This window comes from Coenobita brevimanus, chromosome 25 (assembly GCF_032717465.1).
Source record: "Coenobita brevimanus isolate Jiangsu-jjx chromosome 25, ASM3271746v2, whole genome shotgun sequence".
Classification (NCBI taxonomy): Eukaryota; Metazoa; Arthropoda; class Malacostraca; order Decapoda; family Coenobitidae; genus Coenobita; species Coenobita brevimanus.
In genome coordinates, this window is record NC_136978.1 from 14,035,691 (window position 1) to 14,107,779 (window position 72,089).

At 41.6% G+C, this 72,089-nt stretch overlaps 2 protein-coding genes across 2 annotated transcripts; one reads left to right on the forward strand and one right to left on the reverse strand.

Annotated features, from left to right (window-relative positions):
* The first annotated feature begins 2,970 nt into the window (after positions 1-2,970).
* Positions 2,971-13,571, forward strand: LOC145393723 (patched domain-containing protein 3-like). Its single transcript, XM_080267766.1, has 2 exons — positions 2,971-5,553; positions 12,894-13,571. The coding sequence occupies exons 1-2, from the start codon at positions 2,971-2,973 to the stop codon at positions 13,374-13,376; spliced, it is 3,066 nt and encodes a 1,021-aa protein (XP_080123892.1). The 3' UTR covers positions 13,377-13,571.
* Positions 13,572-42,231: 28,660 nt separating this feature from the next.
* On the reverse strand, positions 42,232-53,639 carry LOC145393724 (patched domain-containing protein 3-like). Its single transcript, XM_080267768.1, has 3 exons — positions 50,925-53,639; positions 49,266-49,476; positions 42,232-42,413 (listed from the first exon to the last, which is right to left on the reverse strand). Exons 1-3 carry the CDS (start codon positions 53,637-53,639, stop codon positions 42,232-42,234), a joined length of 3,108 nt encoding a protein of 1,035 aa, XP_080123894.1.
* Between the last annotated feature and the right edge of the window lie 18,450 nt (positions 53,640-72,089).

Sequence of the window (72,089 nt, forward strand, 5' to 3'; positions counted from 1 at the left end):
GTCCACATTGAATTCCATTTGCCATGTACTACTCCATTCATGAAGTTTATTTAATTCTTCTTGTAGCTCCCTACAAGAGTCTGTGTTAGTAATTCTCCTTTGTATTTTTGCATCATCTGCAAACATATTCAGATAGCTCTCATTTCCAATGTTACTGTTTATATCATTTATATACACTAAAAACATGATTGGTGCCAGCACTGAACCCTGTGGTACTCCACTAGTCACTTCTTTCCATGATGAGTAGTTTCCTCTTAGTAATGTCCTCATTTCTCTTTTTATGAGAAAGTCTTGCATCCAACAAAACAGTTTGCCTCGAATTCCTCCTTGATGGTACAGTTTCCATAAAAATCTTTGGTGTGGTACTGTGTCAAAAGCTTTCTTGAAATCTAAATGGATACTGTCCACCCATCCTTCCCGTTCCTGTATTGTGTTTGTTACTCTGTCATAGTAGCTCAACAGATTAGTAACACATGATTTTCCTTTTCTGAAACCAAACTGTCTTTCTGATATACTGTGTTCTTCTAGATGATTTACCCAAGCTTTTCTTATAAGTTTTTCTAATACCTTGCTGACAACACTGGTCAGTGATACTGGTCGGTAGTTGAGTGGATTTTGACTATTTCCTTTCTTGAATAAGGGGACAATATTTGCTTTGTGTGTGTGTGTGTGTGTGTGTGTGTGTGTGTGTGTGTGTGTGTGTGTGTGTGTGTGTGTGTGTGTGTGTGTGTGTGTGTGTGTGTGTGTGTGTGTGTGTGTGTGTGTGTGTGTGTGTGTGTTTCAGGAAGAATTTTCAAGCTAAAAAAAAAAAAAAGCCACCTTTTGTCCTTTTACTTATGCACCTCTTCCTAGTTTAGGGAGTTATTCACAAAGCATCTTAGTAAATCTTAACAATAAATCTCCTTAGCCGTTATTTATGAAGAACTATTATGTCTTGTGCTATTTTTCCTTTTATATTCGGTCTAGGGTGGTTGTGAAATGTATGATCGCTGTATAAGTGAATATATATATGCATTAATAAGCAATCCTACTCGCATCATTAAAGTCAGGATAGTTTATGAACACGAAACCTAATCTCTTCATGCTGGCCTTAATGAGCCGCCGCCGTCTTTGCCGCTCCTCTCACCTCTCCCACCCATCATTTCTCCGTTCATTACCCCTTGCTCCTGCTCCCTTGCTCAACCTTTACCCTTTCCTTTCTCCTTCCTCGTGGTTGCATTTTTCTTCGCTTTTGACTCATTGATCTTCCAGTTCCCCCATTCTTGACGTCAGTTCTCTTACCTCTGCCTTTCATCTTCATTCATGTATTTGACTGTGCTATAAACAACCCACCTCTATTCAACTGAACCCAATTTCATGCAGCTTCGATCTTTAATGTCATGCTCTGGCTAATACATTCTCAAGGAAAACCCCATTCCTCAAAATATTAAATACGTAACGAGATTTAAAACTTTAAAATACAGGGTACTTGTAAATAATGAACTATAGCGACAGTAAAAATTGTGTGTGTGTGTGTGTGTGTGTGTGTGTGTGTGTGTGTGTGTGTGTGTGTGTGTGTGTGTGTGTGTGTGTGTGTGCGTGCGTGCGTGTGTAGCGCAGCCAAAACCGGAAAAAGCATTATGATGAAACCTGGCAGGGTGGTTGAAACTGGGTTCCTGATGGGCACGTTTCAAAATGTCGATTGATATTTCTGAAGGGGTGTTTTGGACCCAGACAACTTAACTGTCCCCATTGGTGGTACAATACGTGAACGTGGAAGTGGCGGCGGGGCATTTCCGTGGAGTTCCATACATCTTTGGATATGACAGAGAGAGAGAGAGAGAGAGAGAGAGAGAGAGAGAGAGAGAGAGCTGAACAAAAGGAGATTTCCATGGTGGTAGCTGTGATGATGGTATGATGGTGGTGGTACTGTAGCCGTTACGGTGGTGGTGGTAGCTGTGAAGGTGGTGGTGGTGGTGGTGAAGCTGATGGCAGATCTGATGACGGTAGTGGTGGTGGTTGATGTGATGATGGTAGCTGTGGTAATTGTCTTAACTAAAAGTTGTCCTCCTAATCATTAAACGTATCCTCTGTACATTCTCTTTTAGAAATTGTCATATACAATCGCTGTAATTCACCATTACACCACAATATCATTGTAGATCCACCTTATACAAAACATCGTAGATACAGCACCTTACATAAGCCTGACAAAGGTAGAGACCGACGTGAGGAAGGTCAGCATTTACGTGAGCAGGCTGGATGGCAGGTAGCTGCTATTGATTTCACTCACACTCTGACTGGCTACTACTGCACACCACTGTTGTCACAGTTTCGTTACCACCACCGCCATCACCACATCTCCGCCACCACAACTTCATTAATGAATTCAGCCTGGACCTTATTAACCAGTGAGCGAAGAATCGTATAGCCAGGATCAGAAACAGTACTGGGCGGCTACACAACCACTTATGTGAGCAAAACAGACATACTGACAGGAATAATCATATTTATAGAATCCTATCCGGCTCTAATTCGAACATAAATGTGTTTGTCTGAGCAAGTGAATCAATCTAGCCGTAAATGTCTCAGCCTGTCACTGAAAGATCTAGCATATCAATTTTATTCATTCCTGTTCCTGAGTGACCCAGTTTATACCTAAGTGACTCAACCTGTTCATGAGTGACCTGCTTTATCCATAAATGATGTATTACACCAATGACAGACCTAGCACACTGCTTAGTAACCTAGTTTATACCAAGTGACCAAGCCTGATCATGAGTGACTTACTGTATCTTAATAAACAGACTGTATATGAGTGATCCAGACTGTCCAGTGACCTATTATATCCATGAGTGACACATCCTCGAGTGGTCCAGTCAAATAGTGACCGATTATCCTAATTTGCAGCATGTAAGACAGTCTATACCTGATACTTTACTCTTACACCCTGTAGTATTGTGTGACTTCCAGATCCTCCCTCACTCAAAGATGGCAGCAATAGCACATAAGGAAAACCTGTTGAGCCGTGTTAGTGCTGGGTTGGTGGGTCTAATGGAACTTGCTTTCTACAATTACGGTCGTGCTATCGCTCGTGTGCCTGTCCTCTTCATCCTATTGTGTCTACTTTTGACTGCTGCTTGTAGTTTGGGTCTCAGCAAGTTCGTGCAAGAGACACGACCATTCAAACTGTGGACACCTGAGGGCTCAGAATTCATGAAGGCACTTGAGTGGCAAGAAGATAATTTTCCGCAAGATGTACGTCTCAACATGGCTATCTATGAGGCGGAAAATGTGCTAACAAAAAGTGTTCTGCTTGAAATGATGCGGGTGCATTATGTTCTAGCCAACACAGCCACCCGTACCGCCAACTGGTCTTCCATTTGCGGTAAAATTCCAGCAATTCCACTCGCAGTCTTTGGCAGGAGGAAGCGTGAAGCCGGGCAGCGTCAGGCAAGGCAAGCTGATGATGAAGACGAGGGAATGGAATGGAGCCAGTTATTGTCCAGGGACAGTTACTGTCAGTTTCTGGATTCTTTGCAGGAAGTGTGCTTGGAAACTGGTTTACTGGAGGTTTTTGGCTATGATGAGGAGTTCCTGGCCTCACTGACACAAGAACAAATCATCCAAGAAGTAAATGAAGCTGAGAGAAGTGCAGTGACTGGCCTTCCGCTCAATGTGAGCCAGTTTCTGGCACATACGACCCTAGATGACAAGGGGAACATTGTGGGAGCACGTGCCGCCACACACACGTGGTTCACTAAGGTCATTACAGGAATTAATAGCACCAATACACTCATAAATGATGCTGGCACTGGAAGCCACATTGATCCTATTACTTACGAATGGGAACAGCAAATGTTGCAAAATCTGCTGAACGACACTGAGCGTCCCCCCGATCTTCAGTTCTACCTAATGGGGGCATCAAGCTTTGGCACTGTTAGTGGGGACAGCATCAAAGGTGACCTGCAATATCTGAGTCTTGGCTTTGGTGTTGTGTTTGTATTTGTAGTGGCAATGTTGGGTCGCTGCAACATGCTAGAGGCACGACCTCTGCTCTCACTGCTTGGCCTTTCCTGTGTTGGTTTGGCCATTGTTGTATCTTATGGCCTTTGTTCAGCATTTGATGTATTATATGGCCCTGTTAACAGTATCCTACCCTTTCTTCTTTTGGGACTGGGCATTGATGACATGTTCGTGATTGTGGAAGCCTGGCGGGGTTTGAGGACAGAGGAACAAAAGCTTGAGTTGTCAGAGCGAGTGGGACTGGCACTTGGCCGGGCAGGAGTGGCCATCACTGTCACGTCCCTCACAGACTTTCTGGCCTTTGCTGTGGGCAGCACTACTGTATTGCCTGCATTACGGTCCTTCTGCATTTACTCTGCAGTGGGTGTGGCTGCAGTGTACTTCTTCCAAGCCACATTTTTTGTGGCATGGCTGAGTCTGGACCAACGACGGTTAGAAGATGGTCGTCATGGAATGTTGTGGTGCTGGAAGATATCAAACTGGACACCTAATACGTGCAGCCAACAAGACCTTTGTCACAACTTCTTTTCCAAGGTTTATGCTCGAGTGCTGCTCTTGACACCTGTACGAATAATGATTCTAACTGCGACATCTGCACTCTTTGGAGTTTCTATCTGGGGTATGACAGAGCTGAGGCAAGAATTTGATCCAGTTTGGTTCCTGCCACAGGACTCATACTTATTTGCCTTTTTTATGAAGCAACGTGAGTACTACCCATCCTCGGGTGAGCGTGGTAGTGTATACTTCGGGAATATTAGTCTAGTTAAAGAACTGCCAAAGTTGCAAGAGCTAACGCAACGTCTTTTGGCTACTGAGTATGTGGCTAAGGTAGAAAACTGGGTTGATGACTTTATCAAATACTGGGGTGATGAGCTTGACCCTAGCATATTCCAAGACCAGCTTAGTCTATTTTTATTTTCCACAAAAGGGGCGAAGTACCGAGCCAGAAACTTCAAATTTTCAACAGAAATTAACTGTACTTCCATAGCACCACCTGTGACAGCCTCAAGCATAGATTTCCAGCACAGAGTGATGGAATCTTCACAGGAGGAAGTAGTGGCCATGGAAGCTGTGCGGTCTGCTGTAAATGCCTTGAATTTCAGCGGGGTGACATGGGCATGGGCTCGAGCATATGGCGGCTGGGAGACCAACAGAGTGATTGAAGAGGAACTATGGCGCAACCTTGGAGTGGCACTAGCAGTAGTGGCAGCAGCAACACTGGTGCTATTGGCAAGTGTAGCAGGAGCAGCGCTGGTGGTGGTGTGTGTCCTCCTCACTCTTGTTGATGTGGCTGCTTTAATGGAGTGGTGGGGCCTCACCATAGACACAGTTTCCTGCATCGATATGGTGCTAGCTGTAGGGCTTTGTGTTGACTACGCTGCCCACATCGTCCACACCTTCCTCACCCTCCCTGGCACCAAAACTGATCGAGCTGCTGCCACTCTTTCTACCACAGGCCCACCAGTTTTCAGTGGGGGGTTCTCCACCTTCCTTGCTTTTGTTTTCCTAGCAGGGTCTTCATCCCATGTCTTCACTTCATTTTTCAAGGTAATACAGGCTCTAAGGAATTCTACTGCAGCTCTGTCATGCACCTTCATATTAGTTTCCTAGCTTCATCAGTCACTCCATTTGCATACATCCTCACATGAATCTCCCTCTGACATTAGCAACCCTTCATTGCTCAGACTCATAGGCTTTATCCAATTCTTTCTGAGACTTGCATTCTTTAACTGACCACTCCATATTAATCATAACAAGGCACTGAAACCAACACAAACATCACCTACCCCCTTTCCTTCGGCACATAAACTCTGTGTGTGTGTGTGTGTGTGTGTGTGTGTGTGTGTGTGTGTGTGTGTGTGTGAGAGAGAGAGAGAGAGAGAGAGAGAGAGAGAGAGAGAGATTCTTTCACTACAGTATTACAGTTCTTGCCAACTCAGCCATCAATAGTCCATTCAACTCTTTTTTGCACATCTTGTAACATTTAGCCTTTTGCTGTCATGGGCACACTTGTACATTTTATCCCTTCAACTCAGACCATTTTATTCTGCTGAGGGAATATTTAGCAATTCACAATTCACTGCTACAATTCTCAACCATCTGACTACTAACATTCCCCTCTACTGAACCAAATTATCATATGGTAGCCTAAAAATAAAATAACACATCCATAGCTATAAGTCTGGGGCAATAGTAGCCACACTGACTACAATATTTCCTGGTCACAAGGGCTGACAGGAGGTTAGTGAAAGATGATAAAAGCAGAAGGAGCAAGAGTGTGTGCTGAAACACAAATTACTGATATGTGACATAGTGCTGAAAGAGAAGGTGGTGAAAAAAAGGCCCTATGCACCCATGAGGAAAATATGGCAGTTGAAAAACCAAGTACAGTAAACCCTCGATATAACGAACCCCGTTATTGTGAATTTCGGATATAACAAATGGCCAAATCACGACCGAATTTCCCCCGGATTTTGCGAATAAAGGTCGCTAAATGCGGGGGAAGTTCACACATCAGCCCACGGTGACAACAGCATCCCTTCCTATAGTAGCCGCAGCAAGAAATGAACGCTGTGGTGGGGCAGTTGGGATGACCGGGGATTCCCCCACTGTAGCCATATCCACATGTCACCGACCATCGGCCACCGCTGCAGCCCCGCTCCATGATCCTTACCCTGTGTCTCTGGGTTTCTCTTTCTCTCTCGGTTTCTATATAAACTGGTGTATTTCCGAAACTAATTATGAAATTATTATGACTTTTGTTCCACACCACCACTGAGGTAAAAATCAAGGAGAGTTTTCTGTATAAAGGTTCCCCTCCCCCTTGTCTGAGGGCAGGTCAGTTCTGGCGAGTGTATAATTATAGGTCAGGCGGAGGTATCGGCAAGGCCACACTCCCCCGCTCATATGCCACATTTAGGAGGGGGGGGAAACCTTTATACAGAAAACTCTCCTTGATTTTTACCTCAGTGGTGGTGTGGAACAAAAGTCATAATAATTTCATAATTAGTTTCAGAAATACACCAGTTTATATAGAAACCGAGAGAGAAAGAGAAAGCCAGAGACACAGGGTAAGGATCATGGAGCGGGGCTGCAGCGGTGGCCGATGGTCGGTGACATGTGAATATGGCTACAGTGGGGGAATCCCCGGTCATCCAGACTGCCCCACCACAGCGTTCATTTCTCGCTGCAGCTACTATAGCACAGTAAGTGTACTTCAACAGCATCCCTTCCTGGCACAGTAAGTGTACTGTACCAGTACATTATACTGTATTCTTATTACAGGTATTGTATTTATATGTACAACTTCATACAGTGCAGTGTTGTATTTACATGTACTACTTCATAAACCAATGAATTCTCCATGTAAAACATCGTACAGTTAGTTTAGGGTATGTTTGAGCATGCAGGACCAAATGACTCCCCTTATACAGCAAACTGAGTTCGGTAATCCCTCAGAAATACCGACTCCTTGTATATAGCGAACTTTTGGATATAGTGACCCACCCCTCCCCCCAATTAGTTCGTTATATGGAGGGTTTACTGTAGGACAGGAAGCCTTCTATAGTGAGATGAGTAGAGTGGTGGCTGAACAGGGAGCTATTGACAGAAGTGTTAATGAACAGTACAAAAGAACTCTCATGAACAATTTCTTGAAAGTTACTGATTCAGTGTGTGCATGGACATGGGACCCTTCAAAACATAAGGTAACACAATGGAGGGATGAAGGTGTAGAAATGGCATTTATGGAGAAAAGAAGACTTGTCCAGGAATGGAAAAGAGGTGGTAACAGAGAGGAATACATGGCTGCCAAGTGTTGGGCTAGAAAGGAGGAATATAGAGCAAAATCGGAGTCTCAGAGACTTTACTGGATAACCTAAACTGTTATGAAAAGAAGAATATGTATTTAAGGTGGAAAATCAGATGAAGAGGGAAAACAGGGATACCATACATGAACAATGTGTGAAGAACAACGAAGGAAAGGTAGTGGAAGACAGTGAGGATACTGAAGATGCTTGGAATGAGATTTATAACCAATTGTTGAATGAGGAGTTTGACTGGAACAGGAAAGCTTTAGGGTCTGTGAATCCAGTGTTTGGCCCATGGCTTCTGATTGATGCTGCTACTGTGAGCAAGGCAATAGGTAGGATGCAGTTGGAGAAGGTAGTGGGTGTCCCTGGGCTGACTGCTGAAATGTTGACAGCTTCAGGAGATATAGGAATGGGTTTAGTTACTGACTTGAAAAATTAGATTATATGAGTATGTTGTCCCGGATGACTGGTTGAGGACTGTGATTGTAAATGTGTATATGGGTAGGGTGATTCCTTGGAAAGATGAAATTATAGAGGAATAAAAATTTTAGACCATATAATGAAAGTACTGGAGAGTCCAGGAAGGTATGATAATGAGAAAGAGTGAATACTGATGAGATGCAATTTACATTTATGCCAGGCAATGGGACCACTGATGCCATATTCACTCTTCAACAGCCTCTGACGAGAGTCCCTGGGTACGTGGTGAAGTGGGCAATGAGAAAGCTTGGGATCAAGAAGTGACTGGTTAGGGTGGTTATGGTTATGTATGTCAGTGCTCAAACCCTGGTGAGAGTGAAAGGAGATGTGGGTGATGAGTTTTCGATGAATGCTGGCATGCATCAAGGGTCAGTCTTGAGCCCCTTTTTCTCATATAACTTCAGAAATTAACTTCCATGAGAGATGTTGTATGCTAATGACTTGGTGCTGACTGCAGAGATTGAAAGGAAGGCAAAGGAAGGATTTAGGAAATGGAGAGATGGAACAGGGCATAGGGGTTTGAAAAGTAAATGCGGATAAAACAAATGGATAATGCCAAGGCATTGGAGCAGTACTGTCAATGCAGAGGGAGGGTAGCCATGTGCAGTTTGCCACAAGGGTGTGGAAAGTAACCCCATCTTGTGCAGTGTTTGTGATAAGTGGGTGCAAATGGGATGCAATGGTATTAGAGGTAGGCTGTGAAATAATGCTGATTTCGTGTAAGAGGTACATCGAGGAGAGCGTGTAGAGACTGTCACGCATGAAAAGAATGATCTTGCTGGAGAGCCTCTTGAGCGTGTGGAGGTGTTTTGGTATTTGGGGGACATGCATCTAGAGAGCATCACATGTGGAAGGACTGATCTTGCTGGAGAGTCTCTTGAGTGTGTGGAGTTGTTTGTTATTTGGGGGACATGTATATAGAGATTGTCAGGCATGAAAGGACTGATCTTGCTGGAAAGTCTCGAGTGTGTGAAGGAATTTTATTTGGGGAACATGTTATTTCCTTCATTCTTTCCTGTTCCCTCTGCCAGTGGGTAACTCTACACTGAGTGACAAGCCGAACAGTTTCCTGTACACCAGAAAACCATTTACTATGCTGGGTGGTAACCATATAACCAAATATGTCGCCTGATGGTTTAGTGGGTAATGCAATCGGATTGAGCCGGTGAAGGTTTATATCTAAGGGATGGTTGGAGATATCGCTCACGTAATGCCACTCAGGCATGAGTGAGGCTGGTCACTCTCATTTTAAATGTCAGGACCAACTTGCCTAGCCCCAGGCTCCTACGCTCCTTATGGGGCAACATAGGATTGGATGATGATGATGATATGTGCTGGAGGTGGGGCTGAAACTAGCTCTGTGGTTAGAGTAAGGAGTGGCTGGAGGAAATTCAGGGAGCCGTTGCCTCTCTTAACATTGGGATGGCTCTCCTTCCATACCAAGGGATCTTTGAGGCATGTGTTAGGAGTGTAATGCTGTATGGCAGTGAGACCTGGGCTGTAAAGGAAAAGGAATTTTGTAGGCTCAAACATACAGAAATAACAATGATCAGATGGGAGTTGTGTGTCCTTGAATGCAAAGCCTGGGGATGCTAGGATTGTGACTGAAGAGATGAGAGGAAGGATGGGACTAGGATGTACTGGTGTTGTGTTGAGGAAGGGCAGCTTAAGATGGTCTGAGCATGTTGAGTAGATGGAAGACGACAACTGGATGTGGAAAGTGAGAAGTGTGAACGTCGGTGGTTGGGTTGCAGGAGGCAGACCAATAAATCCCCGGGACAAGACCACAGAGTATGATTTGGAGATAACAGACTGAATGGGGAGGCTGCCAGAGATTGAGTAGCAAGGAAAGTTGCCATTAGGTGACAAAGGACAGCATATGCAGGCATGCTGGAGCCTTTATAAACAATACGATACGATATGATGGAATGTGAAAGGGTTAAGTGCCTTAATTTCCCACTCAATATGCAACTCACAAGCAGTTCACTATACCTTCAGTGTAATGTGGTCCCTTCACACCACAACACATTTATTCACCTGTCTTGCAATGTAGACAAGTCTTCAGACTAACTTCTATATAAGATCTCTGGAAGCTCCCAGTTGAAGTGGCCAGTTCCTGCTACCCATCTGGTTTACATCAAGATGAGTCTGGAACAACTACAACAACAAGAAACACAACTTGTCAGTTGATCCTCCTGCATGCTATCTATGTGTAAACTACTTCCATAAGCTTCTCTTCATCCACTCCATTAAATCACACTGAAAACAATGCACTCAGCCTTCAATACCAAACCTTGAAAGGTATTCTCAACAATTAAAGAGGCTTTAGCACTTTTTCCTCAGCTGTACATCTTGCATATAAACCTTAACATTGTTTTCTCCTATATTGTATGTATAGTTTTTTAGTACAAGGGATTATATACACATAAAAAAAAATAATATTAATTTACCAGATGCGGAAATAAACTGGTAAGGAAGAAGTGCTAGCAAAGACTCCTAAGCTTACAAGAGTGCAGCACAATGTTTTTGTTATTGCTTACTCTATCTTTAACCCCTTTACCCTGATGAAATATTTTGTGTTTTACTCTTGTTACAACCAAATTATTTTATTCAACTTATTGGGTGACTTTCCAAACTGGAGGTCTCATTAAGCTCACAACTGCAAGACATCATTCTGTAACTAATTAAACTCATCCAGTGGTAGTAAGGGTAAACTAAAATAAACACATCATGATACTGAAAGATAAATTCTCAGTTCAACTGGTGTTCTAAATCACTTGCATTTCTCTTGCACTCAATTGCCTGTGAAATAAATAATAAAATTATATATTCACAAATTCCCCCTAGTCAATCAATTTGCCTTCCAGCTAAATATCCAGTCACTTATCACTTTTCTACCCAGTCATTTAATTTCTTGTCTAACCATCCACATTTCCAAACTAGTACTGTACAGTACTATCACAGGTAAAAGCACTTGGCAATAACTTCCTGTAAGCATTATGCTTTCAAACTCTTTCAGTAATGACATAAGGCATTTTAACCCCTTAATTCCAGTTACTTAATTTTCTCTTTTATTCCTGCTGTTGGCAGATAATTTTATTCACCTTGGGAAAACCTTTTTGAAATTCAAGCGTCATCTCCATACAATTTTATTAAGCTTGGAAAAGACTTTCTGAACTGTAGGAATTCCATGTTTGTACCTGTATCATTCCACACTAGACTCACTGCAGGGCTGGATCTTCTCAGAAGGAGAGTGAGAGCTAGAATTAATCCTCCCTCATGCTGGCAGTGTGAATGCCGAAGGTGCATCTGTATGAAAAGTGATGCATGATGGATGTGAAAGCCAAAGTGTTGTACAGGCCTTGCTTGTACGTGTTACATCTAGTCAGCATGTGCCAACAGTAGAACTAACAGAGTACAAACATAGCCAAGTGTATAATAGGGAATGCTATCAGTGTCAATGTTTCCCATGACTTGAGTTCAGACCCTACATTCGAGGCAAATGCATCATGAGACAACTACAGTGGACCCTTAAGTCAATGTACACAGCTAATGTATTAATGTGCCATCCTGTACACAGGGAATCCCCATAATTTGGCCCCTTTAATCCATTATATTTAGGCTAATGTGGTATCACATTTCCAACATGACCCCATCTTTCCCCTAGAAACCACGTATAGCCCCAACTTGCTTATGGATATGCTTTCTAAAGAAGTTTTCTGTTATTCATTGGCATTTTTTTTTTTCTTTAACACCATGTCCCTTTTTTCTATAAGGGCTAAGGTATTGCCCATGGGTAGAGGACTTAGGTTTTGGAGAATGTAGCACTTTATGACCAGATACCCATCCTGATGTCTACCAATGACCCTTGGGTGGACTCGAACCTCCAACCCTTCGGTCAGAGCGCTCTACCCACAGAGCTACGGCTGCTATGACAGTAATATCAAAGAGGCTTAGAATAACAAATACACAGCTCAACTGGCTGCACTTTCTCTCTCTCTTATTCTCTCCATTCCTTCTCCTGTCACATTCCTCCTCCTTCATCTCATTTGACTGGCAGCACTTTGTAAACAGTCTCTCTCTCATTATCTGTTTAACACAGGTGTTTTTACTGTTACCAAACTTTAGATGCTTTACTTCTGTTGGTCTACTGTTCTACAATGCTGCATCAATAAAGGTAATAATTTCTCATGAAGTACTGGGTCATTGTTGAGGCTGCCACATAATGAGCAATCTGTATTGGACAAGCACATCTAAGGGGTCTACTAAAAGCTAACCACTGAGTCACAGCAGCTCCTCAGCCTCCACTGACCTCTTCTCTACATGAATACTGTCCCAAGCTGAATAAAACTATCTCACAACAGCAAGAATACAAGAACATAATATGTTATGTCTTCTGACTGGAGAGTCTAAAATTCCAGCAAGTTAATATCTTGATACATTCTTTCTCCTGCATCTACTACAGTAATATCAATTTGAGTTACTCTCATAAGGTCCCCAATTTAGTGCACTTTTCTAAGGCTATAATATCCCATAAGAATGATGATCACATGTTACTTTGGTCTTAATTTACTAACAGGTACTTGTATTTTCCAGATTTTCTTTGGAGTGTGTGTCTTTGGTCTCTACCATGGCCTGGTCTTCCTGCCTGTGGTGCTCTCATTCATTGGACCTGAATCTCATTCCTCTATTCTTGCACAAGCTCCAAAAATGAATCTTAAACATCCATCCCATTCACAACACCCACCACCCTTACAACCAAAAATCAACATAATTCCTAATGCACAACAATCATATTCACCATCACCAAAGACACAGGCAAACATTTCACACAAGCATTACACCAATTCACATAATGACCAAACTAACAACATTCACGCTACAGAGGACAAGTCATTTGCAGATAAAAATGAATTAGTAAACCAACACACTGAAAAATGCAAAGAACAAAACGAAACAGAGAAGATATCCCCTTTAACTCAAAACCTAGAGCAAGGGCAGGAAGCAGAACAACTGCATATACAAGATACAACTGTCCCAATTCTGCCAAACACTCCAGATGATGGCAGCAGGTTCTGAGCACTCATCAAATGGAAGAAAAGCCATAATTCCAATCAACAACATTAACCTACCGAGTTGGGGGAAATCGTTTTCATTTCACTTGCATCATCTCTTGACGAAACTGTTCACTTTATGAAAAACTTTTCTAACTAGGGGGATTGGATGCATTCTCAAATAACCCCTACAAAATGATGGTCCTTTCTTCAGTTTAACAAAACCAATTGGTATCTGCAATACTTGTAACAGACTCAATTGGACATCACCAAAACTGAAGGAGTTAATTACAGCAGCACATTGTGGTATGGCATATGTTACATTACAGCACATCAGATCAGATTTAGAACCAACTGACCATGTTAGCATGTATAGGTCTATTCACTTGATAGCAGCTCTACATGTGCCACAAATGTGCTCTCAACCTACTCTCTCCCCTACCCCAGAGGTCTCCATGCATTACATCAACCCATGTCATCTGTTGTCTATCTCTGGGCATTCCTCCCTCCACATTCATACCAGTGACTCTTTTCAATCAGTCACACTCCCATGTCCTCTCGACATCTCCAAGGAATTTTAACCTAGAGTTGCATCCCTTCTCTATTATTTCATAAGCCAAATTTCTCTCACCATACACTGTTTTTACGGCAGTCAGTCAGTGCAATCTTACTCATCCATCACAACATCCTCATTCCTCTTCATTCCAGTCTCCTTGTAACTTCTCTCAGTGGCCAAATCTCACTCCTATACAGCATGACACTTCTTGCACATGTTTTGTACAGAATATCTTAGCCCCTTCATAGTCAAGAGAGGCAACAGTTCTCTAAACTTCTTCCATCCACATTTCATTTCAGCAATGGAACTTGCCTCTGGTCCTCCTCCCACACTCAACATGTACCCCGGGTAACAGGATACCTCCATGCATTCAGAGTGGCTGTTACCCCAAACAGCACTCTCCACTCTATTGCCCACAGCCCAAACACCTGTACATGCTGTACAGCTCACTGAAAATTTCTCACATACAGTACAATACTACAGTCTACCTCTAACACCACTGCCCCTTTTGTAAACCCATCTATTACAAGTTGCATGTGGGACTGAGTTTCTACCAACTCCCTTATCACACAGCACACATCTTAGTCCACAATATAAGCTCTCTCACACTTAATAACCATGATCATTGTTATATTTGTGTTAATTTTCAGTTCCTCTGCTTTCCTCCCCTTCTGCCACTTCCTGAACGAATCCCCTGAACTAACCCTTAGTATTGCTTCCTCCTGGCACAAAACCAAACTGTATTTAATTTTTACTCACTTCCTTATCGTGGTCTACTAACTGACCATTTTGATAACATTAACTGTTTGATTTAGCAGCTTCGTTCCTCTGTAATCTATCCCTATTGCATCACCTGTACCATTATGAACATTCACATTCACACTCTTCAGCCAATCTTTTTATTCAACTCATTTTACATTTTCACACCTAAATCACTCGCAGCTTTGTGCATCTCAGCCACTATTTCCAAGATACCAGCTCCTTTACTCATCTTAATCCCACCAATTTTACATCTCACTGCCTCCTTTCAGCAATGTTTAGACCATCCATCCCAGCCAAATTTCTCACTCAGCAGGTTGGTGTATAGTATTCAAGTTCTTTATAAGCCTTCACTTGCAACAGCCAACATTTCTGCATCATCCCTGACTGATTATTCAAACAACTTTTTTCTGTTGTCATGTTTTCCCATTTTGCATATCTCAGCTCTCTGACTGGGACAATTTATCTGGTCAGTTAGTTTTTTTGTTTGTCCCTGCAAACCATGGGCCTACCTCATCACTCAGCCACCATTACAGTACAGCTATCTCTACCTTTCTTCTATTAATTAAACTGCTTCCTCCTTCCTCTAAATACTATTTCCACTTCATCATTCTATCATCAACCTATGTCCGGTGGTTTTGCCCCACCACAGGATACAATGGACGTCATTATTATATTCTGCTTTAGTCCCAGCACTCATTAATATTACAATATACCTGTATGTTGCATTTGCTAATCATTATCTGCAACTCAACTAGTATTTTCTTTTTTTTTTTAACACCTTCCTCCAATGTGTAATACTCTCCACAATGGATTGTCTCTGCTTCAGACTACAAACTTGTACTGTGACACACACTGCTTGCCAGGAATAACTTTCACATCCCTATTTCAAGCTCCTTCCCTGAACAAGACCATAATATATGGTTTTTGCCCCATTCTGACTCATAATGTTATCAGTCAGTCTCCCTCTTCTTAAGTACACTGTTGCACACTATCATGTCTGAGGAAACCTCATATTCTAGTACTGTCACCTACCTCCTTCATTATTTTGGTGACATATTAACAGCTGTCATGGATTACACAAATTCCCCAACCTTACATTCCACCATGACCATTCAGGTTCCAACCTTACCTTCCAACATGACCATTCAGACTGCCACCAAACACTGTAATGTACATTAGTCACTTTAGACACAAATTCCATAAGCTATTTTTAAAAATTTATGTAAGTAAAGTAATGTACTGTTTATGGCATAATACAGGGACCACTCACAAGATCCACAATTCAAAATAACTTCCTATAGTACTGCAATTTTCAACAATTAAGTCTGTCAATTTTATATTTTTGTTCACTGAAAAAGTGTGAATGGATCAGGCATTTGCAGCTAGACAGACAGAAACAAAAGTATGTGAGACGGCAGGAAAGTATTTATGGCATACAATATATAGATCTAGAAAAAGTACATAAGGTGAAGAGGGAAGGATAGAAAGCTGATGAATGCTGTAGGTAATTTTTAGTGATAAATGTGCAGGAGTAAGCGAATGCCTAAATGAGTGGTTCAATATCAGTGCTGATGGGAAACAATGGAGTGTAACGTCCTCATGGATTTTAAATGGATGGAGTCATGAGAGACTAAAACTCGAGCTGACGTGAAAGGGGTGGGGATGTAAAGAGTGGAGTACCTCAGATCTGATGTATGCATATGATGCTGTGTTGCTTGTAGTAATGATGAGGAGTTACTCTGCTGACTAGTGCACAGTTTTGTAAGAGGTGTACTTTTAAAGAACTCTACAGTAAATGCAGATATAAGGAAAATGATGGTTGTTTTGTGAGAACTTAACTCTCAGTGTGATGTGCTGCTGATGGTATCATGAAGCATGAAGGCCTTGATGTTAAATATGTCTGCGTGTGGAAGCATCAAGGGAACTGGATGAGGTTGTGTTAGTGTCTAATTCAATGTACAGGTGTGAAGCTAGTATGGCATGAAAGCAAAAAGTATGAGTAACAGCAGTGGAAATGGGTTCATACAGAAATGTGCATGGAGTGCACAGAACTGGCAGAGTAAGAAATAATGTGATCTGCAAAATAAGCGCAGTATGAAAATCTTTTGATAACTGCATAAAGCAATGTGTTTAAATGGTAAGGTCATGAAGAGAATGGGAGTAGATAGGGTGGTCTAAAAGGTATGTGAGAGTTTCAAGGTGGAAGGAGACACAGTAGAAAGGTAGTAGGCTGCATGAGTATGGCAAAAATGAGTGTGAATGAAACCAAGACATAGAAATAGGGCTTGAGAAATGACAGGGAATCAATTTGATTGGATGCATGAAGGAGCATAAGAGGGTTTGGCACCTCATTTTTTACTTAAAAGTCAAAAGACTCACTATCTGGAAGGTGTATATGAATAATATCTATAATGAAAAATAAATTACAAAAAATGTGAAGATGGTTTTGCCTGTAATGTAAAGCCAGGATTCTGAGGGCTTGAATGATGTGTAAATGAGTGTATGGCCCATTTCACAAGGCATGTTGTTAATGGTTCTCCTCCCTCTTTTGTGCATTATCCTGCCCTTGTTTTCTATATCCTAGTTCACCCCATCGTTGGGTGGAATAAAAGGTTAAGATGATGATGAAAAACCATTGTGTAGGCCATGTATGATGGAATAATATTTGTACAGACAACCACTGGAAAAATTACTCATGCTAATTTATGTAAATCTTAAGTAATTACAATAAAAATTCTTGTATTTATACTTGGGAAATACCAAATATTTAAACTTTTTTCTTAACCCATTCAGTCTGTTGACACAGTTAAAATTTTTATTCTTGCTCTATCTAAATCTATCGACCTATCTATCTACAGTTAGATGTTGTAATCCTATAAGGGGTGGCCGTTTGTACCTGAGTTAGTTGTTTTATGGAAAGGGGCACTCAACCTCTGCCAACCCACTTGTTGACACATAGGGAACACAAGTGGGTTGTTATATGGTTACCACCCAGCGTTGTAAATGGTTTCCTGGCTTACAGGAAACTATTAGGCTTGTCACTCAAAGTAAAGTCACCTGATAAACAAAGAAGAGTAATAAGAAGTGACAGGAAAGATGGGAGAAACAAGAAAAGAGGAGGGCAGATACAAAAAAAAAAAAGAATGATAAAGGTGAAGGACAAAGTAGGTAGCACTACATCAAGTAAGTGGATGGTGGTTGCCACCACCTACCACCATAATTTTATCAATGTTATTTAACTTTTGGTGGTAGGTGGGGGCCCTCACCATCCACTCACTCAATGTAATGCTGCTTTGGGTGTCTGCCCTTTCCTCTCTTCCTTCCTTCTTCTGTCTTTCTTTCCCTCATTCTTTCCTCTTCCTTCTACCTACGGGTGACTTTACACTCTCTCTTCTGTCTTTCTTTCCTTTGCTCTTTCCTCTTCCTTCTGCCTATGGATGACTGTACACTGAGTGACAAGCCAAATGGTTTCCTGTACACCAGGAAACCACTATGTGGGGTGCTAACTACATAATCAAATTACAGCACCTGGTGTTTTAGTGGGTAATTACTGCACTCCACTCAGATTGTGCCTCAGTAGGTTTATATTGAAGAGGTGGTTGGAATTCACTGCTCACGTAATGCCACTCAGGGATGAGTGGGGCTGGTCACTCTCATCTTAAATGTCAGGATCAACTTGCCTAGCCCTGAGCGACTAAGCTCCTCATGGGGCAGCACAGGACTAGATGATGGATGGATGGATTATTTAACTTTGGAATGATCTCTCATCCTCATGGAATTGATGAAATTTATATCTAACTCCTCAGTTTGAAAACTCTCCCCTAAACTGAGCAAAATCATTTGAAAGCAGCAAGAATCAAATTAATAATGTCCTTTAAGTGAAATAAATCGAGTACCAAATTACTATTTATTCAGGGTCACTCTACCTTCTGATGCTCTGATAGGGTAGGGAGAACACAACCTGCTTCTCTCTCCCAGAACATGGATCAGAGGTGGATAGGAGGCCCCACTCACACTTTATGGGCTGTACCCTAAACCCCTTCAATCCCATGATCTATTTTATATTTTATTCTTACTACATGCAGATGATTTAGTTCAGCCTCAGACCGACATTCCAAAATAAGAAGGTTAGGTGCAACCTTAACACTCTTTCCACATTAGAGCTGAACAAAATCGGTGAATAAAATCTGGTTTCCTGTACACCAGGAATCCATTTACTATGCTGGGTGGTAACCATATAACCAAATTTTGGCGCCTGGTGGTTTAGTGAGTAATTACGGAGCTCCAATCGGACTGAACTGGGAAAGGTTTATATCCATGGGGTGGTTGGGGTTTACTGCTCAAGTAATGCCACTCACAGATGATTGAGGCTGGTCACTCTCATCTTAGGTGTCAGGACCAACTTGCCTAGCCCTGGGCTCCAACGCTTCTCATGTGGCAATGTAGGATTGAAAAAAAAAAAAAAAAAAAAAAAAAAAATAGTAGCAAGAATAACACCAAAAGTACACATTCAGACTTGTTTTGTAAGATGAATGAGGAAAGGAGAGTGCCAAGTTTTCCAATGACTCTTACTCCATTTGCAAAAATAATATTGATTAAAAAAGGAAAATAATTGTATGCAATATTTGTTTCTGTAGGAAAGACAAGGTAAAGGCAATACAGAATCCTCAAATTTCTGTTGTTCTTCCTGCAAAAACATGCCTGAGTCAGAAAAGGGATATGCTCATAAGTTAGAAAGTGAATATCAACCCTAGGTGGCAGTGGAGTTATGTCCTTGTGTCTGTCTAGTGGTTAGGACGTGCTAGTCAACGTGATGGCCTTGCACAGGTTTGATCCTCAAAAGGTGACTGGAAGTATTTTTCATTTATAGTGTCCTAAGTGAAAGAAGGCTGGTTATTACTCTTGAATGAACAGGAGTACATGAGCCTAGTCTTCGTCCTCTACACTCAAAGGGAATATAATATGGGACTGGCTGTTACCATTTTACAACTCCTGTACTTTTTAGTCACCTTTTATGACATGCAAGGATGAATAGGTTGTAACCTCTCTCTCCTTTCCACCATCAACCCCTTGGATTTGGAGATGTGTTTCTTATTTTTGGTACCACCAGACAATTGCATCCAGCTCAAGAGATCATCTGTAGGGCTAGAGTTAGAAACGGTCTCCATTAACCACTCCATAACCTGATGTCTCTCCCTAAGCTGAATAAATTCATCTGGAGGGTACGATCAGCCAGACTTACTGCTGGGAGGGATTGTAGATATAAGCTATTTTGGCAGAGAAGTGCAGATGGATATGGTGGTGTGGGTATGCTGGTTAAGGAAAAATGTGTGAATATGTCAAGAATGTAATGTGGGTGAATGAACAGATTATAGTGGTGAAAATTTTGCTTGGTAGGCTCACAATTTCATTTATACTGGTGTATGCTCCACAGGTTGGCTTAGATGATGCAGAAAAAGATAGGTTCTGGGACAACTTGATATGAGTAGTAAATAGTACGGGGGACAATGAGATTGCAGTCTTGGGAGGGGACTTAATGGCCATGTGGGTAAAGTAGCTCAGGGATATGAAGGGGTATATGGGATATGCACATATGGTATGAGGAATGTGGAAGGGGCAAGAACACTCGAGTCTGGGGAGACAATGAACAAGATTTGGTACAACATACATTTTAGAAAAAGGAAAGTACAGCGCACCCTCACACAATGAGAGTTTATGGGCGACAGAAACCCTTGCATTACATGATTTCGCATTGTGTGAACCAAAGAACTTATGGGAAAAATGGTACAGTATATAGTGGACAGCCCACCCAGGGTCTGATCTTTGGGTCCCCTTCCAGCCTACTCTACCCTGCTATTACCTTGCCTAATAGTACTTCTAGTTGGAACAACAAATAAAAAAAAACAAAGAGAACACCATGTACCTTTATTTATGTGACTTCTGGGCTTGTTAAGAAGGGAGAGGGGTGGGTATCTGAGGCCCGAGGCGCCCCGTTGTCACTCTGTCACTGCTGAGGTCTCCTGGAGGTGCCATAAACCATCAAAGTTGACAGCTAAGACCATGATGAACAGGTGGATACTGCTATGATGCTAAAAACAGACCTCAGGATGCGAGGTGTTCTAGCAGCATTATGGAGGAGAAGTGTCTGTTTACCCAGGAATGTCCGTAGATGGCGTGCAGATAGTTTTCCAGCTGCCAGCTATTTTGAATATGACTCATGGCCAGGCACCTGCCTTCATGTGACTGACTCGCATTGTCCAGTCCGACACTCATAGTAATGAAGGGAAGTCTATTTTGGCCCTGGAATCATACACATGATTCGCATATAGGGAAGTTCAATTCGCAGGTTTCACATTCGATAAAAATAAGCATTTTCTAGGTTGACCTCGCATTGCAGGTGATTCACACTGTGCGAGTTCGCATTGTGTGGGGGTGCACTGTAGGTTGATTACATACGAGTCTAGGGGGAAATAGTAGCCAGACTGACTATTTCTTGGTCAGGAGGGTTGATAGGAGGTTGGTGAGGGATGTTAAAGTTATAAGGAGAGAGGGTGTGTCCAGCAATACAAATTACTGATATGTGACATGATGCTTATGGAGTGGGTGGTGAAGAGGAGGACCTATGTACCTACAAGGAAAATACGGAAATTGAAAAGTCAAGCTGTACGGGATGCCTTCTACAGTGAGATGAGTAGAGTGGTGGCTGAAAAGGACGCAGCTGAAAAAAGTGATAATAAGCAATACAGAGCTCTCAAGAACAATTCCTGAGAGATACTAAGTCAGTGTGTGGATCTGACAAGGGGTCCCCCATGACATAAAATAAAATGGTGGTGGGATGAGGGTGTAGAAGCTGCAGTTAGGGAGAAAAGAAGGCCTTTTTGGGAATGGAAAAGAGATGGTAGCAAAGATGAAAACTTGGCTGCCAAGCATAGGGCAAGAAAAGAGGTATGCAGGGCAAACTCTGAGTGTCAGAGACTTTTACTGATAACCTAATTAGGACTGAAAGAAGAATATGATATTTATGGTATGAGAGTAAGCGATACGATATTGGTAGTGAAAATTCTGTTCGATAGAAAGATAGCTGTGATTATATCAGCATATGCTCCACAGGCAGGATTGGATGAAGCAGAGAAAGATAGATTTTGGGATGATTTAATACGTGTAGTGGGTGGTATGCTGGATGATGAGATAGTGGTTTTGGGAGGGGACTTAAATGGTCATGTAGGTGAAGCAGCACAAGGTTATGAAGCAGTGCATGGGGGATGTACATATGGTATAAGGAATGCAGAAGGGGAAAGGATACTCGAGTTTGGGGAGGCAATGGACATGATTGTGTGCAACACATATTTTAGGAAAAGAGACAGTAGGTTAATTACGTACGAGTCTGGGGAAAATAGCAGTCAGCTAGATTATTTTCTGGTTAGGAGGGTCGATAGGAGGTTAGTGAGGGATGTTAAAGTTATAGGAAGTTAGGAGTGTGTGCAGTAGCACAAACTATTGATTTGTGATATGGTGCTTAAAGAACGAGTGATGAAAAAGAGGACTTATGGTCTAAGAGGAAAATATGGAAGCTGAAAAACCAAGTAGTAAGAGATGCCTTCTATAGCAACTTGAGAAGAGTGGTGGCTGAACAGGGAGCTGTAGACAGAGGCGTTAATGAAAAGTACAGAGCCCTCAAGAACAATCTCTTGACAGTTACTGATGTAATGTGCGGTTGGACAAGAGGACCGCCAAGACATAAAGTAACCTGGTGGTGGGATGAGGGTGTAGAAGCTGCAGTTAAGGAGAAAAGAAGACTTTTCTGGGAATGGAAGAAGGGTGGTAGCAAAGAGGAATATTTGGCTGCCAAGCGGAGAGCTAGAAGAGAGGTATACAGGGCAAAGTCTGAGTCACAGAGACTTTTACTTGATAACCTAAATCATGGGGAAAGGAAAAATATGATATTTAGGGTGGCAGGTCATGTGAAGAGGGATAATCGGGATATTATAGGTGAGCAGTGTGTGAAGAATGATGAAGGAAGGGTAGTGGTGAACAGTGAGGATCTTAAAGATGCATGGAGAGAGCATTATAATCGATTGTTGAATGAGGAGTTTGACTGGGACAGGGAAGGTTTGGAGCCAGCAGATCCAGTGTCTGGCCCTTGGCCTTTGATTGATGCTGCTACTGAGAGGGGCAATAGGCAGGATGAAGGTGGGGAAGCCAGCAGGTGTGTCTGGGTTGACTGCCGAAATGTTGATGGCCTCAGGCGATATAGGGGTGAGGTTAGTCACTGACCTGATAAATAGGATTATATATGTGTGTTGTCCCAAACGACTGGATGAAGAATGTGAATGTAAATGCGTATAAGGGGAAGGGTGATGCCCTGGAAAGAGGAAATTATAAATGTATAAAACTCTTGGACCAGATAATAAAGATAATGGATAAAGTTCTAGAAAGTATGGTTAAAGAAAGAATGGGCACTGATGAGGTGCTGTTTGGGTTTATGCCAGGCAAAGGGAACACTGATGCCATATTCATTGTTCAACAGCTTCAGACAAAATATACAGGAAAGAAAAGGGAACTGTACACTGCTTCTGTTGATCTGGAGAAGCAGTGATGAGGTGGACAATGAGAAAGCATGGGGTTGAGGAGTGGCTGGTTAGAGTGGTTAAGGCCATGTATGTGGGTGCTCGCACAAAGGTGAGAGTGAATGGAGATTTGAGTGATGAGCTTTCCATGAATGTTGGTGTGCATCAGGGGTCAGTCTTGAGCCCCTTATTGCTTATCATGGTGCCTGAAGGCCTCTCATGTGACTTCTGAAATGGACTCTTTTGGGAGATGTTGTATGCCAATGATTTGGTGTTGATTGCAAATAATGAAATGGGGATGGAGGAAAGATTTAGGAAGTGCAGATATGGTATAGGATACAAGGGCTAGGAAATGAAGATAAAACAAGGGTGATGATATTTAGGGTTGGTGGTGGTACTGTCTAAGAAGAGGGAGAGTGGCCACGTGCAGTTTGCCATAAGGGTGTGGGAAGTAATTCCGTTTTGTGCGGTGTTTGTGACAAGTGGGTACGTGAGAGATGTAGTGGTATTAAAGGCAGACTGCGAGATAATCCGATTTAATGTATGCGGTGTGTCACGGAGAGTATGTGAAGACTGTCGGGTGTGAAAGGATTGATCTTGCTGGTGAGTTCTTTGAATGTGTGGACGAGTTTTGTTATTTGGGAGACATGTTATGTGATGGAGGTGGGACTGGAGCTAGCTCTGTGGTTAGAGTGAGGAGTGGTTGGAAGAAGTTCAGGGAGCTGTTGCCTCTCCTGACACACTAAGGGATCTTTGTATGCGACATGTGTTAGGAGTGCAATGCTGTATGGTAGTGTGACCTGGAGAGTACAGGAACAGGATATTCATAGGCTCAAACATAAAGAAGTGACAATGATTAGGTGGATGTACAGTGTATCCTTGAATGCGAGGTCTGGGAGGTCGGAATGGGGTAGGTTTACGACGAAACAGTTGAGTGGAAGGATGGGACTGAAGTGTATTGGTAATGTGATGAAGAGGGGTAGACTGAGATAGTTTGGGCATGTGAAGAGGACAGGGGATGACAAGTGGGTGCAATAAGTGAGAAGTATGAACATTAGGAGTAGGGTTGTGAGAGGCAGACCAAAAAAAAGACCTGGGACGAGGTCACAGAATGTGACATCAGGGTTACGGGACTGAATAGAGAGACTGCCAGAGACTGAGCACCATCGAGAGCCACCACTAGGTGATTAAGGCCAATGCATGCATGCATTTTGGAGCCTTTATAATTGAAATGATGTAAGCAAAACATAACTTTCACGAAGTTAATAATTGAACTGTACTGACCAATCATGAAGGCCAGGGAAACTATCTCTCTATCTATTGCCAGAAACCTCAATCCCATTTGGGGTGGCCACAAACAAATCACCTCCACGTCACCCCGTCCCCCGCCATTTCACTGCCCTGCTCTCAACTCACACCCCCCTCTCTCATATGCCTCTCCACCCCATCCCTCCATCTCGTCCTCGGCCTCCCCCTCCCTCTTCCCCCCTCCACCTCACTCACATACACACTCTTCGTCAGTCTCTCACCCTCCGTCCTCTCCACATGGCCAAACCACCTCAGTGTGTTCCTCATAATGCTTCCTATCACATCCACATCCACACCACAACGCTCCTTTATATCCTCAATCATCAGCCTCTCTCTCCATGTGACTCCACAGGCTCCTCTTAAATAACTCATTTCCACTGCTCTCACTCTTGACTTCTGTCCTTCCAACAACGTCCAAGCTTCACTTCCGTACGTTAGAGTTGGTATCACAATACTGTCATGTAGTAACTTTTTCACTTCCATGCTCACTTCCCTGTTTCTTATCACTGCTTTCAAAGAACCAGCAACCTTTCTTCCCTGCTGTACCCTTTCAAGCACTTCACCCTCCAAACCTCCATCCTTACTCATCACACTACCCAAGAACTTAAACGTACTCACATTTTCCAATTCCTGACCATCCAACCTCGCTGTATATTCACTGACTTCACCTCTCTCAAAGACCATCACTTTACTCTTCCCTACATTCACCTTTAGATTCTGTTTCTTACACACTCTCCCAAACTCATCCACCAAGCCTTGCAGCTCCCCTTCGTCTTCACTCAACAACACAGTATCATCTGCAAACAACAGTACAGGGAGTTTCCAAACACTATCCTCTCTCACCAGGGCCACTCCAACATCCACTACCCTACCTTGTACCTCTTTTATTACCCCATCCATGTACAGATTGAACAACCATGGAGACATGACACATCCCTGTTTCAACCCAACTTTCAAAGAGAAAAATTCACTTAGTTCACCATCCACATGCACTGCAGCCTTAACACCATCATACATACTCTTCACAACATTCAACAACTTCCCATCTACTCCATATATTCTTAATACTTTCCACAATCCTTGTCTATCCACCCTGTCATATGCTTTCTCCAAATCCATGAAAGCCGCATACAACTTCTTTCCCTTCTCTAGAAACTTTTCCACTAAAGATCTAAGAATGAATATCTGATCTACACAACCTCTTCCCTTCCTAAAGCCTCCCTGTTCTTCTCCAACTAATTCCTCTGTTCTTTCTCTAACTCTGTCAATAAGTATCCTACCATACACTTTTCCTAATATACTAAGAAGACAAATGCCCCTATGATTGCCACACACTTCTTTTTCCCCTTTTCCTTTGTACAAGGGAATAATTATACCTGACTTCCAATCCTCCGGGACTCTACCTTCCTCCCAGGCCAATCTGCACACCTTCCACATCCATTCTACTACTATCTCTCCCCATGCTTCAGCATTTCACCACACACTCCATCAATTCCTGGGGCTTTCCCCGATTTAACTTTCTTCATTGCTTCCACAACTTCTATCCTACTGATTTCTTCCTGTCTTCTCACCTCCCTCCTTCTCCCAGTCAATTATACTCGCATTACTTCCATCCTCTATGTTCAACAATTCCTTAAAGTGTTCTCTCAATCTGCTCACTTTTTCTCCCTTCTCCACTAGTAAACTACCATTTTTATCTTTCACTCCCCTACTAACTTCACTTCCACCTTGTCTTACTCTCTTCACCTCTTTCCAGAACATTTTCTTACAGTCTCTCCACTTTACACTCAAATTCCTTCCAAATTCCTCATCCACTCTCTTCTTACTCTCTCTTACTAATCTTTTCACCTCTCTCTTTCTTTCTACATATAGCTCTCTCTTCTGCCTCTCAACTTCTTCCACGCCCCTATTTCTCATCCATTCATTCTATGCTTTCTTCTTTTGTGCCACAGCCTGTCTCACCTCTTCAGTCCACCACGCTGTTCCTTGCACCCCCCTCTGTCTTCTCTTCCTCCCACACACCACATCACAGGGAAACTACATTCTCAGAAAGGGCAAGTTGGCACCCTCTATGATATGGTTTCTTCATGAAGGCTACCACACATAATCTTGGCTTGTTTCCTACTTTCATTTACTTAATCTACAATGTATGGTACCGCAACAATGTTTTATTCACTGATCTGTCCATCCACCTTCTTTTCCAATAATTATTTGGATTCATTCAGGTCAGGATGCTAAAATGCCTCCCACCAGCTCCAGCATACACCTATGTTATTTGTGCCATAAGTTGGCTGCTGGTCCTTTCCCCTGCCTAATCTCATATAAACCCTATGTTTTCATATCCACTTCACTACTCTGCCTTTCTATGAGTTCTGGTTGTCCTGCTGACTGACACAATGGGCACCAGGCAGCAGGACACACTTTAACTAAGGTGCTGTCAACACTACAGCTGATGATGACGAAATGAGATGTACACAACATTGTGATTAACATTAAACCCTCTAATGACAATATATTTCCCTAAGCAAAATAATGCTGCCTGGCATCAGCTAGAATAAAAGCCTATTGCATCACCATTGCTGGGTAGGTTAATACCCAATGATCCGATTACTATTTAATAACAAAAACATCATATGGATCTTTTTAACATAAGTATAATAATGCAAAATACTACTGTCAGAGGTTCGTGGTAATGATGCAGCTTCCTTATGTACTTATTCATGATTTGTTCCATCTGAATAGGACATTATCAATCGCAAGCTCACTGACCAGCACCCTTCTTCAGTCTTTTTTCAGAGATCCAACTATCACAGTTCAAGTTCAAACAAGGAACTGGTGAAATGGTAGATTGCTTCTTATGGGCGATGGTCAAACTGTGACCCATTCAATCAGGATGAAGTGGACCATGCACCCTCAACATGACTATCATAATCTTCTCAGAAACTGTATATTTTTAGAGCTGTAAAAATTCCACACTAAAGGAAATGGGAAAAACATTTACATATATGCATTCATTACATAATATATATACAGCATACATAAATGTATGCTATATAAATACTGTATACATATATATTATAATATACTGTAATGTATATAATATATACCAAGTATATTCAATATTACAAAATTTATTATTATATATAATTTTCACATGAGATTCTTGACAACATTCCTATGCCCAATACAGTTGTAAGCTGATCATATACCAGTAAGGCAGCTATAAGAGTAAGGGAAAAAGAAAACTTTAACCTAGTAAAATACGTACATTGGTACCAAAGACTAGCAATATTATCAATGAGAGACTGATGATGGGAGCAACTGCACATACAAATTATACTCAAGCTTTAAGTACTGTGACAATGGTATCCAAACATTCTATAAATACCTCTCACCACAGACCTGTACGCTGACAGTCTTACATTATTAAATGGCAACTTATAATACAAGACTCTCATGACAAGCACTAATGTTACGGTATCTTCACAGCTCAAACTTATAACTTCACCCCTACAACTCTATGGCACTTTTAAAAATCAATTCTTCCAACCTCCAAAAACTATCATCCTAAACTTTTTCCCACTTAAGGACTGGGTGATGTTGGGTCTAGAGAGCATATTATACTACTTAGAATAGGTCTCTTAAAGTGAGGGAGATAATGAGAGCTATACCTACCTCCTCCAGTTCAAAAAGTCCCCCAAAGCTGAATTTAAATATCTAGAGATAGCAATATTACATATAAAAATATATCATCAAACTGAAGGGATGAGCTTACTTCAGAGTACTGTATGAAAAGCAAACAATGCAAGTTAACCTCTTAATTTTGATGAAGTCTTACTGGTATCACCATTTGGTTTTACAGTACTGTATTTAGTTTAGGAGACATATCTAGTGATAAAGGGATTCGAAAAGTACTTCAATAACCCCTATAATGCAGTTAAGTACTTTTTATTTTTACTATTTCCTGACAATTTAATTCAGCTCTAGAGAGACTTTTCAAACTGGTGAGGTTAGATAAAGCCTTCATTTACCCCTTTGTTATCAGAGGTCTCCCAATGCTGACAATCATCTGGAAGTGGCAAAAATAATACATAACATGTTACTGGACTGAAGAGTTAACTACTTCACTTTCAGAGATCTCCCCTAACTGAAGAAAATCATCTGGCAGTAGTGAGAATCAAACAAAGAAGGCCTTATTTTAATTTACTGAAATAAATACCCTCCTGTAATACTGAGTGGTAGTGCAGAATAAAATTTCCAATTCAGCTTCACCACATGTGGCACACACTTTCTATGATAAATGTGATCTTACTGCAGTAGTATTGAAACTGAGTGCATTAAGGTGTAAGCAAGCATCTCATATTTGACAGTCATTTATGGAACACCAGTAATCACTAGATATCTTGCATCCTACATTACCATGTATGGTTGGCAAATAATACACAATAATCAGACATGTTCAATGACCATAACATGCCTCAAACACTCTTGTCAAAAAACTGGGTGCTTATTCACATCATGTTCTCAGTTTGGATATACAGTGGAATCGCCTAAATCGTGGTCTTATGAGACTGGGCACATGCCGCGATTTGAGAATTTCGCAATTTTGAAATAACTAACTTTACGGGGAAAATTACTTATGGGTCTATCATATAGGAAAAGCTGCCCCCCTTATCCCCAAACCTACATCAAACTGGTCACCAGCAAACACTAACAACCTTCATGCTTGGTGTGGGAAGGAAGTGCTGTGACTCGCTTATACCGTAATCCCTTGATTATCCAACTTAATACAACCAAAGGAACGTCCAGGTAGTGGCTCTGTCCAGATACTGGACTTCTACCCTGGCTTCCATTCATACATAACCTAACTTTGAAGGCCAGTGTAAAAGGCCACTACAGTACATTGTACAACACTTGTTCCTGTTGTTTAACAACATCCTGTCTGGTCAAATAAAACAAGCAATTACAGGCAAACCCCCGAGATATGATACCCCTATACGCGATACCCCAGCACTGCGATGGTGGTAGAAATATAACCCTACCCCGCCGAATGATGGCCAAACCCTGGTATTATGATGGGTTTTGTTTTTTAAAACAGATTTTTATTATATTTTGGACTTAAATTTTGTGTTTAGGTTGACTGATAAACTGTTTTTAGACTCGGCTTAATGTGTTTTAGTCATAGGTGGAGTGGACATTGTCATTTTGGGGTACAGTTCACTAAGTCTGATTTTTTCCAGTCTTATTTTTGGTGATTTTCATATTTTATTTTTGAGTTTAGCTGAATTATAAACTGATTTTAGGTTTAGTTTAGTTTGTTTTAAACCTATTTGGGGTTTAGATTAGCTAAAACTTGCTTTTGGACTGATTTGGGTGGGTTTTGGACTTGGCTGGGTGGGAAACTCAAGGCTCAAAAACGCATCCCTATACTTTACCTGTTAAATCTACCCCGAGATATGATACTCCGCCCTAGCGATGGGTTTTTACTTAACCAAATGCATCGTTAAACAGGGTATGCCTGTGCCATGGTCAAGCAGACCCATCAACCACAGACAAGCAACATACAACATTCGGACACAACAAAGAAACCACCACCACAGTATACAAACAATACATATGTTCAGTGATGAATTATGCAAGCCCTGCCTGGGCTCCTAACCTCACCAAAACACACTACAACACTCTACAGACCATACAGAACAAGGCCCTAAAAATAATCACAGGCTGCACAGCTACTACACCCACAGACCACCTACATCAAGAAACCAAAGTCCTTAAAGTCAAGGATCATCTAGACTTGAGAGGCACCCAGATTCTTGCTGCAGCCTCCACAAACCCACAACATCCACTACATTACATGGCAGCACATCCACCCACACCAAGGAACACCAAAACAACACCCAGGACACGATATCATACAAAAATACTGTCATCTCTCCCCCCTTGCCCACCTCAGACCAGCTTCCAGAAGCATATCCACACTCAAATCACTCGCCGCTCCATTCAGTCACTTAAAGACAACACACAGCTGCATCCACGACCTCCTGATATCCACCCTTCTGAATCCTATCTCCCTTGTGACGACAGAGTCCACCTGGCCAGGCTCAGCTGTGGGCACCATCCAGCCCTCTTAAGCTACCAGAAGAGGCTGGATGACTCCATTGCTGATGCCTGTCCAGGATGTAACACAGCACCCCATACTATTAAGCACATTATGGAAGACTGCATTGTACACAATCACCTATGCCAACCCCATACTATTAAGCACATTATGGAAGACTGCATTGTACACAATCACCTATGCCAACAACACGACATACACTCTTTGAGAGCTCTATGGGAAAGCCCAGTCTCCGCCATGGCCTTCCTAACGGACTCGGGGCTGTTCGGCCAGACTGCCTAGGGAACAACTACTACTACTACTACTACCATGGACAAGCAATCACCACTGCAGGGCCATACCCTGCAGTGATGTGAAAACACAAAAAAAAAAGGCTACACAAGAAAAATGCAGTGGGCACACAAAACATAATGGTAAAATGGAATAAAATCATGGTACAATAGAATAAAGTCTTGGTACTGTACAGTAAGGCAGAATAAAATCACCATCAACATTCGCGATTCGACCATCCCGCATCAATCTTACCCAGGATCTCCCACTTCTAAGAGTCAGCACTACCCTCTTCCTTTTCCTTGGTGGAGGGGACATCATCACACACACTAGGACGAGGCATGCAAGGAATAGCAAGGCCATGAGCAGGCAGGAAACAACCACAAAAACCAGCACGTGCACCACCATAACAGCTGTCCGAGAGCAGCTGCTTACAGTACTACACTGTTGCTGGAGTGAACTGAGAATAGCCGAGGGGGTCTCTAGTGGACGCTGGGTGAACTATCCAGATACACAGGATCGTGCCACCGGGCTATTCCCGCCTGGCTGGGTGCAAAAATGATTGTGTGGCAATAATTTCCACATGGACGTATGCATTTTGTCCGGATATTATGAAAAAATGTAAGAATAATGCTTCTGAACACCCAGAGCACAGCATCCAGGTAATGGCAGCCCAGATAATTGAGAGATTACTGTAGTAACTGCTATGCTTGAATATGATTAGTCTGGTAATTGCCATGCTTGACTATGACTGGTTTACGTCCAGCTAGATGCGCAAACTTGAGGTAATGGTGGCACGTCACTTCTGATGGCTGCATCTGTGAATTTACTGATGTTGCAAACTCGCATGATGTTGCTGCATATTACAAATTCGCTATTCAGAATTCCATGATTTAGGAGATTCCACTGTAGTAACACTTGTAAAGTCCTACATACTGAAAACACGTCTACAATAAGGGTCAACAAACATTACTAATTAATGCTGGCAAATTGAAGATTTATAATTCTATGCTCTTATCACTTAACCGATACAAGTGGTGGTATAATGTCACAGAAGTTATAAATTTTTAATCCGTGGGCTGCGGCGAGGGGTTGTGCAAACATCCCGTGATGGGTGAAATGCCAATTTTGGTCACTGTTACAGATTTCCATGAAATGCATATCAGTGGCCAGGAAACTGCAATGCGCAAATACCCACGGATTGTTTTTTTTTTTTTTTTTTTTTTTTTTTTTTTTAAATTGGCGTAGTTGTGGAAAAAAAATTGTCAGAAATTGCATCTCTAGCAGGAACACAAAAACTTTGCTATGAGAGAGAGAGAGAGCATAATGCATATTAAGACAGAAGAGATTGGCTGTCGCCAGGCTCCTCTCTCGCCAGGTGGGTTGCCAGCTCACTCCACATGCTGCAATACGAGCTTAGCGTCCTATTTTTACACCCATTATTTACCACCCTACTTTTGTTCCATCTTGCATTAGATTTTATGTTATTCTAAACAATTATGGCCCATGAGTGTCTTTCCTGGGGTGATAATATTGTGGGAAATGCATTATGAAGTGTGTACATTTGGGTTATTTTTGCTGGTGTTATTTAGCAACTGGGCTCAAGATAGGGGGTAGGAATGAGGGTTACCAGTTAACCAAATACCCCATAAATTTTTTGTCGCACTGAACCTTTTAGAACATTTGTGGTGCACTGTTGAAAATTTCGCTCATAAGAGGTATGTCGCAGCTATTCCATACACGCCCAAATGAGGTATGTTGCAGTTCACAGGTTAAACTGTATGTAGAGATGATGTTCTGGGGAACTCACACACATGGAATGAAATGTTACATGATGAATTAATGTACACTAGAAGAAAGCAGCAAACACAATGGTATGGTAGAAATGCTTTAACAGTTTGTTTTCCCTTACACCATCCTTGGGTGGGAAAAAATGGCACATTAATCATAATGATGGAAGATGACAGTGAAAGCATATCTCTGTGGTACAGTATGCAGCATCCTTCAAAATTACTCAAATTATAAATAAGGATGATTACTCAATGAAGTAATTAAATGAAAATGGAAAACAGATGAACCTGGTGAGAGGGATGTGTATACAGAAACAGATTTTACAACAATAATGCTATGCATAATATTATAGTTTTCAATTCTGTGATGTCTTTTTCATTATTAAAGCTTTCAATTCAATGACATCTTTTTTATTTTAATTAGGCCACCATCATATGATTTCATTCAGCTTCAAGATCTTTATAGTGATGGGGCTGATTAAAACTACTGTATATCTAACCTCCCAACTCAAAAGGCCTCTCCAGAGCTTAGGAAAATCATCGGGGGAGGGGGGGGGTCCTCAGACAGATGAGGTTAGGAACAGCAAACTGATTACAGAAGGATCACAATACTAAAATATTTAGCAGTACAATACTGCTTTACAGCTGACACTCATATACCTTTCACTTCATCTGTGCTCTGGCTTAACAGCTGTGATCAAATGACACTGAAGCTACAAGCACTTATTTTACATCTTCATTCACCCATATTCTACCAGATCAGCTTCAATTTATGATGCACAAATTCCCGTTATGTTGTTTTGTCATGCTAGAATCACTTCCCAGATAGCTAAGTAAATATAGCTCCTCATCCCCCAGACGCCAGACTCTCTCTGTACGGGCACTTTCCCCAAAATGGCTTGTTTTCAAACCTTAATACAGGTATCTCAGAAAGTATAGCAGTTAGGGAAACACATTAAATACCATATTACTCAACAACTCTTTTTCTTGCAAATAAAAGCATCCCCAGGTCTGTAGCTTGTCGCGTTGATGAGTAATGAAGTGATGAAAAGGAGTGATTTTTGGCACAAAAGCTGGATGTATTAGTGCGTGTGCTCGCGGCCGGGACTTTGGATTCGCTCTCGACATGATTACTTCATCATTACCAGATAAACCAGACACAGTTGCATCCAAGGCACACTGTATAGCATCATCACTAAGCCCTTTCCTAGTATCCTTGGAAAAAGGCTTGGCAGGGGTGGATGAAGCAAAAGTCCACGTGAGGCAGTAACAGGATTGGATGAGGAGGCTTAAGAAAATATCGTCTTACACCTAGCAAAGTCACAAAGACAACTGAGGTATGGTTGGCTCGGCTGGCTGGACTCTATCCCTAACTTTTGGTGACGAGATCAAGTGATGGCCACTTCAAACTGTGGCGTGAAAACAACTGACGGTTCCTACCAACACCCGGAGGGGACTTGGTGCCTCTTTGCCATTGGTTCGAACCAGCACTTGGAGGTTGGGGGGTTAAAACTGTAGTTCACAGTAAGGTCCCGGATTACATCACTCTCGAGGTTACAACAGTCCACTACAAGGAAATTTTAAAAATAAGGAAATGAAGACATAAACATAAGGCAAGGGTTTTTAAGTGTTGCTGTCTGCTGCGAGATTTATTGTATGACAAAGCAACAAAATTGCTTGAGTAAATTAGTGTTAAGGAATAAAATGTGTTTGCAGTGTGCACGAGTGTAAAAATGGTGGAAGAGTGAGCAAGTGGCAGTGTAATTCAGCTGCCACCGCTGATGCCACAAAAACGACAACGTGCCAGTACCACCACAACCGTGACACATGAGAGGCTCTTGAGGGTTGATGAGGCGGACCGCGAGTACACGATATCTTTTATTCAATAAAAATCATAAGTTCAAAAGTTTGCCTTTCATATCCATACATGTTATTATAAGAGTATTATATGTACAGTATATGATGCATGGTTAAAAAGTCCACATGTGTGTTGACGTAACCTAGGCAATGACGTAAGGTATAAATGTATAATGTACTCTCAGATACTCGAGTTGCAAACATAATCGACTTATGTCAAGTCTCAGGAATGGAGCTCTGATGTAACCCGGGGCCTTACTGTACTGGTCTAAGGTGCCACTTGAGGTAGCCTGGTCATATGATACGTGAACATTCAAATCCCTGAGGGGTGGATGGAGGTTTTTCAATCATATAATGGCACCAGAGGTGTACATCAATCACCTGACCTCAAAAGTTCTCTCCAACTAAGGTAGTCTAGTCTCAGGTCCCTAAACCTAACCATAGCAACATGAACTGGCTGACAAGTCGTTTCTTTAGCTCCATACGCCAAAGGTAGAACAGTCTTACTTTAGATTATATATGCTACCTTCAGGCTTTTTTTTTTTCTTTTTTCCTTTGGTAGTAAAGGAATTATGAAGACTACATTTAACCCTTCCAGTATGAAGTCTCTCCTCAGCTGAGTAAAACTTTTTGAAGATTGGGAGAAAAAAAAAAAAAAAAAAAAAAAAATCATACTGAATGGATTAAAATGAAGATGGGAAACAACTGAAGCTACACTATCATCCAGTACAAGAACTTGTTATGAAGTCAGAAAGTACATGCACCTCCCGTACAATGTATCTGAGTGTCCACTGAATAAATAACTCTTAAATATACTTCTTACATCATTATTCTTAAATATACTTCTTACATCACTCACTACAACAAAGTCAATTAAACACTAGACTCTTTCATAACCAACAACTGTCTCACCTGGGTGCTTGCTGCATGTAAAAAACAAAAAAAATTGTGTAATTCTCAACTTGAACACAAGTATTTCTATGCATGCAGTTAAAAAAATGATCAGCAAAAAATATCTGAATTCCACTAAAAACAGTTAGTTTTCTTCTCAATAACTTAATAATTAATTTTTCTATGGAAATACCATGAGGTACATCAAATGCAGCAGTAAAAACAACACTTACAAAGTACAGTACAGTAATAAATCTTTATGCATCTGCACATGCTTCCAGGATAAAGGTTTGTTCAACAGATAATGCACATTCTATGTACAGTACTATGTTAAGACTTTTTTGAACATGCAATGTGTGATAAAGTCAAGGAAAGGTGTCCTGATTTTAATTTTGGATATGATAACAATAAGTCCAAAAACAACTGCAAACCTACTGTAAACTACAAAAACAACTGTGAAACTACTGTAAATTACAAAAACAACTGTGAAACTACTGTAAACTACAAAAACAACTGTGAAATTACTGTAAACTACAAAAACAACTGTGAAACTACTGTAAACTACAAAAACAACTGTGAAACTACTGTAAACTACAAACATCTGTAAAACTACAGTAAACCAATGCTATAATAATCATGCATACTGCTGAATATACTGTATATCAACTATTACGATTATTTCCTTGTTCATACATGTGAGCTATGCTCAGTAGCCTGTCACCATTAAAGTTAAAGCCTCAGTTCAAAGGTAAACTCTTAGTATGTACCCCATGTTTTTCTCAGTCTCTCAATCTTTCTCCATCCACAAACAAGTTTTCACACAACTGTGTTTTCTCATCCTCTCAACATGTCCTCATTCCACGTCAGCCCACCCCTATGGAAAACCTCACTATCTGTATTACCAATCCTACTACTTTGTCTGTCTTTCAACCACTATACAGGAAAACAGTCTTTCTGTCTTATTCAAACAACTACCAGGTCATTTTATTCAGTTTATGAAAGACTTCAAATGAGGGGGTATCATAAGCTTGCTACATATATTTATTTATTTAGTTTTTTGACAGCCCAGTCAATACTAAGAGATGCTAGAGAAATAAAACTTTGTTTGAAAAATGGAAAAGCTAAACAGAAAAACAGAACTAAAAGAAAAACATGAAAAAAGGAAAAACTGCCATTTAACCCTTCCAATCTGAGGATGAATTTCCTTCCCCCCCCCCCATACAAATGATGGTAATTAGGATAGGTTTTCTGAACTGGAAGTGTAAGATATGGCATTTATCAGCCCATTCACTATTAGAAGTCCTTCTCAACTATAGCAGAGTAAAGTCATTCCGCTGGTTACTAGAATGAAACGTGAGATGATCTCCAATTCAAGATGTTACATAAATTTCTTTTCTAACTACAAAATCATTGCTTCTCTGTCCAACTTTTTTTTCTTTTTCTTATTGGTGTCCTCATTTATTACTTCTTTCACCGTTACTGCTTGTCTGCTATCCTTCTTTCTTCTATTGCTTCCTTTCATCCTCATTCTCTTACTGATTCTTTCTGATCAACCAGCCCCTGCACTTTTTCGCTCCTTGTAATTTTTAATGCAGTAATTCATGGTATTACACCACTTTTGCTCCATCAGAACTGCTGGGGCCTGGGGCTTGGTTTCTCAGTTCAAAAGCCTAAGAGAAGAAAGAACAGTTGCTAATCCCTGAGTAGCAACAAGTGAGCTGTAGACCTTGAATGTCTCTTGGATTTAAACCCTCTATGAACCATATCATAAGCTGTTACTCTCTTCTCTGTCTCGTGTTGTATCGTTTATAAAGGCTCCAACATGTCAGCATGCATCCACCATCGTCAACTAATGGTAACTCTCCATGCTGTTTGATCTCTGGCAGCCACCCTATTCAGTCCATTAGCCCTGTGGTCACACACAATGACCTTGTCCCAGATCTTTTTTTTTTTTTTGTCTGCATCTCACAACCCAGCTCAATATTCACTTCTCACCTTCTGCACCCAACTGCCATCCTCCATCCTCTCAACATGCCCAAACCATCCCAATCTACCCCTCCTATTCACAACACCAATACAGTCCAGTCCCAGGCTCCCTCTCAACTCTTCAATCACAATCCTAGCCACATCAGGCCTCAAATTCACGGACACATTATACATCCATCTAATAATTATTCCTGTACATTTGAGCCTATGAATATCCTCTTCCTTTACTACCTACATCTCGCTAACATACTGCATTATGCTCTTAACACATGCCACATACCAAGATCTTAATGATTCTTTCTGATTGCTCAGATCTGCAGTCCTCCTCCCAGTGTCACGTCCAGATGAGCCTAGAGTTGTAACAACAACAGTTTTACAAGTAACAATTCCCTCCCCCCCCCAATGTGTGAACTTGCACCCCATCGTTTGTCTTACAATGTCAAAATGGTGATTATGATGAGCTCTGATTACTGATGAACTATACTTTTTTATTTTCTTCTTTTCTTTATTGAGGCAAAGATGCACTTGACAGGTTGGTGATGACTGGCTGAATGCAACATGTCTGAATAACATTTACTAACCCAAATTTCTCCCCCAGGTATTTGTTGTCAATTAATAACGCTAACAACTAATGAGATTATGAAGTAATGTTGCATTCAGCCAATAATCACCAACCTGTCAAGCGTATCTTCACCTCAATTTAAAAATATATACAGTATATATATATATATATATATATATATATATATATATATACACACACACACATATATATATATATATATATATACACACAATATATATACATATATATATATATACACACAATATATATACATATATATATACACACACACACACACACACACACATATATATATATAGTTGGCTCGCACAGTGCGCGTCACCGCTGTGCGCGATTCGCCTTCTGCATGAGTGACCAAAAATCACAACCAAAAACCCTTTAATGCGTGAGTTTACCGCACAGAATGCGAGGCAGAGGCAAGGAGTGGCTCAAAAATGCCATTTTCTATTAGTGCGCGACCACCCCTCACAGAGCGCGTCACGTGTCGTCATGTTGATGCGCAGAAATTCCCGGACATTCTACTGCACAGCTTGGGGTACAAGAGAGCGGGCGCGCCATAACAGTTCTGGCTCGTGCACTGTGCGGATCCACTCTCTACAGCTAACCTGTCGTGTACAACGTGTGGTGTTTTTTGTGCTGCCTGTACTTCACAGCACCATGGCTCCAACCCCAAAAGTTAAGAAACTTCTGACGCACGCCACCAAGTTAAAGAAAATTAAGATGAAGGAGGAGGGTCAAGGAAACACGGCTATCGGGAGAACCCTGGGACTGGCTGAATCTACAGTGAGAACTGTTTGGAAGAACTGTGAAGCCATAAAGGCTGTAGTGAAGACGTACGGTGCCTCTGACCTAGACGGCCGTTCGCGGGTGGGAAATCGTGCTATGATATTAATGGAGCGCTATCTTGCCACCTACATAATGCAAAAAGAAAAGGAAAGTGTTCCACTCAATGGAAGATTTATTCGGAACCAAGCCCAGCTCTTTTACAAGGCTGCATCTCAAAGGTTAAAAGTGGAAAAACCGTTCAGGGCATCGGTTGGATGGCTGGACCGTTTTCTCAAGCGCAAGGAACTCCGTTACGTGAAATTGTCTGGTGAACGTGCCTCTGCCGATGAGCTGGCCGCAAGAGACTATCCTGCAATATTTAAAACGATTATTGAAGAGGGACAGTACACCAAGGACCAGATCTACAACATCGATGAAACGTCCTTATATTACAAGGCCATGCCAAAATCAACTTACAATGCTAAAAGACAGAAACAAGCCCCTGGTCGCAAGCTCCAGAAGTGTAAGATGACGGTAATGTTCGCTGTAAACCTGTCTGGGAGCCACAAGATGAGGCCAGTTGTTGTACACACAGCTTCACATCCAAGGTGCTACAAAAACCTCACGAACATGGATGCTAGTGGCGTGTATTGGTACAAGTCCGTAAATGGTTGGATGACTAGGAACATTATGGCAGACTGGTTAACGAGGCGGTGTGTCCCTGATGCGAGAGCCAAGTGTCGGGAACAGGGCGTTCCATTTAAGATGCTCCTTGTGCTTGATAACATACCAAGTCACCCTCCATACCTGGAAGATCTTCACAAGGATTGTCGTGTTGTGTTTTTGCCGCCCTGCACAACGTCACTAATGCAGCCACTCGATCAAGAACCAATTGCCACAGTGAAGCATTTCTACCATAAGGAAGTGTACGACTACATACGCAGGAAGACCAACACACAAGAGGAGCTTCATGCCCTACAAGAAGATCACGACAAAGACCTTGATGAGGCATCTGCTCCCGTTCCATCTCCACCAGCAGCTGTATCCCGACCTACCACAGATGCCATGACTGTTGAGGCATTTTGGCGTAACTTTATGGTGAAGGACGCAGTTGAATTTCTCCTTCAAGCCTGGCACCAGATTACACCTGCAATGGTGAACCATGCGTGGCGAATGCTCGTGCCTCACCTGTGCATCACCCAGGAGATGGCCATTCAACCACTGGCCGATGCTGAGGCAGCAACATTGACAGCAGCACAAGCTGTACCAGGTTTCGAGGACGTTACATTGGCGGACATACAAGAAGTGCACACTGCTACTGAGGAACAGCCTCCCGAGGAAGTGTTGCGATGGATAGACGAGGCTGACGCAGAGCCCGACGCAAGACAGAGTCAAGTTGAGCAGCCTAGCGTGATGGAAGGCAGGACTGAGCTGTGTATGTCCAACATTAGCAAGATCCTTGCTGCCATGGATAAGCTCAAGGAAGAGGTGAAAGCACAGGAAGTGAGCAACCTAAGAACGGAGGAACTTCTGGTTGGTATCGACAAACTCTTCCGTTTCTACACAGACAGGCACAGGGAAGAAATAAACAGGAGAAGACAGACGCTCATAACAAGCTACACACGGCGGGCTCAAGTTGGTGAAATTGCGGAACCATCGACATCGTCTGCTCCTGATCCTGTTGAGGATGAAGAGGATGCAATGTCAGAAGTGTCAGCATTGGACTTTGAAGGGTTTATGGCCGAAGTGAGTGACTTGGATGCTCATGGGGAAGGTGATCAAGAGGAGTCTGCGGAAGGAAGTGTTGGTGCGGTGGGAGGTGCGGTGGGGAGTGCGGCGATGTAAGTTTTGCTGCGCCTCGGAACCCCTGTTATTTAAGGTCATCAGGCCTGTTGTCTACTGTTGTTAAGGTGACTACCCATATTTTTGTTATTGTAGGTATAGCTTTAGTACAATGTCTGAAACATATGACCTTTATTATGTCTCTAAGGGCCAAAAAATGTCCAGGTATGAGGGGGTACCTTCCATATGTAATTATTCCCATAAGATTATGTATTCCTAGTACGCGAATTCCCAGTGCGCGAGCTCGTGCACCGCCCAATCTCTCGCACACTATGCGAGCCCACTGTATATATACACACACACACACACACACACACACACATATATATATATATATATATATATACTGTAAATCAGGCTTGTCAGTAGCCAGATAACCTGATCTCTTTCCTCTTTATGTATATCAGTCTAGCACTCTCCCTCCCACCCACATTCACACTCAGTTCTCATGCCACACTGGTCCTAACAGCATAAAATGACAGGAGGTACAATATAAGCAGCCTTTATTATGTCAAGGATATGTTCCATAATAACACACTGTTCTATATGCAAAAGTGGCACTTAGGGAAATGGAAAATAAGCTTCACGAGCGGTAGCAATGAATGTATCAGGTAATCATTCTGCAATTTACTGTGGACTCCTGAACAAAACGAATGTCGAAATGGTGACTTATAAACAGGACTTCCTGTATCTCACATGATTTGCCTCCTGTCAGTGTGTGCAGGCATCCTACATCTCCCCTTCAAGGTGTCACTGCAAGGCCTAAAATAATAATCTTGATAATTTGGATTTCTTGAAACCATTTACTACACTGGATGATCATATCCAAATGATGCCTGCTGCTCCATACAACTGGGATCTGCAAAGACTTACATCTGTGAGATGGTCAGGGTCCACTGCTCACATAATGCCACTCAGGGATGAGTGAGGCAGGTTACACTTGCCCTAAATGTTGGGACTCTGCAACCTACCCACTGGCCATTATGCTCATGATGGGGACTGGCTGATAGATTGATGGTTCTTTCAGTAGTAAAAATTTTTATAGTGTGGTAGTATGGATAACTACTTTTCCCAATTATTCAGGTAATGTGGTAGTTTACTGTACATGATGATACTGTTGCTGCTGAGGTCCTTGGGTCATGTGACTGTGAACCTGATGGACTGTAGATGTCCAATCACTTCAACTTAACACTCCCAGAGATGTTTTGTTAGGCTAGGCTGAAGGACTTTTTGTATTGTATGAGTGTGTTGCATTATTTACAGAGAATTCCATATGCTAAAAAAAGCCTTGAAACACACTGGGAACTCATTCAGACAATCTCAAACCCAGGTGCACAATTTACTCGAGGCAGGCTTAACAAGTTTGTCTTGGTTAATTCTTGAACCGAGGCTCAAGTCTGACTTGACTAAGTCAACCTCAAGTTAAAAAAGCTAACCCCTTGTACCCAATGACATCCTTTATAGCTCACTAATATTTCTAGAGATTTTATGCACCTTAAAATAGACTTAATCAAACTCGAGGGGTTAGATACAGGATTCAGTAACTCCATTACAACTAAAAACCCATCATATACTGTTGTCACTGTTGCTGCTCAATCCCAGTCATGCCTGGTCCACCAGATCCCTTACCACATGTAAACATCTGCTTCTGTGGAGTCGTCCTACATATACGGTACATCACAGTACATACACCATGACAGGATCCAGCACCCCATTTTGCCTGTGAGAATTTCACCAGAGCTGGACCAGGGTAAACCTCGTCTGACATCAGGAAGTTTAAAGTTTAAAAAATATCCCTTTGGGCTGAAGGAGTTAAGATATCCTGCTAGCCCAATATAAATATCTCAGAAAATCTTATAATGCATTGTAATCAACACTCGCAGTTTTTGACCAAGAAATGTAAGCGAAAGAATGGTGAGAAACTCATGTTCTGTACCATATTTCACTATAACCAATGGTAATGAATAAACACTACAATAAATGGGTAGTGAAAAAAGCCAAACATACACTATAATGTGCCATGTCATATGAGTGGAAGCACGATACGGAGGGAGAAAAAATTAGTGCACAAAATACATGAAGACTGCAGGGTGATCCATACAACAAAGCTTGTTCAAATATATCCATACTCCCTCTAGGGAAAATTATGTTCATTTCAGTACAGTGCATTATTGTTATTTAATCCTCAAATCAGATGACATAATTACAGTAAACCCTCAATATGCTTAACCCACTTTTAACAAATTTCGGTTTTAACGACCACCTCGAGCTGGCCGGAGGTAATATTCACTTAATGAATTTTATTCAATAAAAGAATGGACGTGCGGGAAACATCGACCAGCATGGCGTCCACACACACACACACACACACACACACACACACACACACACACACACACACACACACACACACTTCCACATCCCCAGAATGCAGCATCAGTCTCCAGGTGACCAGCATTGTGAAAGGAGCCATAAATAGACCATTTGTTGAGCAAAAGAGCCATCTAGACCTAGCTGTATGATAGTCTGTGTGACCATGCAACTGAACAACATGCTATATTTAATGATCTTTGCTTGGTAAAAGCCATGACACCTGGGAAATTACTAAGCAGCATGGTGTTTGGCTTTAACGTCATAGGACCAGTACCAATTAGTTTGTTATACTAAGGGTGTGCTGTATTGTTTATTCTTGTTCCTTCCTGGAATTTCAATCAACTTAGGAAAGGTCTTTCTTACTAGCAGGGTCAATGAAGGCTACATCTCAGCCCCTCAACCTCAAAAAAAGTCTTTCTCCTGTAAAATGATTTGATAGGAAGCAAGAATAAAATACAAAAAAGTCATTGCAGTGATGAGGTTTAAGTGAGTGGTGAAAGAAGAGCTCTGTCCATATGGTATTTATAAGGTAACTTATTTTGGATGGTGGTGCTGGGTGAGGATGCTTTCATGTGTTGGCATCCTCCATCCTTCTTTCCTTCCATCCTCTTCTGTCTTTCTTTCCTTCATTCTTTCCTCATCCTTCTACCCACGGGTGACTTTACACTCCCTCTTCTGTATTTCTTTCCTTCATTCTTTCCTTTTCCTTTTGCCTATGGGTGACTCAACACTGAGTGACAGGCCGAATGGTTTCTTGTACACCAGGAAACCATTTACTATGCTGGGTGGTAACCATATAACCTGGTGATTTAATGGGTAATTAAGGTGCTTCAATCGGGTTGAGCCAGTGTAGGTTTATATCCAAGGGATGGTTGGGATTTATTACTCACATAATACCACTTAGGGATGAGTGAGGCTGGTCACTCTCATCTTAAATGTCAGGACCAACTTGCCTAGCCCCAGGGTCCTACACTCCTCATGGGGCAATGTAGGATTGGATGATGGATGGATGGATGGCATCAATACAACCAAGCAGTGGACCTGTTCAGTTATTTAACCTGCCATGTGTCGGCCAGCTTGGGACCTTCATGGCACCCCAGTGCCAGCCATTTTTTTTTTTTTTTTTGCTAGATAGGTTAAGAATGATGAGAAAGCATGGAGAATAACCATAAAAGTGCTCACAAAAGCCTGAGAGGTCGATTTTGAGGTTGATTCTCAGTGAGTGGCTCAAATGTTCGGAGTAACGCCTGTAGACTTCAGTGGCCGCTGCCGACACCAAGCAATTTGAGGTCCGAGATCTTCATTTTGTAAGTATCCCAAATGACCCAAGGACGCTCTCAGAAGGTACAGTATATAGATGACGTGGGAACTGTCCCCAAGCATAATTATGTGCGGGCGAGCATTATGACATTTGAGTGAGTGAGTAGCATTTTTCAGATAATGTTCGTATTATTGATTTTTCCAGTTTTCACATAAGTGTTTGCTCACACATATGTATTTTACATTTGCATCTTTTTTTTGCACAATGAATTATTCTTGCACTTTGTACTCACTATGTGTCTCTTCTCGAACACACAAGATATATTACAAAAGTTATATGTGAAGTACTTACTCTGCACTTATTATGAAATCGCTTGCACTAATTTATATATACATTTCAGTTACTTATGAAATAATTTACTCTAATTTATATACAGCAAGCTCGCCCCCAACGTGTTGGTTTCGTTCCTAATGTGGCGCGTTCGGTGTGAAACCGCGTAAGTTTCAACTACTCCTTATTTTGCTCCCTAGATCTCCTAAACGTGGTCTTTTGCTGTTATCTGCCATTGGTAATCAATATGAAGCACTTTAAGTGGTTAGAAGGTTTATTTAATGTTATGACTTACAAATACAGTACTGCACAGCAAAACTTCAACATACAAATATGTAAACAGAAGACAACATTCCGATGCCGAAACCAATCGGCGTCGGAATGTTGCCTTGTGTTTACGTATTTGTATGTTGAAGTTTTGCTGTGCAGTACTGTATTTGTAAGTTATAACATTAAATAAACCTTCTAACCACTTAAAGTGCTTCATATTGATTACCAATGGCAGATAACAGCAAAATACCACGTTTAGGGAGTCTAGGGAGCAAAATGGTTTCGGGACTATTCGCTGTCAAGCCAGTTCGCCGTCACAACAATAACAAGACAACATAGACTTTGATGGATCCCCCTGAAATATAGTTATTAAAGTACTGATAATTAACAATAAGTATATTTATAAAAGTATTGATTAATTAATAAGAGTATAATTATAGAATGACAGAGAATCATCCAGGGTGCGAACTGTCCTGACGGGGAATTGACATGATGGCGAATTGTCTTGGAACCCACCGATCGTGTGTAATCTATAAATCAGGTTAACTGGTTACAAGGCTTTATTTAGTGCTTTAACTTTCTTTAAGTGCTTTAACTTACAAGTGCATACCAGAATATTAAATATTTACCTTACAATTACAGTACTGTAGAAAAGCAGTACAGCAAATATTTAACACAAATAAAAAAGGTAATATTCTGACGCCTATCAGAAAACTGGTTATAAGACTTTATTTCTTGCTTGAACGTTATTTAATAATACTTCAACTTGCACATAAACTTACCAGAACAGTACTGTAAATATTTAACTTACAAATACAGCACTGAGGAAAAGCAGTACAGCGAATCACATCACATGATCAAAACAAACCGTGCGTGCTGAGCTGATGTTCGAGGATTTGGCCTTTCAAAGGCCTCTCTTGCGTAAATTTATAGTTTTCATAATGGTTCTTTAATCTTACGTTGTCTTATACGTATCCCAGCACTAACCGTGTATAATTGCGAGCGCGTTCGGCGAGAACGTGTTCGGGGCAAGTTGACTGTATACAGTACATTACAGTAACACTCACTGGCATTTTTTTTCACACATAACACAGGTTTCTAACACTTAGAAGTGGGGATGGGTGTGATATTCCTCAAAGCATGGGATTAGGCACAACCCCATGTCACAGTCCAAACACTGGTGTTAGAGAGGAAAACAATTCTCAATATTAGCTCCCTCATACAAAAATTCTTGAAGAAATCGATTGTCCTTGAAGTGTGAGTCTGTTCTGGCACAGTATGACCTGCCATATCACCACCTGTGAAGGGATGAATGATGGGAACGAAACTACTCCCATCTTCCCACTCCCACGTAACTTCTTCCCCTCCTTTGGTTACACCCTAATCACCAATGAGGCCATCTCCTTCGCCGTCGTCAGGATGGGAAGGAAATTCGGTAGTAGGCTGGGGAATAGAGCTTGCCTCCTCACTTTCCCCAGGATTCGCACATTTCTTCCCCCTGCCTTTTCGCTTCCCTTTTACTTAAACTTTTGCTCCTTTCCCCACTGTTTGAGGCTGTGGGGAGAAAGCGTGGGGAGGTTCAGGTGTGGTGGAGGTGCTGGGTTGGGGAGACAGTGCAGGGAGGTTCAGGTGCAATGGTGCTGGATTGGGGAGAAGCAGCGTGGCATGTAGCAAGTACTTTCGCACACCACATCAATAAAACAAAGAACTATTCACCTTGTACTTTATACTAAATAGTTCTTCCCTGTTTTTCTTGGGCGATCCTACTCACAAAGGCAGTCGATGTTCACCGAAAGGGCTTCATATTCCTCATCACTAGAGGAATCATCCATGGAGCGAGAGTGGTGTGGTGACGTGGGAAGTGGTGGTTGTGGTGGTGGTGCAGGGTGAGATACAGCCATGTAGACAGCCATATACCTCGCCTTTCTTGGGGATGGAATCTCGTCGTTGCTGCTTGATTCTGACTCAGGTTGGACGTAGTCTCAATCAGCAACATAACCATCAATGAGAGAATCGCTTTCTCCATCATAGGAGATGTTCAGGAGCTCATTAATCTTATGTTGGGGAATACCACAATGCATCATGGTGCTCACTCACTCACTCACAAAGTGGAACCGAGTTGGTGGGGCCCCGAGCAGAAGGAGGGATGCAGTGATGAGTCAGAGCATGGGTATTAGGCCTTGACCAGTGCGGGAGTATCCCTAGCAAATATCTTGCACTAATATTGAATTTTTGAACTTCAAATTGATGACATATATGTACAGTACATCATTGGCATTTTGTGCGCATGAGGAGAGGTAGATTGAGGTGGTTTGGACATGTGGAGAGGATGGGGGATGATAGTTGGGTGAGGAAGGTGAGAAGTGTTAATATTGGGGGTGGGGTTATGAGGGGTAGACCGAGAAAGACATGGGACGAGGTCATTAAGTGTGACCTTAGGGTTAAGGGACTGAACAGGGAGGCTGCAATGGATCGTGCAGCATGGAGAGCCGCCATTAGGTGACCAAGGCCGACACATGCAAGCATGTTGGAGCCTTTAAAAACGAAAACGAAAAACGAAAACGAAGGCCGGACATATATATAAATCGCTGGCACGGGGTGGGATTAACATACCTCAGCCTCTTCCCCATCCTTCAAAAGGAAGATACAGTAGTGGGCTGCAGAAAAGCAACCTTGGATTGCAGTCCACTTCCAGATGATCATCTGGTTGCTAATACTACTAAAATGGATGGTGCACTTTAATCCTATGACGTACTGTATTTTAATTTTATTCTTGCCTCTTCCATCTATCTTTCCTTCATTCTTTCCTCATCCTTCTACTTATGGGTGACTTTACACTCCCACTTCTGTCTTTCTTTCCTTCATTCTTTCCTCCTCTTTCTGCCTATGTATGACTCTACACTGAGTGAAAGGCCAAATGGTTTCCTGTACACCAGGAAACCATTTACTACACTAGGTGGTAACCACATAACCAAATTATGCCTGGTGGTTTAGTGGGTAATTAAGGTTTTCCTGTCGGACTGAGCCTGTGTAGGTTAATTTCCAAAGGGTGGTTGGGATTTACTGCTCATGTTATGCCACTCAGGGATGAGTGAGGCTGGTCACTCTCATCTTAAATGTCAGGACCAACTTGCCTAACCCCCCTTTGCTCCTCATGGGGCAGCATGAGACTGGATGATGGATGGATGGCTACAACTAGCAGTGTTACTCAATATAGGAGATGCATTCCAAAGATGTGATTAGACAGTTACAGCCATCAACAACCACACCACTATTGGGGGTCCTTCCTACATGAAATAAAATCACATGGTACCAGCATGAATGAAACATATAAGCATCTTTGGGCTGACGGAGTTATGGAACTGACCCCAAGAGATTCCACAATATTCTACTGACAGCCACTCCTCCCCATACTTTTTTACTTTTTCTTTCTTGCAATGGATTCTACCTACCCCTAGTGTCACTGGAAACTGGGATATGAGTGACGACAACAATAATGATGATGATGATGATGAATACCATACAGTATTATCAACAGCAATTAATTTTCTCTTATAAATACAAATATCCCTTACTCAACAATATTCCAGTTAACATACACAACAATAATCCAGTTAACATACTTCAGCTTTATGATATCAATATCTTAACACCATTTTTTTGGTCAATGACATCCAATTTTGTCTCAGATTTCTATGAGATAAATACAGTACCAGGTATATGGTAACTAGTACCTTTTGTAATAGTAAGTGAACTATACTGCATTTGCTTATGATAGTAGCACTGCTGGGAGTAAATGTGTGTGCAGTTTGACCTGGAAAGCCTTTAGTGTAACATTACCTCGTATCACCTTTCAATAATTTATGACTGATATTCATCTACAGTAACTAACTGTGGTGCTTTTTAGGTGATCATGAACTAACTTTATTATACTGATTTTGTACTTTGATTGATCTTGTACAAGGCTAACCACAGGGCTTACAGCAACATTTTGCATTGTGATTTTGGGCAACAGAACCCAACAATTAGGTAAGGTACAGTGTGTACAATTTTCTTAAAGGACATGCTTTCCAGTTTGTATTAAATGGAGCATTTAAGGAATATAACTATAGCATCATAAGCGGGTTAACAGTAAAATAATAATTAAGCTTAATTAAATAATGTTTCAGTACAGCCCTGTGATATTGATTTACTGTACTAATACTGTACTACACCTGAGTTTGCTGGACATACTGGGATGCATCATGGTGATGGCACATGAGTTACACTACAGTCATAATAATGTAAGGATGAAGTAAAAGTTTCAGCTAGAATCACTACACTACTTCATAAAGATGTTTGTTCTGGTACTTGTAACATTGAACAATTTTCCTCCTCACCCTTCATATTTGCTTCTGGACTGGTAGGACTCAAGTCTTGACAGAGCGGTGTGTCCCTTGCAACGTGTTCTTCTTGATGAGGGTGTGAGTCATGAAGGTGATGAACATCCTGGGTGGCACTGGGGTAGGGTGCAGGACCTATGAGGGACAACAACACAGGCAGGAACACCAGCCCATGGAACAGACCATACAATACCACGCCAAAGAAGATCTGTCAAAGAAAAGTGTACTGGTAATCAATTTATACTTTATATCACAATGGATTTTCTGTCACATATAGTACAGTACTTGCTAACACCACACGATTAAATTCAGTATGAGTGATTTTTATATATATATATATATATATATATATATATACTATTGGGGTCTGATATGGCCTTCAACAACCCTTTTATTAAAAGGCATATACCCTAAGCTGTCTGGACATAACAATCTACCCATCTTTCTATAGCCACATGCCTTAATCCCATAAGGAGTGGCCACAAACAAATCACCTCTATATTGCCCTTTCCCCCGCCATTTTGCTGCCCTCCCCCCACCTTACACCCCCCTCCCTCAAGTACAGAACTCTTTACACCATCCCTCCATCTCATCCTTGGCCTCCCCCTCCCTACCTTCCCTCCACCTAACTTACTTACTCTCCTAGTTATTCTCTCACTCTCCATCTCCACATGGCCAAAACACCTCGAAATATTTCTCCTAACGTTTTCTATCACATCTACATCCACACCATAATGCTCCTCCACTTCCTCATTTGTCAGTCTGTCTCTCCATGTAATCACATGCTCCTCTCAAATAACTCATTTCCACTGCACACACTGCTGACTTGTGTCCTTCCAACATGATAACAAGACAATCAAATATGTCCTTGGACTGAAGAGGTTAACACAATGAGAAAATGAGAATATCTTAGAGTAGGATTAAAATGAATCTTTAAATATTTTACAAATACTGTAACCTATACATATGGCACAATACAATAATGTACCGTACAGTATATTACTGTGAAACTTAAGTAGGACAACATGTAATTGTCATCTTCATATAAAATATAATAATGTAGGCTATATTATAAGTCTGACAACAGGCAACTACAGTCTTTAAATTAAATATGTGGTTGTGGTAGGTGGTGGCGACCATCATCCACTCACTTGATGTAGTGCTGCCTACTTCCTTAGCTTTTATCATTCTTTTTCTGTGCCTGCCCTCCTCTCTTCCTATTTCTCCTATCTTTCCTGTCACTTCTTATTCCTTTTCTTTCCTTTACAGGTAGCTTTACATTGAGTGACAAGCCAAATGGTTTCCTGTAAGCCAAGAAACCATTTACAACGCTGGGTGGTAACCATATAACCAAACCATACGTGCTCCCTACGTGTCAACAAGTGGGTTGGTGGAGGGTTGGTGCCCCTCCCTGTAAAACAACTAACTCAGTGTCAAATGGCCACCCTTTGTGGGATTGTGGTGTCTGGCAATAGATAGATAGATAGAAACTTAAGTCTGATAACATGCAACTGCAGTCTTCAAAATACAGTAGCTACATACTGTACTTTTTCTAACAGCCTCATTACCCCCCCCACCCCACCCCCCCAAAAAAAGCTACTACTACTAAGCCTAAACAACTGCAAGGCTTACAACAGGAAATATACTGTATCTCACCTTAAAGAAGGTAATGAAGACATGAGAATCCGAGTTGGCTAAGAAGACAAAAGCCAAAAAGGTGGAGAATCCTCCATTAAGGACAGCAGGGCCAATGGTTGCCACTGCCTTCCTAGCTCTCTGGTTCCTGCTGCCAACCTGGATCATGAATGCATGAGCCACATGAGCTGCATAGTCCACACACAGGCCAATGGCAAGTACAATGTCAATACAAGACACAGTGTCTATGGTAAGCCCCCACCAACTCATAAGGGCTCCAACATCAACCAGCGTCAGCAGAACACAAAACAGCACCATCATACTGGCAGGCAAGTTAGCAATAAGCAACAGGGTAACCAGGAACACCACCACCATAGCTAAACCCATATTGCGGTACAGCTCAACTTCAATTATCTTGTCTGTTTCCCATCCACTGTAGGCTCGGGAATAAGACTGCACATACCCACTGAAGTTCATGGCCCTAATGATATCCTTGATCTCATCCATTCCAGCAATTTTTTCTCGGGAACCAGACAGTAACCGATGCTTGTATTCTACACTTGATGCAAGTACAGGTGGTGCTGGATCAGTACAGTTCAGGGTCCCATTGAATAGAAAGTTTCGCACACGGTATGGTGACCCACTTGGGGAGTGAAGGAACTGGCTCAACTGATCAGGGAATTCCATATTTTGTTCTGTGGCATTCAGTATATCATAACCTTGCTTATTCCAGTAATGTTTATACTTTAAATACCAACTACTAACTTCACTAATAAATTCACTCTCTCTCATTGCCACCATTAATGCATCAAGTTTTGGTAGTTCTTCTGTGTAATTGATATTGCCAAAATAAATTACTCCACTTTCTCCAGATGTTGGGTAGTAGTATTCCTGTTTCATGAAAAACTTGAAGAGGTAGCTACTCTGTGGAAGAAACCAAATTGGGTTGAACTCCTGTCGAAGGGTGGTCAGTCCCCAACAAGAAACACCAAACAAGCCTACAGTCAAAACTAACACAGTGATCTTTACAGGCAGTTTGAATAAAACTTTCGCATATACATCACTGAAGAAAGTCTGACATAAATCCCTCTGACTACACAGATTTGGTGTCCAATTCTTATGTTTCCAGCACCAAAACAGGCCATTACGTTTATCTTCCAGTCTGCGCTGGTCCAGAGCAAACCATGCTACAAAAAAGGTGGCTTGAAAAAAGTATACAGCAGCAATGCCAACAGCAGCATAAATACAGAATGACTTAAGAGCTGGCAAGACTGTACCACTACCAATGGCAAAGGCAGCAAAGTCAGTGAGTGAGGTTACTGTGATGGATACACCAGCATGCTTCAGGGCACATCCCAATCTCTGAGGCAATTCTAACTTTTTCTCTGCATCACTGAGGTTATTCCAGGCCTGCATGATCACAAACATATCATCTATTCCAAGACCCAGTAGAAGGAATGGCAGGACATTATTCACTGGCCCAAATGGCTCACCAAGCATTGAACAAATTCCATAAGAGACAAAAATGGACATTCCAACACAGCTCAGCCCCATTAATGAAAGAAAAGGTCTCTGTTCCACCAAGTTAAATTTCCCAAGCATCACCTGGATATATATAAACACAACACAAAATCCAATGCCCAAAAACTGTGCATCTCCTATTATGGTGTCACCGCTGATCATGCCAAAGCTTGAGGCTGCCATAAGGTATACTGAAACACCTGCTGGTCTCTGAGTTTCATTCAGGACAGCTGTTATTAATTCCTTCTCCCATTCAAAACTGGCTGTGTCCACTTCCATACCAGTTCCTGTGTCATCAACAAAGTCACCAACTGCCACAGCTGAGAGGTTGATATGAGTAATCCACATCTGCTTTGATGCTCCTGCTTTCACTACACGTCCACTGTTATCCCGTTCTATTTTACCAAGGTATTCAGTGAAATTGGTTGGGAAACCATACACAAAACTAGTTTCAATTTCATTGACATCATCAATAATATCTTGAGTTTCCAGGCTATTAATATAATGGTAGTCATATCCCCAAATCTCCAGAATACTATGCTCAATACACTCTTGTTTCATATCCTGTAGCACACTGCAGTAATAGTCTCGATTCAGCACTACACTCCAGTCCACTCCTCCCTCTTCATCCCCATCTCTCTTGAATCTAGCTTGTGGCAATTCACCCAAAACATCTGTCACATCCGATAAACCAGTTTCACTGGAAACATCTGTTCTTTTCTTGCTTGCTCTTCTCCTTCTTTTCCGAGTAAAGTATGAATCAGTTATGGATGGCATCTTGGCACACACTGAAGGCCAAGTAGCCTTTTCTGTTTTTGCATTAGCGACAGCTTCATGAACTCTAAGCATTTCTAAGAGTACAGTTTTGTTAAGCACATTCTCAGCCTCATAAATGGCTGCATGTACACGAAATTGGGGTGGGTAATTTGCCTTCTGCCACTCCATTACTTTGATGAAATCAGAATCCTGGGGAATCCAAAGTTTGAAAGGTCTCTCTTCCATGGTGAACTTCATCAGGCCAACAGAAAATGCAGCAGTCACAACAATGCACAGCAGGATGAACATAGCAGGGCGGCGAGCAATGGCACAACCGTATTTATAGAAGACAAGCTCAAGACTTGTAACAATGCCAAGGCTAACACGGTTCAGAAAAGACTGATTCTTCATCTTGGCCAGACTGTTCTTGCTGCCATGGTTATCAGCAACGCCATTCATTGTGGCTTGGTCCATTCACACATCACCTGAGAGAGAAAAGTTACATTAATCATCAATATTGTACATAAATGGAAGCAATGAACAGATTAACATCTATGTTGAAGGTCACTGAAACTTCCAAACAATATATAAATCTGTCTATCTATCTACTGCCAGAAACCTTAATCCCGTATGGGGTGGCCACAAACAAATTGCCTCCAAGTCATCCTGTCCCACACCATTTCACTGCCCTGCTCCCACCTCACACCCTCCTCTCTCATACGGTAGGCCTACTTCTCCATTCCATCTCTTCATCTCATCCTTGGCCTCCCTCCCTCCCCCTCCACCTCATTCACACTCTCCTCATCAGTCTCTCACTCTCCATCCTCTCCACATGCCCAAACCACCTCAGTTTGTTTCTCCTCATGCTTCCTATCATCCACATCCACACTACAATGCTCCTTCACTTTCTCATTTGTCAGTCTGTCTCTCCATGTGACTCCACATACTCCTCTCAAAAAACTAATTTCCACTGCTCTTACTCTTGACTTGTGTCCCTCCAACAAGGTCCAACCTTAACTTCCATAGGTTAGAGTTGGCATCACAAAACAGTCATGCAGTAACTTTTTCACTTCCATGCTCACTTCCCTGTTTTATATCACTGCCTTCAAAGAACCAGCAACCTTTCTTCCTTGTTGTACCCTTTCAAGTGCTTCACCCTCTCAACTTCCATCCTCACTCATCACACTACCCAAGTCCTTAAATGCACTCACATTTTCCATTTCCTCATCATCCAACCTCACTGTACATTCAGAGGCTTCATTTCTCTCGAAGACCACAACTTTACTTGTCCCTACATTCACCTTTAGATTCCGTTTCTTACACACTCCCAAACTCATTCACCAGGCCTTGCAGCTCCCCTTCGTCTTACACTTAACAACAGAGTATCATCTGTAAACAACAATACAGGGAGTTTCCACACACTGCCCTCTCTCATTAGGGCCACTCCAACATCCACTGCCCTACCTTGTATCTCTATTATAACCCCATCCATATACAGACTGAACAACTATGGAGACATGACACATCCTGTTTCAATCCAACCTTCAAATAGTAATATTCACTCAGTTCACTGTCCACACGCACTGCAGCCTTAGCTCTCTCATAAATACTCTTCACGGCATTCAACAACTTCCAATTTACTCCATATATTCTTAATACTTTCCAAGTATCCCTGTCTATCCACCCTGTCATATACTTTCTCCAAATCCATAAAGGCTGCATTCAACTTCTTTCGTTTCACCAGAAACTTTCCACTAAAACTCTAAGAATGAATATCTGATCTACACAACCTCTTCCCTTCCCAAACCTCCCTGTTCTTCTCCAACTAATTCCTCTGTTATTTCCCTAACATGGTCAATAAGTATCCTATCATATACTTTTCCCAATACACTAAGAAGACAAATGCCCCTATAATTACCACCCACTTCTTTTTTCCCTTTTCCTTTGTACAGAGAAACAATCATACCTGACTTCCAATTCTTCCTTCCAAGGTTGGAAAAAATCCGGGTTTAAAAAAAAAAAAAAAATGGGTTTGGGGGGGGGTTTATTGAGTTTTATTGTTTTTTTTTTCCTTATTCCTCATATATATATATATATATATATATATATATATATATATATATATATATATATATGTGTGTAAATCATTTAAAATAAGCAATTAAAAAGTAATTTAGAGTGAAACAGAATGTTTTAAGTGTTATCTGAAGAACAGACACTTGTTTAAGGCATGTTGCTTTCGTTACAAGGGGGTCCGGTTGGACAAAGCCTCTGTTAACTTGTACGGTACCGTACAGGAAATGGATGGGTGAGGTAGGTTTGACTACTCCTGAATCAGTACTCAGTGTCTCAGTCTCAGTTTCTCCTTGGTAGTGAAAGGACGACGGCAACAAAACGCCTGCTGGCAGCAGCAGAAAAAAGGCAACAGAATGAGATGAAGTTGATATTTTAGAAAATGATAAACAGAAAGCAGCCTGCAAATACTGCAACCAAATAATATCTTAATGGGTTTTAAAATTTGAATGTATATGTATGTAGACCTCATTTATCAATATGACGTAAACCTATATTTTGGTATGTAAAATTTTACTTTTTTTTTTTTTTTTTTTTTTTAAATGCCAACCCTGCTAGTACCTTCCCTCCAGGCCAATATGCACATCTTCCATATCCTTTCTACTACTCTATCTCCTCCATGCTTCAGCATTTCACCACACACTCCATCAATTCCTGGGTCTTTCCCCATTTTGGCATTCTTCATTGCTTCCAATACTTCCATCCTACTGATCTCTTCCTCCCTCCTTCTCCCAGCCATTCTCCAGCCACTTATACTCACATTACCTTCATTCTCTATGTTTAACAGTTTCTTAAATTGTTCTCTCAATCTGCTAACTTTTTCTCCCTTCTCCTATCAATCTACATTTTTATTTTTCACTCTCCTACTAACTTCTTTATCACTCTGTGCAACTCTACCTCCTTCCAGAACATTTTCTTACATTCTGTTCACTTTACACTCAAACTCCTTCCAAAATCCTCACCCACTCTCTTCTTTCTCTCTTACTAATCTTTTCACCTCTCTCTTCCTCTCTACATCTCTCTCTCTCCCTTCGGCCTCTCAACTTCCTGTCCACCCAATATATGTTTTCTTCTTTTGCACCACAGCTTGCCTCACCTCTTCATTCCACCAGATCGTTCCTTGCACCCCTTTTTGTCTTTTCTTCACCCCACACATCACCTCATATGTTGCATGGATTTCTTCTGTGAATGTCCTGCACACACCTTCCACCTCTCCCACCTACTCAGAATAATATTTACCCCATTGCTCCTCCAACTCCCTCTTATATTCTGCCTTTCTTTCATCCTCTTGCAACTTTTCCACCCTCCTTAAAAGAACTATGGTACTTCCTCCCGTCCTTCCCTCCTCCTATTCCTCCATCGCACTTGAACCCTGACTTTCACCACTACTTGGAAGTCCACTCCCCCAACCTCTGTATGCTCTTGCATCCATTACATACCTTCCCATTCTCTCATCCACAAACACATAATCAATCATTGCCATCCATTCATTCAGTTCACCACCCACCCTTCTCCTTGCTCACCACATATATCTGTGGATCATTTTGTGCCTAACAAGGACATTGGCTATCACCAACCCCCTCCCCGGACGAATGCTCGCTAGAGCACAACCATTCTTATCCACTTCCATAAGTACACCCCACTCACCAACTACTCCATCCACCTTCACATTCCCTACTCTTCCATTCATATCTCCAATCAAAAACATTCTCTCATTCCTCTCAGACTTTTCCACGCATGCTTCCACATTTGCCCAGAACTCTTCTTTCACTCTGTTTGCATGACCTTGCACTGGTGCACACATAAAACACAATTGCCCACATTTGTATTCCTACTTTCAATCTCAACCACACAAGCCTTGAACCAACTGATCCATACTCTCTTATTTTCTCCTTCCATCTCTTGCACACAACAATGCATACACTCTCATTTACCCTCTCATTCTCACTCACTCCCCCCAGTATACCCCATTCTTACTCCCACTCTCTCATACTCTCACCTCTCCATTTAAGCCTAGTCTCAGTTAATCCACATATGTCCACTCTTGCACTCTCAAGAACCTGGAAAATTTCTCTTTCTTTTACCTCATCATTCACATCCTTTACATTACATTTTGCAATCCGTACCATGTCCTTTGTCCAGTCCTTGGTCGTCACCAGTTTGTCTATCCTGGTTCAGGGCTTCTCATTTGTATTTATAGTTAGGCTAGTTGTTTTCCAGGGAGGGGCACTAACCCTCTGCCAAGCTGCTAGTTGACACGTTGGGAACACGTTGGTTGGTTATGAGGCTACCACCCAGTTTATAAGAAATCATTTGGCTTGTCACTCAATGCAGTCACCCTGAAACTGAGTACCACTACACTGAGTGAGTGGATGATGGGCACCCCCACTGACATGAAGGTAAAGTTGAGATTTGCTTCAGTTTGGAATAAACTACTTGGGGTCTACCAGTAGGTTAGGATATGTGGTGTCAGGGTAGGTTAATACCCAAAATGGCTTGTAATTTAATTACGTTGAGGGAGGGGGGATCATATATTTAAAAAAAAAAAATCATTCCCTAAAGTAAAAACTGAATGAATCACATACACACACACACACACACAAACTGCTGACTATGAACTCTTCGATGGATTGCGCAGAAAAAATTACATTACTGTATATTGTCGTTCCGATGCACTGCTTTCCGTTCTGAAATTATTGTTGTCACTAATGTAGTTGCTTTGCTACTTTTCCACTACCAAAAGCTCTGCATTCCCACTGTCCCCTTCCGCCCCCATTACTGTTGGGATGGGACACTGCCATTTCCAAAGGACATGAAGGGCAATACAACAAGATTCACATATCAGAACACCTTGGTTTAGAAACGTAATACAAGTGCCCAAACCCAAAAATTTACCAGTAAACATGAATTATCAGAACTTTTCCATACAAATGGTACCTGTGCCATATATTTGGGAAAATGGCGAATCAGCTTCCATCAAGCAATGGAATGTTTACAGACACAATTTCTGCCATTTCATTTAGGCATAGTTGCGCACACACACACACAAAAAAAAACAATTATGTAACAGGATACCAGTTATCGTACTGAAACGTTTACCGACACAACGGAACCACCTAAACTATTTTTGCACCCCTGCTTCCACGAATGACATCTGCCGCACAGGAAACCGTTCTCAATATTGTAATAGATCTTACCCAGGCTACAGCTTTTATAACGTAGCAGAATACACTGGTGCGATGTTTGTAAACACCTCCTTCAACGCGTGAAGGCCGACATGCGCTTTCACTTCTCAGTAAACTGAAAAGTTTTCCCTTTCCATTTTTTTTTTCAGCCACTGCCTAATTGGCAGCCTTCTGCCACAACCTTCGTCACAGCCTTTGATACAACCAACATGATTTTAGAATTAAAAATAATATCAAACTTCACTGTGTTACTGTATAATATGCGTAAAATAGTGTCGTGACCGCAAACAAAGGTCACTGACCTTTCTGGCTGAAGGCACGAAAGCAAGTTAAGTTTTCTTGTCTGGTAAATCCACATTATGCAGGTTCTTTCATGGATACGGGTCTGTTAAGGCTGGATCTGAGAAATATGGGGAACGATCGGCCGCCAGGACTGGAAGGGTTGCCCACCCGAACTTTGATGTCCAATGCCTGTAGCAAAGAAGAGACCTTGTCATCAAAGCAGGAGACTTGCTGATGTAGTAGCCGAATTGTATTTTACAAAGTAAATCTTTACCTCGCCAAGGTTATGTTTTTGCTGGCGGTGGTTTGTTTGTTTTTCCGCCTTGGCAGGATTACTTAAAAAGTTATAAACGGATTTTAACGAAATTTTGTGGAAGGGTGGGCCATGGGCCAAGGAAGAAATTAAATTTTGGGGTGGATCCGGAGTATCTCGCACAATATCTCCAAAAGTTCTCAATGAATTTCAATGAAATTTGGGGAGAAAGTGGCCCACGGGCCAAGAAAGAATTCATTAAAATTTTGGGGCGGATCCGGATCTTATATCCACAGATTTGTTGGAAGGATTACTCAAAAAATTATGAACGGAGTTTGATCTAATTTTGTGGAAGAGTGAGCCATGGGCCAAGGAAGAAATTTGGAGGCGGAAATGGCTCCGGATCCGTAGTATCTCACACAATAATGAAATTTTGTGGAATGGTGGGCCATGGACCAAGAAAGAAATTAAACTTTGGGGCTGATCCGGATTCGGATCCTTTTTAATGACAATGGCACTGGCGGAGGTATGCGCTCTTTGAATGCTTTCTATTTTTTTTTTTTTTTCAGTTTAAATATGTTAAGGGATATTACGTAACGTAACGTAACCTCTCCACAAGCGAGGAATGGGGTACGGTGGGGCCAAGCCTTGAGGGAACCCCATTGCTACAGTGGAAAAAAAAAAAAAGTCAAATGGAGGGACCAGTGAGGAGTCAAGGGACTGACGGAAGGAGGGGGGTGTCGGCCCCCTCTCCCCCTCCAGAGCTACGCCACTGGTGTGTTGACTGATGACCCATTGAAATGTTTCCTGTTAACTAATGAAATGCCTCTTACTGTGAAGGTGTACAGAGTACATATACACCAAACGTAAGTGGTGAGTCTTTCCACATATCCTCTTCAGCGGACAGAAATCTAGTAACAAACACTTAGTTGGTACAGTACATACTAGAAAGTGAAAAGGGATCCATAAGCACTAGTAAAGTGGCAACGGAATATCACGTAAGTATAAGCAGAGCAACACTTCCCAAAGCCTGGGACCACCTTGCCTGGGACGAGGACAACGCGCATCGCCTTATCCCCGAGTCCTACTGTCACACAATTGATTATGTTCATACTTATTCGTAAATACTACACAGACCTTCTACAAGTCTCGGATGACGGCTGAGAGGGTGCGGCTCAACAAACCTTGCTACGGGCAAGTTGGCTGGTGTGGAGAACAGTCAAATCAACCACTCATTTAACTTCACGTACGTGTCTCTTAACTAAGCTGAAATTTTATGCATCTTGGTCAGGAATGGCGAAAAATGTGCCGTAATAAACAGTCACTATGAAGACCCACGCGCCACACCTACCACGATAGTCACCAACGTACTGTCTACTCCACTCAACTCAACTCCCGTGACTTGTCCAACGGGTAGCCCAGAGTGGCCTTGAAATATGACGGGCAACTCTACACCGTGCAATCCCCCCCCCCTCCTCCTGGGAATGATGTGATCTTGTCTTGCACGCTATTCATAAAGGATCTTTGCAATTTTTTTTACACAGACATGCATCCAATGCCTAAAATGTTAAGATGAAATACTGTTTTATGTGATCGTATTTTTCGCGCCTTGATTAGTTCCAGTCTGGATGGGTAGTAGTTGGTAGCAGCGAGTGAAGACAATTAATATTATAACGAGCAATATTTTGTTGCGCGACTTAACCCAGTATGCCAATATAAGGGACTTCGTAGCACATCTTCCTTGGCGACTTATTCAACAGATAACACCTTCATACATCTTAATATTTTCTTACATGCAATTTCTATAATTTGAATATCGACATAATTCGTATCAGTAACATACAATGGGATAATGAGGTGCGATATGCAGAATAAATCGCTAAACCAGAGGTGCTACGAAGTCTTCAGTGTCACTTTACGGGCCTTAAGTTCAAGCAAATGTAACTCCTTCCATTCTGTGACTTTCTTATTCTTGCTACCGTAAGAGAATTTTACTGAGCTTAGAATTTTCGAGGGGGGGGGGTTGATATGGCATTTATTTATCCCTTTGTTATTACATAGCCTATCCTTCCTATGTTGAATAAAACCGTCTGGAGGCAGAAAGAATACAATGGAATTACGTCATTGGAGCGAAAAGGTTAAAAATACGGGCAGGACGTGGTAGGAAGGACCAGCACCGTTTATGGCAACTCTTAAATTTAAATCAGGTGAATGGCATTATCCTGTCTAACTCCTAAGAAGATGTCGGCTGTTTTCATTTACTATACCCTTTTCACTCTAACTTGGCTTAAAATTGCCATCTCTCTTATTCCTGCAGCCTCCAGATGGTTTTATTTAACACAGAAGGGATCTATAACAACAAAGGGAGAAATAAAGGCCATATCTAACCCCACCCCTTTTGAAAATTCTCTTCTGAGCTGAATAAAACTATCTTGAGGTTGCAAGAATATGAAACTCACCAACTGGAAGAGGTTAAACTTGCTTGAATTTTAGGTCCGTAAAGTGGCACTGAAGACTTGGTAGCATCTCTGGTTTGGCGATTTATTTTGCAGAATATGATGTTAATCACGAAGCGCTATGGAAAGGGTGTAGAGCCATAGTACTGTCTTCTCTGTCACTGACCTACATGAAATACGTTGCGAGAGAGAGAGAGAGAGAGAGAGAGAGAGAGAGAGAGAGAGAGAGAGAGAGAGAGAGCAATTTCGGTTTGTTTTCATCTGATGGTACTGGGCCACTCCAACAACATAAATACAATGTCGCTGTTGCATGAAATTCGACATGCCTTAATTATGAGGGAGGAATGAGTCTCCTTGGTTACTAGTCAAATTTATCCTGCAATCTGACTACACTGGGCCTTTAACTAAGCTGAAGAGGATTCTGTAACTGCCAGATGAAAACAGAATATAATAAAAGATATAGTGTAATACTGTTAGGTATTATTAATGGCTGAGAGTAGGTCTGTTTCCATAACATTAATTCCTCCATTCCGATGACAGATTTTTTTTTTTTTTTTTTTTTTTACACTTTTGCTACCTTCGACAATTAATAAGACCCTTGCCCCTTAGTACCAACGGGGTTACAAAGTCTCCATCAGCGCCTTCACACAATGTTCCTCTCTAACGGTAATTAAATCGTTTCAAAAGAGCGAGCATAAAATAAACATGGTCACATTCACAAGGGAATGCAGGATGGCCTCCACACACATACAAGTACTGTAAACTATGGATTTCTGTTGCCTCATTTCGTTATTATCTCCGCCAACAAAGCTGGAGGAGGTTATGTATTCACCCGTGTCTGTCTGAAAGTTTCTGTACAAATATCTCAAAACGTTATAGGATTTCAATGAGAAATGATGGATGGATGGGAAGTGAACCAAGGAAGAATTGGTTAAATTTTGAGGTGAATCCGAATCTGGATGCAGGAAAAAATCATTAGAGTTATTGGTGCCGACGGAGATATGAGATCTCTGTGATTCAGTAACAGGGTAGACTAAGACTGTAGAATTAGCTGACTGGCTATGTAAGACCGTAAAATTATTCGTCTAGTAGGAAAGATAACTTACAGGAGTAAATCTTACATTTCATTGACTTTGGCAGAGGTGTGCGTTTCAGTGCTTTCTAGTACTAAATAATTTTTGGTGTGACCTGATCTTTGATCCTATAATACCTTAAAGTGCCTTAATCCTAAAAAAATAAGGCAATATACTAAGTATCTGCCTAAGGAACAATTGTAGGAAGTTTGATGTAAACAAGTGAAGAAATGACGGACTGACACCAAACTAAAACGTGTCTGGAACATAGAAGAAACTTGGCAGATGCAGGGTTTTCGTCCAAGTGTAGAGAAAGAAGAAAGAAAATGTAATCGGACTGGCGGTGTTAAATGCACCCTTCATCCCTCAAACCATGATGGGTGACGGCTACATTCTGAATTATTTTAATACTTCACTGGACTGTGTTGGTAATATTCTAGTAATTTTATTGTGTACAGCTATTTATTGCAGTTTCAATCCACATTATAATTACCGACTGCGATGACAAATTACTTTCATTACAGATTACGATTTCAGTGTTAATTCAGTGTTGCATATACTCATGTTCTTAATATAAATACAGGGTTACCCATAAAAAGGGCTCCGCTGGAACTCGCCTGATTTTCTGTGTTCCGGGGAGGGCTCAGTCTGCTGCTGTGGGCGTAGACGTGACAGTGGGAGTAAGAAATGAATAAATGATGTATATTAGACACTGATAACGCTAAGTCGTCCCCACAACACACTACGAAGAAACTGTCGGAGTAAAAGAGGAGGGTTAAATATGAGGCCATCCTCTATAATTCTGGTCTAGTATTCAGACGTTGATATGGATACTGTACTCTTCTTACTCTAACTTGGCCTCAAACTGCCACCAATCCAGATTCAGTGTCGGATTGTAACAAGATATGAACACAAGCCACGAAAACATTCTATGGAAGGGATGTAGAGCCGTGGCATTGGGTTTTTCTGCCACTGAGTCACGCGACACAAACTAAAGAACGAAAATCTTATCTCCAGTCTCAAACGCAGCGTGTCCAGGCAACTCGAAATGAACGGATCTTGAATTTGGCTCTGTTATCTTATTTGCAGGCCTTTGGTTCCTTCTTCCTTGCATTAAAATAAAAGTATAACATGGGTTTTGACATTGAATTACGATGGAACGTGTTTGACGAGGGAAATGAACAAAACCTAAACGTATTTATTTCACTTGTCTATCTATCTATCTATTGTCGGACGCCTTAATCCCGTAAGGGGTGGCCACCTTGGTGGCTACAAACAAATCGTCTCCAGGTCGCACTGCTGCCCTTCCCCCAACTCAAAACCCCCCCTCTCATATCTCTCTCCAATCCATCCCTCAGTCTCCTCGTCGGTCTCCCCCTCCACCTTGCTCACATACTGTTCTAGTCAGTCTCTCACTCTTCATCCTCTCCACATAGCCAAACCATCTCAATGTATTTCGTTAAACACTATAGTCGCAGCGCACGACTCTGAGGTTGTCATTATCGTACCCTGGCACCCAATCACTCAAAAGTGCGTCCGATTTCAGATCACATTATACGCGAATCATACTGTTATGCGCGAATATATTATACATGAATATTATTATGCACGAACATATTATACACCAATCACATGCGTCTCGTATTATTATACACGAACATATTATACACCAATCACATGCGTCTCATATTATACAAGAAAAAAGACGCACTTTTGCATGGTAGGTTCCCAGGGCACGATAATAACCTCAGAGTCGCGCGCTGTGACTGTAAGATGGTGTGGCCATGATCAGAGAATGGAGAATGAGAGACTGACTAGAAGAGTGTATTAATCAGAATTATTTACAAACATGTCGAGTGTGCCAATATTCACGATGCCATGGAAATCCTTCAACGGGACAAGGGAGTGCGTTGACCACGTGACCTGCGTCGCACCAGGAAACGGTCGAAGGGGAGGGGCGTGGTAAACAAAGGAATGGGCTGGATGGGCTGGGAATTTGGTGGGAGGTGAGACCGGAACAGAGAAGTATAATTCGCGAAAATATGAAATGGGATGTGGGATCATGTGGCAGGATCAGTGAAAATTTAGTGAGAGGTGTGACTGGAGCAGGAAAGCGTAGCCTAGTCCGTGAAAATATTAAATTGTGTGTGGTTGGATTAGTGGTTTGAGTGATGTTTAGGATAGTATGCTTAAACCCGATTTTGACCATTTTTGAAGCACTTGACAATTTGGAACGTACTTGACCGTCCTATATGGCTGCTGACTGCGTTCTGTAGTATGGGATGCAGGCTGACTATACGGAATAATCACAGGAGTTCCATAAACGACCGTCATAAATTAGGGTTTTGCACTCCACTTTGCCACATAAAATTTAGGCATACGATCTTTAATTTCGACACACCCTCCATGCAAGAAAATATAAGTAGGTGTAAATAAATGGGCGTAGAGGGCATGGAAATGGGTGGGATGAGCTGGGACTGTGGTGGAAGGTGGGGAGGGGATTATACTCTGTGAAAAAGGGGTCTTTTATTATGAATGGTTTGAATGTAGCGAAGCTGTATTTCAAAGTTTTCTTCTAAAAGAACAAGCTTAGCTGGCGTTGACCTCAGGACGCATGGAGAGAGAGAGAGAGAGAGAGAGAGAGAGAGAGAGAGAGAGAGAGAGAGAGAGAGATCTTCACCAGTAGGTAAGATCAAGAGAGAAAAGTAAGACCATAAGCGAACATATGTTTACCAAGCAACCACAATGAGGACACCTTCCTTGCGCGCTGTGGTGTGAGCAGGGTTGCCAATCTAGCGCTTTTGCCACGATTTACAAACACAAGAGCGATTCCCTGCCGTAACTTCTGGAGGATGAATTAGAGACAGAGATAATTGACAAGCTGTGAGTTTTGGGCTGCAAGGAAGTTCAAACTATCGACCATATCGGCATTTATGTTATTCGCAGTATTTGCACACACCGCGTCTGAAATAAACATCGTGTGAAAAGAACTTTGGCATGATACCAGGTAATTGCTGAACAATGTTATGGTTCCATTTTGCCGTAAATAAGGAAAGTACGATATCTAAGACAGATCTTCTTTTCAGTGTCTGATAAACTGCTTACGGTAGTCTATCTATCTTTTTATACAGTATACCTAGGATGCTTCCCCCAAAGAAAGGTGGGTACCCGAGACAGGATGACACTCCCAATTTTCTCTCTCTCTCTCTCTCTCTCTCTCTCTCACACACACACACACACACACACACACACACACACACACATATATTTATTCGTATCTTAGCCCCGAGGGGAAGAGGGACAGACCCTCACTGCACCACACCGCACAAGTATCAACAGTGCAATCAGCGACATCCACAGCAATTTCCTCATGTTGCGGATGCGGAAATTGCTTAGTATTTTCCCTATTTACGACTAAGCCGAAGCACAACATTGCTGAACAAGTATATGGTATTAAGTCAAATATATTTTTACACGATACTGATCTATTCAAAACGTGATTTGTGTTAGTACTAGGAAAATTATCAATGTCGATATCTTGAAGACCAAAATGAGAGAGAGAGAGACCCCCCTACGTTCCTTGTGGGTCGTGCAAAAACATTATTGCCACTTCTTGCCTTTGGTTCCTTCTTCCATGTATTAAAAAATAAATAAATAAATAAATAAATAGAAATAGCAGCACACAAAAGAATGTTAAGGTGCAAGATAAAATAAATAAAATAAATAAAGCGCTAAAGAAGTGCTACGAAGCCCTCTGTAACCCTGATACGGCTCAGTTATAACAGGCGTGAATCATCAGCACGTGTTAACACAGTGCTAGAGAGGGACGCCTTCACGTGGTGGCACTGATATAACCTGGTGGCTCCACTGCCTGGTTGCACAAATGTTTTTAATACTCATCCCTAACACCAAGAGGAGGAAGGTGAGGATGAGGAGGAGGAGAAAGATTTTATTCAGCTTAGAAACTTTTTGAGCTGGAGGGGTTAGTTTCAGTTTTCATTAACCCTTCACTACCATTCATTAACCCTTCACACTACCATTCATTAACCCTTCACTACCATTCATTAACCCTTCACACTACCATTCATTACCCCTTCACACTACCATTCATTAACCCTTCACTACCATTCATTAACCCTTCACTACCATTCACTAACCCTTCACACTACCATTCACTAACCCTTCACACTACCATTCATTAACCCTTCACACTACCATTCATTATCCCATCACACTACCATTCATTAACCCTTCACACTACCATTCATTAACCCTTCACACTACCATTCACTAACCCTTCACACTACCATTCACTAACCCTTCACACTACCATTTATTAACCCTTCACACTACCATTCATTAATCCTTCACTACCATTCATTACCCTTCATTACCATTCATTAACCCTTCACTACCATTCATTAACCCTTCACTACCATTCATTAACCCTTCACACTACAATTCACTAACCCTTCACACTACCATTCATTAACCCTTCACTACCATTCACTAACCCTTCACACTACCATTCATTAACCCTTCACACTACCATTCATTAACCCTTCACACTACCATTCATTAACCCTTCACACTACCATTCATTAACCCTTCACACTACCATTCATTAACCCTTCACACTACTATTCATTAACCCTTCACACTACCATTCATTAACCCTTCACTACCATTCATTAACCCATCACACTACTATTCATTAACCCTTCACACTACCATTCATTAACCCTTCACTACCATTCACTAACCCTTCACACTACAATTCGTTACCCCTTCACACTACCATTCGTTACCCCTTCACACTACCATTCGTACCCCTTCACACTACCATTCGTTACCCCTTCACACTACCATTCGTTACCCCTTCACACTACAATTCGTTACCCCTTCACACTACCATTGATTAACCCTTCACTACCATTCACTAACCCTTCACTACCATTCATTAACCCTTCACTACCATTCATTAACCATTCACTACCATTTATTAACCCTTCACACTACCATTCATTAACCCTTCACACTACCATTCATTAACCCTTCACACTACCATTCATTACCCTTCACCACCATTCATTAACCCTTCACTACCATTCATTAACCCGTCACTACAATTCATTAACCCGTCACTACCATTCATTAAACCTTCACACAACCATTCACTAACTCTTCACACTACCATTCGTTACCCCTTCATACTACCATTCGTTACCCCTTCACACTACCATTCATTACCCTTCACTACCATTCATTAACCCTTCACTACCATTCATTAACCCTTCACTACCATTCATTAACCCTTCACACTACGATTCACTAACCCTTCACACTACCATTCATTACCCTTCACTACCATTCATTAACCCTTCACACTACCATTCATTAACCCTTCACACTACCATTCATTAACCCTTCACACTACCATTCACTAACCCTTCACTACCATTCAATAACCCTCCACTACCATTCAATAACCCTTCACTACCATTCACCAACCCTTCACTACCATTCATTAACCCTTCACTACCATTCATTAACCCTTCACTACCATTCATTAACCCTTCACACTACCATTCACTAACCCTTCACACTACCATTCACTAACCCTCCACACTACCATTCATTAACCCATTCACTACCATTCATTAACCCTTCACTACCATTCATAAACCCTTCACACTACCATTCATTAATCCTTCACATTACCATTCACTAGCCCTTCACACTACCATTCATTACCCTTCACTACCATTCGTTAACCCTTCACACTACCATTCATTAACCTTTCACTACCATTCATTAACCCTTCACACTACCATTCATTAACCCTTCACTATCATTCATTAACCCTTCACACTACCATTCATTAACCCTTCACACTACCATTCACAACCCTTCACACTACCATTCATTAACCCTTCACACTACCATTCATTAACCCTTCACACTACCATTCATTAACCCTTCACACTACCATTCATTAACCTTTCACTACCATTCATTAACCCTTCACACTACCATTCGTTACCCCTTCACACTACCATTCATTACCCTTCACTACCATTCATTAACCCTTCACACTACCATTCACTAACCCTTCACACTACCATTCATTAACCCTTCACTACCATTCATTAACCCTTCACACTACCATTCATTAACCCTTCACTACCATTCATTAACCCATCACTACCATTCACTAACCCTTCACACTACCATTCATTACCCTTCATACTACCATTCATTAACCCTTCACACTACCATTCATTAACCCTTCGCACTACCATTCATTAACCCTTCACACTACCATTCATTAACCCTTCACACTGCCATTCACTAATCCTTCACTACCATTCAATAACCCTCCACTACCATTCACCAACCCTTCACTACCATTCATTAACCCCTTCACTACCATTCATTAACCCTTCACTACCATTCATTAACCATTCACTAACCCTTCACACTACCTTTCACTAACCCTTCACACTACCATTCATTAACCCTTCACTACCATTCATTAACCCTTCACTACCATTCATTAACCCTTCACATTACCATTCATTAACCCTTCACTACCATTCATAAACCCTTCACACTACCATTCATTAACCCTTCACACTACCATTCATTAACCCTTCACATTACCATTCACTAACCCTTCACACTACCATTCATTACCCTTCACTACCATTCGTTAACCCTTCACACTACCATTCATTAACCCTTCACACTACCATTCATTAACCCTTCACTACCATTCATTAACCCTTCACACTACCATTCATTATCCCTTCACACTACCATTCACAACCCTTCACACTACCATTCACAACCCTTCACACTACCATTCATTAACCCTTCACTACCATTCATTAACCCTTCACACTACCATTCATTAACCCTTCACTACCATTCATTAACCCTTCACACTACCATTCGTTACCTCTTCACACTACCATTCATTACCCTTCACTACCATTCATTAACCCTTCACTACCATTCATTAACCCTTCACACAACCATTCACTAACCCTTCACACTACCATTCCTTACCCCTTCACACTACCATTCGTTACCCTTCACTACCATTCATTAAACTTTCACACAACCATTCACTAACCCTTCACACTACCATCCCTTACCCCTTCACACTACCATCCCTTACCCCTTCACACTACCATTCGTTACCCTTCACTACCATTCATTAACCCTTCACACTACCATTCACTAACCCTTCACTACCATTCATTAACCCTTCACTACCATTCATTAACCCTTCACTATCATTCATTAACCCTTCACACTACCATTCATTAACCCTTCACACTACCATTCATTAACCCTTCACACTCTCATTCATTAACCCTTCACACTACCATTCATTAACCCTTCACACTACCATTCATTAACCTTTCACTACCATTCATTAACTTTTCACTACCATTCATTAACCCTTCACACTACCATTTATTACCCTTTATCAGTCATTAACCCTTCACACTACCATTCATTAACCCTTCACACTACGATTCATTAACGCTTCACTCTACCATTCATTAACCCTTCACACTACCATTCATTAACCCTTCACTACCATTCATTAACCCTTCACACTACCATTAACTAACCCTGCACTACCATTCATTAACCCTTCACACTACCATTCATTAACCCTTCACTACCATTCATTAACCCTTCACACTACCATTCACTAACCCATCACTACCATTCACTAACCCTTCACACTACCATTCGTTACCCCTTCACACTACCATTCGTTACCCCTTCACACTACCATTCATTACCCTTCAATACCATTCATTAACCCTTCACACTACCATTCATTAACCCTTCACACTACCATTCATTATCCCTTCACACTACCATTAACTAACCCTTCACACTACCATTCACTAACCCTGCACTACCATTCATTAACCCTTCACACTACCATTCATTAACCCTTCACACTACCATTCATTAACCCTTCACACTACCATTCATTAACCCTTCACACTACCATTCACTAACCCTTCACACTACCATTCACTAACCCTTCACACTACCATTCATTACCCTTCACACTACCATTCATTACCCTTTACACTACCATTCATTACCCTTTCACTACCATTCATTAACCCTTCACACTACCATTCATTACCCTTTCACTACCATTCATTAACCCTTCACTACCATTCACTAACCCTTCACACTACCATTCATTAACCCTTCACACTACCATTCACTAACCCTTCACACTACCATTCATTAACCCTTCACACTACCATTCATTAACCCTTCACTACCATTGATTAACCCCTTCACTACCATTCATTAACCCTTCACACTACCATTCATTAACTTCACTACCATTCATTAACCCCTTCACTACCATTCATTAACTCTTCACAGTACCATTCATTAACCCCTTGAGAATGAGCTTTTTCTTCTATATTGCAAATATGTGGTAGGTGGTAGCGACCATCATCCACTCACTTGATGTAGGGCTCCCTACTTCTTAGCCTTTATCATTCTTTTTCTGTGTCTGTCCTCGCCTCTTCCTATTTCTCCCATCTTTCCTGTCACTTCTTATTGCTTTTCTTTACAGGTGGCTTTACACCGAGTGACAAGGAAAATGGTTTCCTGTAAGCCAAGAAATTTACAACGCTGGGTGGTAACCATATAAGCAAACCATGCGTGCTCCCTACGTGTCAACGAGTGGGTTGGTGGAGGGTTAGTGCCCCTCCCCGTAAAACAAATAACTCAAAGTCAAATGGCCACCCCTTACGGGATTATGGCGTCTGGTAATAGATAGATGGATAAATTAGTGTGATAGCAGAAATAACGAAACAGACGTCCACTGGCTGAAGGGATTTACTATGCTCACAGGTCAGAAGCCCCTCCCCCCCTCTCTCTCTCTCTCTCTCTCTCTCTCTCTCTCTCTCTCACACACACACACACACACACACACACACACATCGTCGGAGTTAGACGTCCGTTACCGGCGCTCCATACCAGCTCAACACGGCCAGAGGCATTACCTAAATAAGTATCTTTGAATGAGTCAAGCTCTGTACCAGGTTAGACTAAATGATTTTTCATTATTGAAAGGAAAAGAAATAATAAGTTTAAATAAGACTGGTTCAAACAACAAAGAACCACGATGCGTTGTGTCAGCTGGGTTTGTTTATACTACAGCAACACGCGGAAAGTGTAAGTACATACTCTTCATTTAGTATTACAAAATGGATACATACTTCAGTAAAACAAATTTGGAAAAGAAAAGGGATAAAAGTAAAAAGCAAAATGATGATTTCTACCAAGAACTGGTTGAAGTGGAGACTCACAATAGACTGGCTGAACGTGTACACAAACTAGAAATGGCTTTCAAAAATGAAATTGATGAAATAAAGAAGCAAATGCACTTGCAAAAGGATGAGATAGAAAAACTGGGAAGGGAGGCCAATAAGAAAGACACAACCATCAGTGAACTAACAGTGGAATTGAATACGCTTAGGAATAAAGTGAGTGAAATGGGAAGTACAGTAGTTAATCACGAGAGTGTT

Excerpts from the sequence above, each read along its gene's own strand:
- LOC145393724 (XM_080267768.1), bottom strand. The coding sequence starts at position 53,639 with ATGAATGGCGTTGCTGATAACCATGGCAGCAAGAACAGTCTGGCCAAG. Across the intron at positions 49,477-50,924 it reads TCTTCATTACCTTCTTTAAG|ATCTTCTTTGGCGTGGTATT; the intron begins GTGAGATACAGT and ends TTTCTTTGACAG. Across the intron at positions 42,414-49,265 it reads TCCAGAAGCAAATATGAAGG|ACGAGGTTTACCCTGGTCCA; the intron begins GTGAGGAGGAAA and ends TCCTGATGTCAG.
- LOC145393723 (XM_080267766.1), top strand. The coding sequence starts at position 2,971 with ATGGCAGCAATAGCACATAAGGAAAACCTGTTGAGCCGTGTTAGTGCT. Across the intron at positions 5,554-12,893 it reads TCTTCACTTCATTTTTCAAG|ATTTTCTTTGGAGTGTGTGT; the intron begins GTAATACAGGCT and ends TGTATTTTCCAG.